The 72,089-nt window shown below is 45.7% G+C and overlaps 1 non-coding gene and 1 pseudogene across 1 annotated transcript; one reads left to right on the forward strand and one right to left on the reverse strand.

Annotated features, from left to right (window-relative positions):
• Positions 1-33,551: 33,551 nt before the first annotated feature.
• On the reverse strand, positions 33,552-33,689 carry LOC119931223. Its single transcript, XR_005452077.1, has one exon. It is a non-coding gene; the product is annotated as a small nucleolar RNA SNORA7 (small nucleolar RNA).
• A 6,673-nt stretch (positions 33,690-40,362) lies between these two features.
• On the forward strand, positions 40,363-40,457 carry LOC119931124 (annotated as a pseudogene).
• Positions 40,458-72,089: the final 31,632 nt, after the last annotated feature.

Genomic DNA, 72,089 nt, shown 5'->3' on the forward strand with positions numbered 1-72,089 from the left:
TGGGTAGGGACTGTCTCTATATGTTGCCAATTTGTACTTCCCAAGCGCTTAGTACAGTGCTCTGCACATAGTAAGTGCTCAATAAATACGATTGATGATTGATGATGATGAAAGCCAGGTAGATTTAAAAAAAAAAAACCCTCCACAATACACTGACCCGAATGTTTCCATGGTGCCTTTAATCTGGGGAAAGTGTTGGGGAAAGTTATAGGAGACACGTTTGACTTCTTTGTAAATCTACATTAGCCTGTGTTTGAAGCTCACATTATGGTCACCTTCCACTAACAAGGTGCATAGTCATTTTAGTCTTAGCATCGGGGAGTCTGGTTCTGAAATCAGGCGGGAGAGTATCACTGAGAAAGGTTGACACACCTGGGAGTGTGGTTTGGACTGAAATCCTTTTCCACCTCAGTTTCAGACACGGTCTTACTCTTCCCCCCTCCTCCCCCCCCCCCCGCCCCCGCCCATTTCTTTTTCTTTCCATCTGCCCATCTCTTTCTGTTTGCCTCTCTCTCTTTTTCTGCCTGTCTGTCTCTCCGCTCTTTCTGTCTCTCTTTCTCAGTCTCTTTCCATGAGGAACAGAAGGAATTCCCTCTCAACCTAGTCAGAGCTCTATAAATACCCAAGAGTCAGCCTAGAGCTAGGTGAACAGGTAGTGGCAGCGAGTTTGAGGTCATGTTGTGTTCTAATTTTGCCTGAAATAGGTTATTAAGTCCTGCTGGGAACTAGTTAAAGCATAATCCATTTCCAGCATTGACCTTCTTCTGCATTCATCCCCCTTCCTGCATCCCAGCTCCCAGGGAGTTCACCTTGCCTGAGAAAGGGAATCAGGGAAGGACCCTAAATCCTTGCAAGCATTCTGTTGGCTCAGCAATGTCTCCCTCTCATCCTGGTATAAAAGTAAGTTACCCAGTTCTTTTTTCCTTTGAACTTCACCCCTACAGAATGGCTCTGTAACCTGGTCAGGAGATTAAAGGTCCAGGGTAGTAGATAAAACTCTGGAAATACACAGTGTGGTCTTTGAAATATTTTTTTTTAACAACTCTGCCTTACTTCAGCACTTAATACAGTGTCATGCACATTCTTCCGCTCACTAATTATTGCTGACTGGCTGACTTTCGTAGTTTGAAAAGCCAAGAGAGCAGATCTAAAATTTCATTAAATTCTTTCTGACTGAGACTGTAATTCTTACTATGCTTGTGCCCTTTCTATTTAAACCAAGAACTCATTTCTAGAGTTTCAGATCATCTTGTTTGGCCTAATTATCCAGAGTGAAGTTTTCATGAGCGAATGTGGGAAGTGGTCCAATAGCACTTTGGGATATGGTTGAATCATTCTGGATTTTTGAGGGGAGCCTGCTTCGTCTCTAAGATTATGGCCATGGTTGTCTCCCTCTGTGGGCTCTGGCTAGCTCCTCTCTGTCTGCCAACAGGTAGTCTGGACGTTCAGGAGAGAAGACCCCCTCGATAATTGTGACAGAGTTCCAGCTGACACACACACACATACCCTCTCTCTCTCTCTCTCTCTCTCTCTCTCTCTCTCTCTCTCTCTCTCTCTCTCTCCCTCTCCCTCTCCCTCTCCCTCTCCCTCTCCCTCTCCCTCTCTCTCTCTCTCTCTCTCTCTCTCTCTCTCTCTCTCTCTCTCTCTCTCTCTCTCTCTCTCTCTCTCTCTCTCTCTCTCTCTCTCTCTCTCTCTCTCTCTCTCTCTCTCCCTCTCTCCCTCTCTCTCCCTCCCTCTCTTTCCCATTTTCATCCCTGGGTCTGATTTGCCAGAAGCCAACCATACGTTCCTGGGCAGTCCAGTCCCATCCTGGCCTGGGCCATGTCTTCCCTCACAGGTCCTCCCACCATCCCAACCAGGGCAGCCCTCACCTGAGGATGAGCCAGACTTGCTCTCAGATCATGGAGGAAATCCCAAAATTGGACAGAGGGTGAGAGAGGCCCTACTGACATGGTTTTGCATTACTGCAGTGCTGAATTTGAGTGCTGGCATACTGCTAGGATGGCAAAGTATGCTGATCTCCCAGCCCACCCCTTGCTTGCATACTCAGGGGAAAGGCTGAGCCTCTTAGGGAGGGTCTTCAGGCCCAAGCAGTAGAGGACAGGCTCTTTGACCTCCCTCTCTACCTGGAACAAACTCTGGAAAGAAACCGTCACTCCAGTCAGCCTTGGGAAGGGGAAGCTGACTCAGCCAGAGCGGCTGAAGGAGTCAAACCCATGTTCTCAGGCTGGGGGAATGTTGAAAGTGCTGAGCATTGCAGCCAGCCTGGTCTGACAATGGTGGAAACACTATGGCAGAATGACTGCGGGCTTGCCTTCCCTCCCTGAAATTCTAAAGTTAAAAACACATTTCTTCCTATGTGCAGACCTTGTTTCATTTGGGGCCAGGACTGGGGGGAACTAGCATCCTACTGGTGCCCTAAATTTGGGGGGAAACCCAAATTGCTTACTGCAACTGTGAGCCCCACCCGCCTGATTTTTTTATGGTACTTAGTAGGTGCTTACTATGTGTCAAGCAGTGTTCTAAGAGCTGGGATAGTTACAAATCAGTCAGATCTTACACTGTCCACATCCCCCATGGGGCTCACAGTCTAAGTAGGAGGAAGAACAGGTATTGAATCTCCATTTTACAGTTGAGGGAACTGAGGCCCAGAGTAGTTAAGTGACTTGCTCAAGGTCACCCAATAGGCAAAGAGCAAAGCTGGGATTAGAATTTAGGTCCTCCGACTCCCAGACTTTTCACTAGATTTCACTGCTTTCCTGGGCAGTATGAAAGCAGTAGCTGTTGTGCTGGTGCCAGGAACCTGTCATTGCTACTTTCAGGATATTGATCCCGGGGAGATCCCCTATCACCATCTCTGCCTTGAGCATTTTGGGGACCCGTAGTCCTAGTGACACTGTTGATTTTCCAGACAGAGTTTCTGGGCTCACATATCCAAAGATGCTCCCCTTGTTCCAGGGTCTGTACCACCCCCCTGACTGCCCCCTACCAAAGAGGGGGATTCCCTTTGGAAGCTTCATCAGTAGAGAAGCAGCGTGGCCTAGTGGAAAGAACTCAGTCCTGGGCATCAGAGGGCCTGGGTTCTAATTCTGGCTCCATCGCTTGCCTGCTGTGTCATCTTGGAGAAAGTCACTCAACTTCTCTGTGCCTCAGTTTCCTCAACTGTAAAATAGGGAACCCTGCCCAAAAGGGGCTTATTGTCTGGGCGGGGGAGACAGAAATTAAAATAAATTACGATTATGTACTTAAGTGCTGTTGGGTGAATGACAAGTAATTAAAGTGTATAGATCTAAGTGCACAAGCGACCCAGAAGAGACAGGGCATAGGGGGAAATGAGGGCTTAGTCAGGGAAGGCCTCTTTGAGGAGATTTCCCAAGGCTTTGAAGATGGGGACAGTGATGGTCTGTTCTATATGAAGGGGGAAGGAGTTTCAGGCCAGAGGGAGGACGTGGTCAAGGTGTCGTATGTGAGCTAGACAAGACTGAAGTACAGTGAATAGGTGGGTGTTAGAGGAGCAAAGTGTGCAGACTTAGTTTTAGTGGGAAATCAGAGAAGTAAGATAGTAGGGGGCAAGCCAATTGAGTGCTTTAAAGTTAACGGTAAGGAGTTTATGTTTAATGCAGAGGTGGATGGGCAACGATTGGAGATTCTTCTCACTAGGATAAATAGCATTCATAGCTACAGTTCTCTCTCTCAACTGAAGACACTATGCATGTTGACATTTGCATCTGGCCCTGCTCTATATCAGGCCAAGAGAAGCAGGTCTGTGACTCATCAAAGGAGATTCCACTTGTGTGAGTGAAAACCTGCTCCGGCCTACTGCCCTGTGGTAGGCCCCAGTAGCACCGTAAAGGACATCATTGGGTAGGCCCAACAGAAGTGGTAGTTTGCCCTTAGGCCTGCACCAGGCCCTACTCCTTGAGTGTGAAAACAACACTTTAGATGTTTCATCTTCAAAGCACCTCCCAGACAGTCATTAATTCAGGCAGCCCCTCCCCTGTGCTGCCAGCCAGTATTATAATCCCCATTTTATAAAGAGATGACCCGAGGCCTGACGGTTTCCATGAGCCATTCAAGGTCAGAGGTAAGGCAGATGACAGAGTGAGGAATTTCCGGGGCCTAGTTAGTCATAGACTCGATGACACACCTCTTTACCCAAGGGCTAAAAACTAGTGCCGGTAGGAATCCCTCTTCAAGTGGAGAATAATTCCAGGAGTAGCAACATTGTTCAATGCAAAGTGGAGCTCTCATCCAGATCTCCCCTAATGTCTATCATCCTATTGAATCGACACTTCAGGGATGTCAACTCACTTACCTCCCACCCCCAAAAAATTCTCACTCTCAAATCAGTACCAGACCACTTCTCTGTTTCTGGAGAGAAAAAAACACAACATATACCGCAGCACTTAAGAAGGCAAATCAGGTGCCCACAAACCCTTTCCGGACCCTCGAGGCAGCAGCTGAGAATAACTGGGAGCAGGCGCACTGGTCTCGAGGGTAAGTAAAACCTTGGGGGTTTGGTAGTTAAGATGGGGTGCCTCTGGCTTTAGGGTTTGGAAATCAGTTTGGTGGTCTCTTGGTGGGAAAACATTATTAATAATTCTGCTTGGGCTCTGGCCTCTGGCACCTCAGGGATTCCTCCTTCTGACTCATGGAAACCAGAACTGCTAAACTTAATCTGAAGTGATACTCAAAATAGGAAAGGAAAGTGGTCGGGGTGAGCAGGAAAAGGAGTTACCCTGAGCTCTGCAGCTAGGAAAGTCCTTGGGGAGAGTAGAGGTTCCAAAGGGGTGATGTTTTGTCTGGGAGAGAAAGTGGGGAGAGGAAGGAGAGAAAGAAGGAGGTAGGAAAGACTTTATGGCATCACAGATGTCCCTGAAAGAATTAGGTTCCAGGAGGCCCAGAGGATGGCAAGGCAAGGGGAATGGGGGGCCTGTGAGGCATCTCACAGACTCTTGGGATTATGACTAATATTTGGTGTGGAAGAGGAAGAATGGTTCTAGAAGTTGCCCAAGAGTATTTTGTTTTACTTATAATTTTGAGGGGAGGCAGGGGGAAACTGGGTCTCCATTCTATCAGATGCTTGGCTGTATTAATTTCCTTTTATTGGAACATGGCTGAGTGACAAGATTTTCTTTCTTAAAAATAGTCCTGGGGAAGGAAAAATCTATTGAGGGCACTTCCTTCCCCACTTCTGCAGCCAGCAGAGCTCTCAATGCGAAGAAAAACTCTTCTTTACAAGCAACCAATTGCCAATACACCAACCTCAGCCGCAGATTGGTGCGGGAGGTTTTTTAAGGTCACCCTAGACAGTCAAGATAGAGGCTGCAAAGAGCAAACTCAAGGCTCAAATCTCAAAACAATAGTTAGTGGCCAGAAATAAGGCTCAGTATTACTATTTAATGATTGGAGAAGAATGAGAGGGCAATAAGGTGGTCAGCAATGGCAACTGAAAGAAAAGTCCAAACTCTAAGCCTCATTGGACATCACACGCTTTACTCCAGCAGGCAGTGTGATGGGATGACGTCATATGGCTGCTATTTTGAGGAAGTCCATCCAGTTGGGCTGGAATTGGATGGAGACCAGAGCATTTCTCCAGATCCATTCATTCATTCATTCAATCATATTTATTGAGTGCTTACTGTGTGCAGAGCACTGTACTAAGCTCTTGGAAAGTACAAGTCGGCAACAAATAGAGACAATCCCTACCCAATAATGGGCTCACAGTCTAGAATGGGGGAGACAGACAACAAAACAAACCAAAACAAGAAAACAGGCATCAATATAAATAAATCAAATTATAGATATATACACATCATTAATAAAATAAATAGAATAATAAATATGTACATATTTACACAAGTGCTATGTAGTGGGGAGCAGAGCAGAGGGAGGGAGTCGGGGCGATGGGGAGGAGGAGCAGAGGAAAGGGGGGCTCAGTCTGGGAAGGCCTCCTGGAGGAGATGAGCTTTCAGTAGGGCTTTGAAGTGGGGAAGAGAGCAAGTTTGGCAGATATGAGGAGGGAGGGTATCCCAGGCCAGAAGTCTTTGCTTTCCATTCTTGGGTCCATGTGAACTCAAGTGCCATGGCCAAGCCTTGAGACTCAGAGGCAGGAGCAGTGGTGGAAAGAGATTGGGTGCTAAAGGTCAGTCTACTGCATGTAAAAGCATCTGGTAACCATGTTGATACTAAAAAGGGGACAGGCCATGGATAAAACCAGACAATTGGCCACCCTACAGGTGGTGAACAAATTTGGGAAGCCAAATTGATGAAACTCTCTTGAAGATCCCCATTATCAAGAAATACCGAAAATGTGGTCTTTCTTTAGCACATCCTCCCGGATGATTCCTTCCTCTTTACTGAATCACTTGCCCTCAAAAAGAAACAAGCCTGTGAATTGCCAGAGAATAAATTGCTGATTGCAATGTCATTGTGTGGGGATGGGAAGGGGGTGGAAAAGAAGGGTGAGGAATTTTACCAGACGAAATGAAAACCTGTCAATTTTACCTTTAATTTACCAGGTGATTTGGCCCCACATGACCTAGGAACCCAGGTAATGAGTACTGCACTGCTATTCCTTCCATGGTCAGTTGAGAGTTTAAAATTAGCCATCCTTCCTCTTCATGAATCCAGAGATGAATATCTGTCTTTGAGGTCAAGGTGGCCTAGAAGAAAGAGCATGGGCTTGGGAGCCAGATAACCAGGGTTTTTCTTATCCAGGCTCCACCATTTGCCTGCTGTGTGACCCTGTTCTTAACCTCAGTTTCCTCAACTGTAAAATAGGGATTCAATATGTATTCTCCCTCCTACTTAGACTGTGAGCCCCACATTGGATAGGGACTGTGCCCAACCTGACTATCTTGTTGTATCTACCCCAGTGCTTAGTAAAGTGTTTGGCACATAATAAGTCATTATGTCAATCAATCTATCAATTGTATTTATTGAGCATTTACTGTGTGCACAACACTGTTCTAAGCCCTTGGAAGAGTACAATACAGCAGAGTTGATAGACATATTCCCTGCCCACAATGAGATTTACAATCTAGAGGGCAAATATCACAATTATTATTCCTGTGACATCAAGGTCAATAAGCCCCGACAGTGTGAGCTGAAATCTTTGAATATTTGCCCTTGGGAAAATCCTTACCTGGAACATATTAGTATCCTGGAATGAGTCACTGTGGGAATTTTAGAAGATTACTTCCCTGGAGAGCAGAAAATTTAGAAGCAACCCCAACTTTTTAAAAAAATGGTATTTGTTAAGCACTTCCTATGTGTCAGGTACTGTACTAAGTGCTGGGGTAGATACAAGCTAATCAGGATGGACACTAGTCCATGGCCCACATGGGGCTTATAATCTTAATCCCCATTTTACAGATGAGGTAACTGAGGCACAGAGAAGTTACGTGACTTGCCCAAGGTCACCCAGCAGACAAGTGGCAGAGTCAGGATTAGAACCCAGGTCCTCTGAATCCCAGGCCTTGCTCTTTATCCATTTGGCAATGCTGCTTCTCCCTAGGGTAAGGGAGAAACTGACCTCCCTATGGTCAAAGGGAGGGATAAGAGCACGCCTGCAGTATTCCATCAGCCTTATGATTCTGAAAACAAAGCCAAACTCGTTTTGGCACAAAAGAAAAGGCTAACCCGACACTTAGTTTATTGGAAAGGTCTCAATTTGTCCTCTGAGTTTCCATGTATGAACTCTGCTCCTTGTGGGAGATATCAAATTGTTTCTCCAATTTGAGAAGCCCTGAATTTGAGCAAGAGATTTTTCTATCACTCCAGTTACCTCCTAGCACCTATGTAGAACTCTAAACACTTTCCATCTCAAACATAGACCCTAGGTTCTAATCCAGCTCTGCCACTTGCTGCTGTGTGACCTTGGACAAGTTACTTAACTTCTCTATGCCACCGTTACCTCATCTGTATAGTGGGGATTAAGACTGTGAGGACTATGTGGGACAGAAACTGTGTCCAGCCTGATTATCTTGTACCGACTCCAGTGCCTGCACGTAGTAAGCATTTAACAAATACTATTTTAAAAACCCTCAAAGTTCTGTGGGGACCGATTTTCCTGGCTTTTGCAGAACCTCCCACTGGTTGCCACCTCTACTCTCCTCCGGGGTTGGCCCAAACTTTCACAATACCAGGAGGAAAACATTCAGTGACCTCTTCTGTGCTCTGCAGTGACTCAGGGACGGAAGGCAGAAATACTCTGAAGTGAATTGGCAGGAGCTGGGAGGAGACAGAGTCTGATAAATAAGGAGGAGCCAGAAGTAGAAGAGGGGGCCCAGAGGCAGCTGGACCACATTTGATGTTCCTGGTGTGGAGCCTACTCCAGTGAGTGGTCAGGAGCAAAGGTCAAACTCAGTTTGCTAGCCTGCTGATTCTTGAGCGTGAGACCCAGAGCAAGAGAACATTATAGCAAGGGGGAGGAAGGAAAGAAAAGTGGGGAGGGACTGTGTCCACCAACTCTGTGGTACTTTACTCTCCCAAGTGTTTAGTACGGTGTGCTCTGAACACAGTAAGCGCTCAATAAAAATAACTGATTGATTTCTTTGCTATGCTCTTCTCATGAGTCAGGTCTCTGTTGTCAGAAAGCAGCCACAATTCCCAATAGAGAGCCCTGACCGGTACAGGAAAACTGCAAATAAACTAAGAAGTAATAATAATGGTATTTTTTAAGCGCTTTCTGTGTGCCAAGCACTGTTCCAAGCACCAGGGTAGATACAAGGTAATCAGGTTGTCCCACGAGAGGCTCACAGTCCAAATCCCCATTTTACAGTTGAGGTAATTGAGGGACAGAGAGGTCAAGTAACTTGCCCAAGGTCACACAACCGTCAAGTGGCGGAGCGGGGATTAGAACCCACATCCTTTGTCTGCTGTGTGACCTTGTGCAAGTCACTTTACTTCTCTGTGCCTCAGTTACCTCATCTGTAAAATGAGGATTAAGGCAATTAGCTCCATGTGAGACACAGACAGTGTCCAACCTGATTATTTTGTAACTACCCCAGAATATAGAACAGTGCCTGGCACATAGGAAGTGCTTAACAAATACCATATAAAAAAAAAAAATCAGAGTCTGCTCTTGGGCTGCTGCACCAGGAATCAATCATGTAATAGTATTTGACTCTGTACACTGAAAGAAACTTCCAGAGTCCAGAGATTTGTAAATCTCTTCCTTCAGCACTGCAGGCTGCTCCAACTTTTCAGATCGGCAGCTGATTGCTTCCCTCATCAATGCATTCTTTCCTGGAACGGCCTACCTAGATTTCAGTCAATGAAACCGAGGTTCTTTAAGGAGAAAAAGGATACACATTTAAAACCTTAGGAGCTCTAGAATGCACAGATCAGAAGAAGCACCCGGCAGTCAGCTAGCCAGTTGTCTGACCTCCGGGTAGGACAATAACTCTGCCTTACCTCACAACAGGAAAACACCTGTCACCCTCTCCTCCTTCCTCAGCTCCATTCAATGTCACATTTATTAAGCGCTTACTGTAAGCAGAGCACTGTACTAAGCGCTTGGAGCTCCGATAGCAGGGACTGGTTAGAATTCTCAGGGAATGCTTGCTTGTGGAGGAGGTCTACGTGCTGACTTCTCAGCATCCATTTTACCTGTTGAAAACTTCTTCAGTCCTCCCAAAGCCCAGTGGCAGGGCTTGGAGTGGGTGGGGAAAGGTGAGGCGATTATAACTCTAAGCAAACAGGAAGCCTGAGTCAGTCAGTCAGTCCGTCAACCAGACAATCATACTTATTGAGCACTTACTATATGCAGAGCACTGCACTAAGCACCTGGGAGAGTGCCATACAACAATAAACAGTTGCATTTCCTGCCCATAAGCAGATTACAGTGTAGGGAGGAGACAGGCATTAATTTAAGTAAATAAATTACAGATATGGACATAAGTACTGTGGGGCTGGGAGGGGAAAGTCAACCTCTCTACTCACTAGCCAGTTTCATTTGGAAATCAAGGCTCTTCCCGTATGATGCCCATCTCCCTCAGGGCACAGCCAGGAAGTGGCCAGGGCTTGAACTGGGACACACGTAGCCCCCACCTAACAAGAAGTGCCAGGGACTGACTTGTAACATATATTCATTCATTCATTGATTTATTCAATCCTATTTATTAAACACTTACTGTGTGTAGAGCACTGTACTAAGCACTTGGAAAGTACAATTCGGCAACAGAGAAAATCCCTACCCAACAATGGGCTCACAGTCTAGAAGCAGAAGACAGACAACAAAACAAAACAAGTAGACAGGCATTAATAACATCAAAATAGATAAATAGAATGGTAGATATATACACATCATTAATAAAATAAATAGAATAATAAATATGTACAAATATACACAAGTGCTGTGGGGAGGGGAAGGGGTAGAGTAGAGGGAGGGAGTAGGGGCGATGAGGAGGGGAGGAGGAGCAGAGGTAAAGGGGGGCTCAGTCTGGGAAGGCCTCCTGGAGGAGGTGAGCTCTCAGTAAGGCTTCAAAGGGAGGGAGAGAGCTAGTTTGGTGGAGGTGAGGAAGGAGGGCATTCCAGGCCAGAGGTACGATGTGGGCCAGGGGTCAAATGGTGGGATAGGCGAGAAAGAGGCCCAGTGAGGAGGTTAGCGGAAAAGGAGCAGAGTGTGTGGGCTGGCTGGAGAAGGAGAGAAGGGAGGTGAGGCAGGAGGGGGAGAGTTGATGGAGAGCTTTGAAGCCAATAATGAGGAGTTTTTGCTCCATGCAAAGTTTGATAGGCAACCACTGGAAATTTTTGAGAAGTGGGGTGACATGACCAGAGCGTTTCTGTAGAAAGATAATCCGGGCAGCAGAGTGAAGTATAGACTGAAGTGGAGAGAGACAGGAGGATGGGAGATCAGAAAGGAGGCTGATGCAGTAATCCAGTTGGGATAGGATGAGAGATTGTACCAAGAAGGTAGCGGTTTGGATGGAGAGGAAAGGGCGGATGCTGGTGATGTTGTGAAGGTGAGACCGGCATGTTCTGGTGATGGATTGGATGTGTGGGGTGAATGAGACAGCGGAGTCAAGGATGACACCAAGGTTATGGGCTTGTGAGATGGGAACAATGGTAGTGCTGTCTACAGTGACGGGAAAGTCAGGCAGAGGACAGGGTTTGGGAGGGAAGATAAGGAGCTCAATCTTCGACATGTTGAGCCCCCTGCCGAAACTGTGGCCATTACTCCAAGGAGGCCGCTTCAGAAAACCTATCCAGTTGGACAGTGGCCCTACCGCTAGCTTGCGTTGGTTCTTTCTTCTTTTTTTTTTACATGAAAACCAAGGAGAGGGCATGAAAGCAAAAACGTAGACTCTGTCCACACTAAACCTCTGTGCAGTTTTCTGGGTGATGAGAGAATCTTGCCAAACCCAGCACTCACTGCACACCCGTTGGGGTGATGAAAAAGTAAGAGGAAGGTGAATAGGGAGGATGAGGGATTCATTCATTTTTACTAATTCCAAGTGAGGATAGTCTGAAGGGCATCCACCCCCTCCTGTGGGTGTGCGTGCGTACACGTGTGTGTTCACATGTGCGTGTGTGTCTCTAGGGTTCTGTTCGATACCACCTTGCAGATGTTTGGTTTCCTTATCTCAGGGAAGGGCAATTGATCCTGGTACAGTTCCTTGCTTGCGTGATCTCAAATCAGGATTTAGCATCATTATTGAAATGTACCACTCTATTGCAGCCATGAGACCAGCTTACTAGTAGGGCCCTAGGAAGAGGATCAGGCAGGAGAGGCAGGGTCAAGGCAGCAGAAAGCCACTCAAATTCAGGTTACCAGGTAACTCAAGATAGACATTTTTAATAACACCTTAAATAGCCACCTTCCTCCCTCTCCCCCTCCACGAGCCTGCAGGTGATTTATAGATGGATTTAATTGCATTTCAGGATTCCACTCCTGGTCTGAAAATGGAATAAAGAGGGAGCCAGAGGTGTCCCGAGGGGCACTCCATCTGTCAAAGAAGAGGTGGTCCTGAGTGATGGTTTCAGATTTGGTTGGGGGAGTTTTCCAGAACAGGGTTCTGCCTGGGAATGCTGGGGGCTCGTTAACTAGGGCCTCCCTCTGTGGGGCTGGAAAGCTTTAAGATAACCCAGAGAAGAGCAAAAGAAGTGACTGAAGGGTTGAGAAAAGGGCTTTAAGAGGAAAAGCAAGTGAATTGTGGTTATTTAGGCAGGAAAAGCAAAGGTTGGGTGACACTTCATGGTCCTTCAGCTACAGCAAAGTGAAAATGAGACAAAAGGGAAGGGGACAATCAATTTATTTATTGGGCACTTATTGTTCACAGAGCATTGTTCCAAGCACTTGGGAGTTTACAGTACAACACAGTTAGTGACTGTTCCCTGCCCACAAGGAGCTTATAATTTAGAGGGGAAGACAGACAGTAATATAAGTTACTTAACATTGCAGCAGGAAGGCTTGAACTAAGAAATAGGAAGAGCTTTCTCATTAAATGGGTTGAGAGACCTGGGAATCAGATTCCAGTGAGAGTTCTGAATTTCTCCTCTAGAGCATTATAAATAAAGTGAGAGCGGGCCTAGAGAGGGGCCTTGGCCTTGGTTGGGGCTGCCCATAAGGAGAATGGAGAGACATGGTGGGGGCAGGGGCGCTTTCTCTAAAGCATTACTTGGAAGAGGAATCCTTGCACCCCTCTTTTCCCTTCCGTTCCTTCCTTTCCTCTTCCCCTCCTCCCCCTCCCAGATTTCTGATAGCCGATTTATTTATATTAATGTCTGTCTCCCCAATCATTCAGTCATTTTTATTGAGCTCTTACTGTGTGCAAAGCACTGTACTAAGCACTTGGGAGAGTATAATATGACAACAGATACATTCCTGCCCACAGTGAGCTCACAGTCTAGAGGGGGAGACAGACATTAATACGAATAAATAAATAAATAAATTACAGGCATATACAGATATATACATATGTACTGTGGGGATGGGAGGAAGGGTGAATGGAGGAGCAAGTAAGAGCAGTGCAGAAGGGTTTGGGAGACGAGGAGAGGAGGGCTTAGTCAGGGAAGGCTTCTTGGAGGAGATAGGCCTTCAGTGAGGTTTTGGAGTGGGGGAGAGGAATTATCTGTTTGATATGAGGAGGGAAAATGTTCCAGGCCAGAGGTAGGATGTGGGTGAGAGGTCAGCGGTGAGATAGAAGAATTCAAAGTACAGTGAGAAATTAGCACTAGAGGAACGAAATATGCGGGCTGGGTTGTAGTAGGAGAGTAGTGAGGTGAGGTAGGAGGGGGCAAGGTAATTAAGTGCTTTAAAGCCAATGGTGAGGAGTTTTGACTCTAGACTGTAAGCACATTGTGGGCAGGGAATGTATCTATTTATTGTTCTATTGTACTCTCTCAAGCGCTTAGTACAGCGCTCTACACACCATAACTGCTCAAAAAATACAATTGAATGAATGAATGAAGTACAGGGAAGTCATCCAGTTGTCTCTTCTTAATTTCTAAGCTACTCTGGGGTACCTCACCAGGTATCGCTTGATTCCTCCAGTGGTTTAATTGTTGCTATTTGAATCTGCAAGATTGAACCGTAAATCATATTAATATTTGTCTTCTCCATCAGAAGACAAAATCCTTGTAGGTTTGTTCTCTAAATCCCTAGGTGCCATACAGCAATCTACAAACTGTAATCAAACAATAAGTAATCAATGGTATTTACTGAGTACTTACTGTGCTCACAGCACTGTACTAAGTACTTGGGAGAGTACAATATAACAAATCAAGATGCTCAATAATGATTTTTGGTGATCACGATAATGATGACAGTTATCCAAGTGTGCAGATGTGCTCAAAGACTGCTGCATAACCCATGATCCTAACTTTTTTTATGGTATTTGTTAAGTGGATACTATGTGCCAGGCACTGTACTGATCTCTGGGGTAGATGCAAGTTAATCAGGTTGGACAGAGTCCCTATCTCACATAGTGCTCACAGTCTTAATACCTATTTCACAGATGAGGTAACTGAGGCACAGGGAAGTGAAGTGACTTGCCCAAGGTCACACCGCAGACAAGTGGAAAAGCCTCCCTAAACCAATGACTCCACCTGCAACATGTGGGGGGAAAAAAATCCATTACTTCATAGACAGAAATTCACCCTCTTAGAAAGAAACAGGTCCAAAAAAAAAGTCCACATATATCATCAAACATCTGTATCAAAACTGTTAAAGGGGGCATTCTGGCCTCCAGTTCCCCGAGCCCAACTGCCATCTGTGGACAAATGGCTCGTGCATCAGAAGTCATGAGGAAATTAAATTGATCAGATAAAGTCCTTGCACTGTCTGCCTGTTTGTTGTGAGTTGTTGGACAAAATTGATACAGTGGACAGTGCTTAGGGATAAAAAGGCTCAGGGGGTTAGAGTTGCTGGACCCGAGAGCAAGCAACAAAGCTTAGCAGTTCCATTTCCCAACACTCTTTGGCTCTCACTCAACTGGACGACTACCCTTATCACCCATTTTACCTGGTGCTCCTCCTGTCTAGCATTCAATTTTTCATATTCCCTGAGTGCAGAGGTGACGAAATATTGGCTTAAGCCTAGATAAATCATTTCCTTTTCTACGACAGCGAAGTCTCACTGTTCAACTTACAGCTCCCTTGACTTGGACGTGCAGTTTTCAAGGCAAAATGAAGTCTAAATGAATTTAGGAATGTTCAGGTAAAACATAAAAGCCCAATCAAGCCTGGCCTCCAAAGCTGGGGACTTCAGAATACAGCCCCAAACTGTTAACTAAATGTTGAACAACTGTCCCGGGCTCCTAAGGTTTTTTTCAATAGTTCCTTAAGAAGTAATGAGGTACTCGTTAGTGCGTCCTAAAGGCATTTCCTGTTTACAGAGAGCCAGTTCTAACAGCTGCACTGGAAAGTGGGGCTGGACCGTTTTAATATCATTTGTCCTTTGAGAAGACTGCCCTGACTGGGGAGGAACTCCACCCAGTTTGAACCCGGCTTTCCAGCCTTTAACTTCCCCTTTTTATGCTGGAACAGCCTGGGAGAGGTGGAACCCAGCATGATTTCCCCACAACTTCCCTCTCTGTGAAGAATGGTGGGTAATGCTTGCACTGCTCTATTGGCTGGCTACTCAATCAGAGGTTTGCAAGATAAGCAGTTCAGCAGAGGCCCCACAGTGAGCAGAATTTCCAGAGCTGTAGCCACCGCGGTGTCCCGTGAAGTGACTGTGGCTCCTACTGGCTTTTGTTGGAAAGTTCCATTTTTAGCTAGGAGGTCATGAGGGGCAAACTGATGCTTAGAGCCAATAAATGTTGGGTGGGCCATCTAGCAGCCAGAGAGGAGGCTAGACTACTTACAAGAACCCAGCTCAGCAGCAATGATATCGATCAGTACATCACCTGACAGGCAACATGTCAGGCTTTTTCATTTGCACTCTCCCTCACTCAATCATGCTTTGTTAGCACCATGTTAGCACCATGTTACATGTTACATTAACGACAACCTCATTCACACCTCCTCAGCCCTCCCATGCTAGTTGACTGTTCGCTCCCCTCCCCAGGTATCTCTGCTCCCTGACCCCCCTTAACTGGCCCACCCTACTCCAGCTCTTAATAGTTTGTATCTGCTCTCTGTGGCATCATTGTCTGCCAATTCTATTATTGCCATAGCATATTGATTGCTCAACTACACCCTGTGATGCCATCGCCTACTTTTATCATTGCTACTGTTTTATTGCTTCTGCATCTCAATTGTTAACCCCCCGCGGTACTGTCACTCGCCCTGCTGACCTCACCATGAACTTTCAGTTCCCTTGCTCCCAACTGCCATTCCCATTCCTCACCTTCCCCTTCCCCTCTCCCACCCAGCTGTTTCCCTCCCTCTCACCCACCAAGACCGCTCCCCCTCAACCCCTACCAAGGATTCCTCTGTACCAGCGCAGGTCCTCCGCTCCTCCCTCCCGGCCCCCTCCCTCCCCTTCTCCGCGCCCCCACCCCATCCCATCCCAGTTCTCCTTTCCCATCGCCACCCCCCTTCCCACTCTCCCCGCCCAGGCCCCCCGCCAACTCATCCCAATCCAAATCCTCCCCACCCCTCGCACCCTTCCCCCTCCCTCCCCTCCCTCGACAGCTGATGCCAAGTGTGGCCTCTGGAACCCCGGCTCCGTTTTAAGTAAGATCCCTTTCATCCTGGACCTTTTCCTTTCCAGTTCTCTACTCCTCCTCGCCCTAACTGAAACATGGCTGTCGGCGGACGACACGGTCTCTTCTGCTGCTCTCTGCAGTGCAGGCCTCTTCTTCTCCCACTCCCCCAGACTCACCGGAAAAGGAGGAGGTGTCGGTTTCCTTCTCGCCCCCCAATGTCGCTTTCGCACTATCCCTCCTCCCCCTTCCCTTTCCTTCCCTTCCTTTGAAGCCCACATTATTCGCCTCTACCACCCCCTCCAGATTCTTGTAGCCGTCATCTACCGCCCTCCGAGCCCCACTTCCAACTTCTTTAACGACTTTGACCCCTTCCTCACATTCCTTCTCTCCTTCTCCATGCCCACTCTGATCCTCGGAGACTTCAATATCCACATGGATATCCCTAACGACTCCTCTGCCGCCCGCCTTCTATCTCTCCTTGACGCTGCCAACCTCTTCCTCCACCCCACCTCACCCACTCACCAACTTGGTCATACCCTCGACCTCATCATCTCCTACCGCTGCACTGTGTCCACCCTCACCAACTCTGTGATCCCTCTCTCTGATCATAATCTTCTCACCTGCCTCCTCACTCACACACCTTTCCCCCGTAAATCCGTATTACTCCCTCACAGAGATCTCCGCTCTCTGGACCCCACCCATCTTTCGGAGCGCCTCACACCCCACCTCGCCGCCCTCTCCTCTCTACCCAGTCTTGATGATCAGATTACTGCTCTCAACTCTACCCTTTCTACTCAGCTAGACTCGCTCGCTCCCCTTTCCCTTCGCCGCTCTCGCACCACTAACCCACAGCCCTGGATCACTGCCACTGTCCGCCTCCTTCGCTCTTATGCTCGAGCTGCCGAACGCTGCTGGCGAAAGTCTAAACACCATGCCAACCTCGTTCACTTCAAGTTTATCCTTTCCTGCCTTAACTCAGCCCTCTCTTCTGCCAGACAAAACTATTTCTCCTCCCTTATTGACACCCATGCCCATCACCCCCGCCAGCTCTTCCGTACATTCAACTCCCTTCTCAGGCCCCCGGTTCCTCCCCCTCCTCCTTCCCTCACCCCCAACCATCTGGCCTCCTACTTCATTAACAAAATTAAATCCATCAGGTCCGACCTCCCCAAAGTCTCTTCCCCCCTTTCTCCAACCCCCCGGCTCTCAACACTCTCTGCTACTCTCCCATCCTTCCCAGCGGTATCCTCAGAGGAACTCTCCTCCCTCCTCTCAAGTGCTACTCCGGCCACCTGTGCTTCTGACCCCATTCCCTCTCATCTTATGAAATCTCTTGCTCCATCCCTTCTCCCCTCCTTAACTTCCATCTTCAACCGCTCACTCTCCACTGGTTCCTTCCCCTCTGCCTTCAAACATGCCCATGTCTCTCCCATCCTAAAAAAACCCTCTCTTGACCCCACCTCACCTTCTAGTTATCGTCCCATATCCCTCCTACCATTCCTTTCCAAACTCCTTGAACGAGTTGTCTACACGCGCTGCCTAGAATTCCTCAACAACAACTCTCTCCTCGACCCCCTCCAGTCTGGCTTCCGTCCCCTTCATTCCACGGAAACTGCGCTCTCAAAGGTCACCAATGACCTCCTGCTTGCCAAATCCAACGGCTCATACTCTGTCCTAATCCTCCTCGACCTCTCAGCTGCCTTTGACACTGTGGACCACCCCCTTCTCCTCCACACGTTATCTGACCTTGGCTTCACAGACTCCGTCCTCTCCTGGTTCTCCTCTTATCTCTCCGGTCGTTCTTTCTCAGTCTCTTTTGCAGGCTCCTCCTCCCCCTCCCATCCTCTTACGGTGGGGGTTCCCCAAGGTTCAGTGCTTGGTCCCCTTCTCTTCTCAATCTACACTCACTCCCTTGGTGACCTCATTCGCTCCCACGGCTTCAACTATCATCTCCACGCTGATGACACCCAGATCTACATCTCTGCCCCTGCTCTCTCCCCCTCCCTCCAGGCTCGCATCTCCTCCTGCCTTCAGGACATCTCCATCTGGATGTCCGCCCGCCACCTAAAGCTCAACATGTCGAAGACTGAGCTCCTTGTCTTCCCTCCCAAACCTTGTCCTCTCCCTGACTTTCCCATCTCTGTTGACGGCACTACCATCCTTCCCGTCTCACAAGCCCGCAACCTTGGTGTCATCCTCGACTCTGCTCTCTCATTCACCCCTCACATCCAAGCTGTCACCAAAACCTGCCGGTCTCAGCTCCGCAACATTGCCAAGATCCGCCCTTTCCTCTCCATCCAAACTGCTACCCTGCTAATTCAAGCTCTCATCCTATCCCGTCTGGACTACTGCACTAGCCTTCTCTCTGATCTCCCATCCTCGTGTCTCTCTCCACTTCAATCCATACTTCATGCTGCTGCCCGGATTATCTTTGTCCAGAAACGCTCTGGACATATTACTCCCCTCCTCAAAAACCTCCAATGGCTACCGATCAATCTGCGCATCAGGCAGAAACTCCTCACCCTGGGCTTCAAGGCTGTCCATCACCTCGCCCCCTCCTACCTCACCTCCCTTCTCTCCTTCTACTGCCCAGCCCGCACCCTCCGCTCCTCCACCACTAATCTCCTCACCGTGCCTCGTTCACGGCTGTCTCGCCATCGACCCCCGGCCCATGTCATCCCCCGGGCCTGGAATGCCCTCCCTCTGCCCATCCGCCAAGCTAGCTCTCTTCCTCCCTTCAAGGCCCTGCTGAGAGCTCACCTCCTCCAGGAGGCCTTCCCAGACTGAGCCCCTTCTTTCCTCTCCCCCTCGTCCCCCTCTCCATCCCCCCGTCTTACCTCCTTCCCTTCCCCACAGCACCTGTATATATGTATATATGGTTGTACATATTTATTACTCTATTTATTTATTTATTTATTTATTTTACTTGTACATTTCTATCCTACTTATTTTATTTTGTTGGTATGTTTGGTTCTGTTCTCTGTCTCCCCCTTTTAGACTGTGAGCCCACTGTTGGGTAGGGACTGTCTCTATGTGATGCCAATTTGTACTTCCCAAGCGCTTAGTACAGTGCTCTGCACATAGTAAGCGCTCAATAAATACGATTGATTGATTGATTGATTGATTTTAGTCTGGATGGTCTTTGGGTTTCCTCAGAGTTGGGCAGGTAAAGGATGGGTGTGGCCTAGTGGAAAGAGCACAGACCTGGGAGCCAGAAGACCTGCATTCTGATTCTGGATCTGTCAGGTGCCTGCTATGTGACCTTGGGTAAGTCACTTAACCTCTCTGGGCCTCAGTTTCTTCATCTGTAAAATAGGGACGAACTATCAGTCCTCCCTCTCCATTAGACTGTGAGGCCCTCATAGGACAAGGACCATATCCAATCTGATTAACTTGTGGTTTGTGGGGGTGGGGGGGTTTGTTACACGCTTACTATGTGTCACACACTGCTAAGCACTTTGGTAGATACAAGATATGCAGATCCCATATGGGGAGAACAGGAAACTGAGGCACAGAAAATCTACCCCAATCTATTTGAGGCTCAGAGAATCTGAGGCATAGAAAACCTACTTGAAAATCTATTAAGAACACTGCTTGACACAAAAAAATGCTTTCTTATGGGCAGCAAATACGTCTACCACTTCTGTTATATTGTACTCCCCCGAACTCTTAGTAAGGTGTTCTGCACACAGTAAGTCCTCAATCAATATAATTGATTAACAAATACAATAATAACAATAATAAAGTGGAGAGGACGACCCTCCAGTAGAACCAATGTCCATCACACACTTTCCTCAATCACTCAAAAAGTATCTACAAAGAAGCAACAACATGAGAAGAAGTGTGGCATATTGAGCCTGGGAGTCAGAAGGACCTGGATTCTAATCCTGGCTCTGCCAATTCTCTGCTGTTTGACCTTGGGCAAGTCACTTCACTTTTTTGTGCCTCAGTTAACTCATCTGTAAAATGGGGATTAAGACCGTGAGCCCCATGTGAGACACAGATTGGGCCCAACCTGATTAGCTTGCATCTACCTCAGCACTAAATACAGTGCATGGCAAATAGTGAGCACTTAACAAACACAATAAAACAAACCTCAAAGAAGCACTGCCCTTTTATCCCCAATCCTTCCTTCCAGTCTCGGTGTGAAGCCAGTTGAATTGCAGTGAACAAACCCAGCTACCAGTCCTCCTTTCTGTTGGACTGAAATGCGGTTGTGATTGTAACAGCCATTGAGCAATAGATAGAATCCCCTCAAATTCCTTAATTTTCTTTTTCTCTGTTCGCTGAAACATTTCAGCTGGTGAAGCCCTGGATCCAAGAAGACAGCGAGAAGCCCGGGGAACAGAATGGCCCGTCACTGAGGGGACAGCTACAATGCCCACTAAACTACAGCTGGGAAATGCATCCAAATCCAATTCTGCCTATGCAGACTTTGCTCTATTATCTCTGATCTGCTGTGAAGTCAAAATGTCTTCAGTTGAGTCAATCAGATGCAGTCATTGAACAACTGAAAGCAATTGATAAGCAGCATGGCTTAGGGGATAGAGGACCGGCCTGGGAGTCAGAAGGACCTGGGTTCTAATTCTGACCCTGCCACTTGACTGCTGGCCGACCTTGGGCAAGCCATTTAACACCTCTCTGCCTCAGTTCCCTCATCTGGAAAATGGGGATTAAGACTGTAAGCCCTATGTGGGGTGGGGACTGGGGCCCTCCCAGTTCTTGTATCTACCCCAGTGCTTAGTACAGTGCCTGGCACATAAGTAAGCACTTAACAAATACCATTATTAAGACGATAATCACTCCTCCAGGAGGCCTTCTCCTCCTCCTCCAGGAGGCCTTCCCAGACTGAGCCCCCTCCTTCCTCTCCCCCTCCTCCCCCTCCCCATCCCCCCTTACCTCCTTCCCCTCCCCACAGCACCTGTATATATGGTCGTACGTATTTATTACTCTATTTTATTTGTACATATTTATTCTATTGATTTTATTTTGTTAATATGTTTTGTTTTGTTCTCTGTCTCCCCCTTCTAGACTGTGAGCCCGCTGTTGGGTAGGGACCATCTCTATATGTTGCCAACCTGTACTTCCCAAGTGCTTAGTACGGTGCTCTGCACACAGTAAGCACTCAATAAGTATGATTGAATGAATGAATGAATGAATCATTATTATTATTATTATCTGGGCAAAGCCATGACCACCAATCTACCCTCCTTTTCTCAATAGTCCCTAAACTGTCACCTTTTCCCAGAGCTGCTCCTGAGGCAGGGAGGAGAGAGATAATCTTAAGGAGCATTGGAAGGGGTTACAGTGTAGCAAATTCCCCAGCCTGGCACAGGAAAACACTAAGGACTGAGCTGTGGCAATTTGGAGGCTTGAGGCCCAGTGGTCCAGCTCTCCTGGGCCACTGAAGCAGCTATACTGTCCCTATCTGGTCCACAATTATCCCAGGCACAAGGAAGATGTCCCCAGAAGACCCTGGATGGCTCTTACCCAGCACAGGGTTAGTTTTCCCCAGAGACTCATTCGGCTGACCCTTTCCAAGGCAGCACGGCAACCTATCAAATGGGCTTTCAATTCCTTCTATTAAGCCTTGCTGAATAAATTCTGCTTTGGTTTCTGCTCACCTGCAGGGCAGTGAGGCAGGAGGCTGGGATAAAAAGAATGCAATGTGGTACAAAGAAGCAGAGAAGCACCATGGCTTAGTGGATAGAGCATGGGCCTGGGAATCAGAAGGTCATGGGTTCTAATTCTGGCTCTGCCACATGTCTGCTGTGTGACCTTGGGCAAGTCACTTCACTTCTCTGGGCCTCAGTTACCTCATCTGTAAAATGGGGATTAACAGTATGAGTACTATGTGGAACAGGGAGTCTGTCCAACCTGACTACCTTGTGTCTACACCAGAGCTTAGAACAGTCAGTGCTTGGCATATAGTAAGTGTTCAACAAATAACATAATTATTATTATAATTATTACAAGGCAGGATTGGTGCCTCTGCCTGCAGAGTAGACATTCATTTCAGGAGAACTGAGCAGAGACATTGTCTTCGATCACAGCTCAGGAGTTGATAGTTTTCGAAAAACTGTGTGCTCCATTCAGGGCAGGGACTATGTCCAAACTAATTCACTTATATCTAACCCAGTGCTTAGACCAGTGTTGACATGTAGTAAGTGCTTAACAAATGCCATTAAAAGGGGGGTGGGTTGGAGGACTGAGTCCTCCCTGCTCTACCCTGGGCCAAGAACACACACACACTTCAGAGGGCCTGCTGTCCCTTGTCCAGATCAGCCTATGAAACCTTACTGAGCCCACGGAGGAGCATAGAACCTCCTTATCTTTGGCTTTAAAGCACTCAATCACCTTGTCACCTCCTATCTTACCTTGCTCATTTCCTATTATAACCCAGCCTACACATTTCACTCTTCTAATGCCAACCTACTCACTGTAAAAATCTCCCATAGGCTTCTGGGAGGTTTGTGTTCTCTCTGTAACCTTTGGCTGTCTCCTCTTCATCTAGCACAGGCAGGACCTACCCAGCCTGAGCAAAGTGGAAGTTTGCTAGGTATCCTGTGAATTGTATCAACATTCAGCCATGAGACAGAGCTGTTCCCCAGAATTCAGGGGATTCCACAGTTACCAACACCTCCTTGGGAGAAGACTGGTCTTGGTATCCAAGAGTCTGTGAATCACAATCATTGCTGTTACCTTTCTGCTGATGCTTTTGGAATGGCATCATTTTCAGGGCCCAAACTTCAGTTGTAGCCTCTTGCCTGGGAAGAGCAGGAATTCCATTTTTTTCCCACTTCTCCCTTTCTGTTCTGGGTGAACATTGCTCTTTCCTGTAAACTGTATGCTCCTCCTTATGGGCAGGGAATTGTGTCTACTTACTTTGGTGTCTCATACTATTCCAAGCTCTGCACACACTAAGTGCTCAATAATATGATTGATGGATTGATTGAGTCATCTAGAAAGCAACAAGCTGAATTAACCTAAGCAGTGAATAGAAAGCCTCCAGTAAACTCCTGGTGTGTTTAGGAGTAAAATAGTGCCTTGTGAGAAAGGGGGAAATGAGAAGGAAAGCAAAGGAGAGCTTAGCTTGGTGAGCTCAGAGCAGTGGAGCACAATACCATCACACTGAACAGAATAAGAGAATCTTCACTTTAAGAGCCTACTCCAGTAGCGGGGAAGGAGTGCTGATCTCCCCCTTCCGCTCTCAGCCTGGCTCATCCCAGGTCTCTGATAAGCTAAGATGGCCTTTCAGACTTCCTGGATTTTGAAAACTGTCTTCTCCCAGTTCTCAGTCCCACTTAAAACCCTGCCCTCCTTTTCACCTCCACCTCATAATGAAAGGTTAGCTCTGATCCCACTGGAAAAAATGGAATGGAAAATTCCATTTTCCATTCAATGGAAAAAAATATCTCTCCATGGACATTCCCCTTACTTTTAAGTTCTGAGTACTTGGATTTTGACACTGGTGGTAACCAGTGGTAATAACCCCCACACCACAAACACACACACTCCTGGCCATCCGGGGCTTCCGCTTCTGTAGGCCCAGGGGCTTGGGGCCATGAGGGATTCAAGCTGAGGCCATGAGCAGCCTCCACAGAATTTAGAATGTGAGAAGGCTTTGGTTGTGACTGGACTCTGGTCAGTAGTTTCATAAGACCCCTGCAGATCTCCTTTACCATCCAATCTGATTGACTTTGACCCTTGTCTTTCCTGTAGTTTGTCATGTTTTTATTATTTCTTCTTTCCTTAGGTATCCATTGTGAGACCCTTCACTTAGTTTAAGATTGTTAGCCCCTGCAAGGCCAGGGATCAGACATAATGTTCTCCTGTGAATTTTCCCAGTGCTTAGCATGGTGCTTTGTACCCCATAGGGAATGAATAAATATTAATACAGCTAATACTTATGGCCTGTAGGCCAGCAGCTCATCTATAACCCACCTGATCAATTTATATTAAACACAGTCTGCAGGGCACTATACTAGGCATTTGGGGAAGATAAAAGAATTAAGGAATACATGTCCTTCAGCTTCCAAAACCGAAAAGGAATGAAAATAAAGCACACCCCTAAACCTGATCCCCTCCCTAGAGAGCCTTAAAATGGGTCTGGACCAAGTTCTGAAGAGCAAACAAATACATTTGACCCTCAAAGCCTCAATGGAAAGTTGAGAGTCATTGATGGGTATTTTCCAACCCTCCAGATAAACAGATGCTAAGGTGGTTCCCAAAGTCCAACTCAAAAAGCATTAAATCGCCACCTAGATAACCAAAGATGATGTGCAATGTAATGGCCTGGAAATTATGTTGAAAAATGGCCAGTAAAAATGGGAGGCAGGCTGTGAGAATGGCATAACACTTGTTGGATCCAAGATAACACCAAATCATCTTTGCCCATGTTGTTTCATATTTTGATTCCCAATTGAAGCAGGGTGAGCTGAAAGCAGCCTGAAAACAGATGCAAGGATCACGAATTTATTGACACTGTAAGTCTCCAACTAGGTTCCAGTTGCACTGGATTTGTGACGGGGGTCAGAAGTCAGGCATAGACCTTGCATTTTATTGACCTTGGTTCTCCCCCACTTCTTTCTCCTCTGAAAGCAAAATCAGATGCCAGAGACTTGGAAAGATCAAAATTCAATTTCAAGAGGAAGTAAAAGACTGAAGCTCAGGAGATCTTGCTCATCACTATGGAGGGGAAGAAAACAACCACAATCTTGCAGTCTGTGCAAGTGCCCAAGACACCGGTCTTATTTACCTGAGTTTTCTTGGCTCCTCGTGATTTCCTTAAAAATGTTCTGATTCTTGTTATTTAAACTTCTGCCTAATCCCCGAATCTTGTGACTAGTTCTGAATCCCCTGTGGGAAATTGTGACTTTCATCATCTGCGGGAGCTTCAGGCATCAAATCTCCCCAAGATCTTATTTATGTCACAAAAAGAAAAGTGAGGACTTGGAGGTTTCAGCATTGACTCCACCGCTTCGCCGTACTGTCAACTCCAGCCAAACCAGAATCAAAGTTGCTGACCAAGCTCCTGGCTTGCAGGAGGAGTCTGCCAGCCTCAAACAGCTGGACATGCCAGGTTGGAGTTGCCTAGCATAAGCCACAGTGATGTCACTTCTAGTTTTGGCACCTAGGCCAAGAGTACTGGCTTTGAGGCTCTTCTCAGCTCCATTCCCCTCTTTTCCACATCCAGTCTTTAGTGTGGAAAGGTGATGGGGAGGTGGGTGACAAAAAAAATGACATGTGTCCCTTAGCACCAGCCATTCTCCACCCCCAAGGCACTACTCAAACCTTGCCCTCCAGAAAAAGAACTCGGGTTCCTCTGCTCTCTATTTTTGCAGGAGATGGGGTATTTTTTGGCTAGGACTTTTCTCTTTTTCTTTCTTTTTCCTTCTTTTCCTTTCCTTCTTTTTCTTACCTTTTTTTCTTTCTATCTTTTTCTCTTTCCTTCTTTTTCTTTCTGAAATTTGAAACACAACCCTCTAAAAAGATTTGGGATGGGATGCACGAGCCGAGTAGTCCCAAAGAGAGCCTGGGGAACGCAGAATCAATCCATCAATCATCCAATTGAATTTATTGAGCACTTACTGTGACCAGAGCACAGAACTGTATGGGAGAGTTCAATATAACAGAGTTGGCGGAGGCATTCTCAGCCCACAAGGAGCTTACATTCTAGAGGGGGAGACAGACATTAATATGAATAAATAAAGGAAGGATACAGTGGTGGTAATGGTGTTTATCATCATCATCATCAATCGTATTTATTGAGTGCTTACTATGTGCAGAGCACTGTACTAAGCGCTTGGGAAGTACAAATTGGCAACATATAGAGACAGTCCCTACCCAACAGTGGGCTCACAGTCTAAAAGCTTGTTTATCAAGTGCTTGTTATGACTGAAGCACACTGTTAAACTCAGGGTAATTACAAGGTAAACAGATTAGGCAACAGATGGTAGTGGGTGGCTGCTGGCAAAGTTTGATCTTTGTGCCTATGCCGATTGGACTGCTTAAATGGTCGTTCCATTCATCAATCTTAGTTCTTTCATTTCCTGTGTGGGAGCCAGGTCTTCTGAAAGATCTGTGGGACCACTTGTTTTTCATGGAGGCTTGAGAAATGAGCTTGGCAGGCAGGGCTTTTTAAAAATCTACCAGCCTGCCAAAATTTTCATCAGCCCATAAAGTCCCAGGCAAGCCAGACATCTCAGGGTGGCCCTGATCCTCAGCGGGCTGGTGTTTTGGCAGCCCCAGGGTCCGATTGTATGCTCCAAGTCCCTGCTGGAGAACTCTAAAAAAAGACATAGACACCTGGGTGGCAAAGACATTTGCCTGTCAGAAGGCAAGGCCGGGCATTCCAACAGGTGTCTGGAGGTCTCTTCCAGATCTAGGAGTCTAATATTCTGGGATGCCAAGATCAAGGAGAGCTGAAGTGTCTACAGGCCAAAACTAAGGTCTGTTTACAGGCATTAAATTCCATATTATCACCACCACCTCCTTCCTCATCATCATTATCATCACCATAAGAGCAACACTACTTTCCGAGTGCCCTCTGGAAGTCAGAATTTATACCAATTCTGAACTCTGAGATGCTGAGTCTTATACTCCTTAATATTAGGAATCAAACCAAAGTGCGGTAAAATCTCATTTTCTGCCAGATTAGCCACTTTTAGGTTTATCTAGATCATTTCCCTCAGCTGTCCTCGAAAGCAAGGCTGCCTTACCTCTAACCTTTCACCTTGCCAAGACACCCTCAGTCCTTACAATTTCTAAGCTCTGTTTATCAAGGCTGTTTCTCCCAGTCACCCAGACTCTGGGGCTGTTTCTCCTCCATTGCCCAAATGGGACCCATCTATTTTATGTTATCTGGTGTTTGGTAATATCCGCACCACAACTCTCCTCTAGCAAAGACTTTTTCATGGTATTTGTTAAATGCTTACTATGTACCAGGCACTGTACTAAGCACTGGAGTAGATACGGGATAATCAGGTTGGACACAGTCCATGTCACATGTCCCACGTGGGGCTCACCACTGTAATCTCCATTTAACAGAAGAGGTAACTGAGGCAACAAGAAGTTAAGTGACTTGTCCAAGGTCACACAGCAGATAAGTGCTGGAGCCAGTATTAAATTTCCAGTCTTTTGATTCTCAGGTCAACTCTTTTTCCACTAGGCCATGATGCTTGAGTTGAGTTGTCTGTGGGTGGTTCCATCTGGCAGGAGACCAGGGCTGTCACAATTCAACCAGCTCTTCTAAACTGGGGTCAGAGTTTCTGCCAGGTCCTGTCTGGTACTGGAAGAGCAGAGACATTGGAGAGTAGCAGCATGGCTCAGTGGAAAGAGGAGTCAGAGGTCATGGGTTCTAATCCGGGGTCCACCACTGGTCAGCTGTGTGACTTTGGGCAAGTCACTTCACATCTCTGTGCCTCAGTTACCTCATCTGTAAAATGGGGATTAAGACTGTGAGCCCCATGTGGGATAACCTGACTACCTTGTATTCCCCCAGTGCTTGGAAGAGTGCTTGGCCCATAGTAAGTGCTTAACAAATGCCATCATTATTATTCAAGCGCTTCGTACAGTGCTCTGCACTCAGTAAGCGCTCAATAAATATGATTGAATGAATGAATGAATGAAGGCACAGATGAGCCCATGAAACCTTTAGGGTTAAATGGGTTGGGTGCAAAAGCCCTTAGTCCAGTGTTCTGCTCACAGTAAACGCCCAATAAATAGTAATAATAACAGTGATGATACTTAACAGTGACAGTACTTGTTAAGTGCTTACTATGTGCCAGGTACCATTCTAAGTGCTGGGGTAGATACAAGTTAATCAGGTTGGACACAGTCTCTGTTCCACATGGGGCTCACAGTCTTAATCCCCATTTTACAGATGAGGTAACTGAGGCCCAGAGAAGTGAAGTGGCTTGCCCAAGGTCACACAGCAGGCACGTGGAGGAGCTGGGGTTAGAACCCAGGTCTTTCTGACTCTGAAGCCCGTGTTCTATCCACTCATCCTGTGTGAGCCACAGCAGAGTGCCTGCTCTTTAGGAGGTTTATATAATACCTGGAAAACAACAGTAAATGAGCCCATTACAGGTGACATTTGTTGAAATCTTGTCTCCCCCACAAATGAGAAAACTCCAGGAAGTGTAGTTCCCTAAAGGGAGGCCATCTGTTGCCTTCCAGTATGATAGTCATTTGTTTATCTCTGCACATTTCTCTCTCTAAAAGCCAGGAGAAAAGTAGTGATATTGTAAAAACGCCACCACTGGTATTGATGCCAAACACAACTCCGCCCAAGGACTGAATGATGAGTGGGAGGAAAGCAGAGAAACAAATGGCTCCAGAAGGCTGGGGGGCAGCGGAAAAGCCCAGGCTGTAGCCTCCCCCAGAATCAATCAGTGTCATTGACTGATTGCTGCTGTGTGCAGAGCATTGCACAAAACACTTGGAAGAGTACTTACGAGTTAGGAGACACATCTCCCCCTCCACCCAACCCACTGGCCCATGCAGGGAGTACCCGAAAGTGCAGCCTCCAACCAACTGACTCTGACAGTTAACACGTGAAGAAGCAGGCCTTTGTGTCTTATGGTAGGGTTGGACTTGGGAAAGTACCCTCCCCTTTTTTCTGTTCTTCTGGGCACCCCACTTGGAAGCTTCTAAGGAATTTCCATGCCACCTCAGGCTTCCGTCCATCAGCAATGGGTTCATTACCCATCTTAACTCACACTGGCTCAGAAAAAGCCCTGAATCCTACGTGTGCCTATTGCTGTTAGCTAGAGGTACTTGGAGTGGGAGGGTGGACTACCCACTGGAGCAAGGGACTTTCAGATTAGTGACTATGTTGTATTTATCTGCTTACTCTTGTATATTTTTAGACTGTGAGCCCACTGTTGGGTAGGGACTGTCTCTATATGTTGCCAATTTGTACTTCCCAAGCGCTTAGTACAGTGCTCTGCCCATAGCAAGCGCTCAATAAATACGATTGATGATGATGATGATATTTCCTGATGCTCTTGTGTTATTCTTTTTATCCGTTTCTTGTGTTATTATTTTTATCCGTTTTCACCTTTGGTTGCAAATTTATGACAGGTGCCTTAGGAGAAACAGGGAGGCTTAGTGGATAAAACATGGGATTGGGAGTCAGAAGTACCTGGGTTCTAATCCCGGATCGGCCACAATTCTGCTCTGTGACCTTGGGCAAGTCACTCAACCTCTCTGGGCCTCAGTTACCTGATCTGTAAAATGGAAATTAAGACTGTGAGTCCCATATGGGACAGGGACTAGGTCCTACCTGATTAACTTATTTCTACCCCAGTGCTTAGAACAATGCTTGGCACAGAGTAAGCACTTAACAAGTCTTACCTGATTAACTTATTTCTACCCCAGTGCTTAGAACAATGCTTGGCACAGAGTAAGCACTTAACAAGTACTATAATAATAATAATACTAATGGTATTATTATTATTCTCCTATAGATGGCAAGATTCTCAATTAATGGTATTTCTTGAGTGCTTACTATGTGCAGAGCATGTACTAAGCGCTTGAAAGAGTATCATAAAGAATAGGGATACACATTATTCTTCTGGATCATCCCTAAATGCCTAAATGTGGCATTTGTTATGTGCTCACTATGTGCAAAGCACTGTACCAAGCACTGGAGTAGAGATGATATAAGCAGATTAATTCCCCTGCCCCACATAGAGTTCACAGTGTAAGAGGGAGGGAGAACAGGCATTTTAATCTCCATTTTGCCAATGAAATAAATGAGGCTTAGAGAATAATAAATAATAATAATGATAGCATTTATTAAGTGCTTACTATGTGCACAGCACTGTTCTAAGAGCTGGGGAGGTTACAAGGTGATCAGGTTGTCCCATGGGGGGCTCACAGTCTTAATCCCCATTTTACAGATGAGGTAACTGAGGCACAGAGAAGCTAAGTGACTTGCCCAAAGTCACACAGCTGACAACTTGCGGAGCTGGGATTTGAACCCATGACCTCTGACTCCAAAGCCTGTGCTCTTTCCACTGAGCCAGAGAGGTAAAGTGACTTGCCCAAGGTCACGCAACAGGCAAGTGACAGAGCTGGGACTAGAACCCAGGACCTCTGACTTCCAGTCCTGTGCCCTTTCTACTGGCCCATGGTGTAAGTGCTTGATAAAAACCACTGATGATGATGATTCCAAATCTGAGTGAATCCTGACTAAAAGTATTTTAAAACATATTTTCAGGTCCAGCCCCAGCCCCAGGTGTAGGTCTGACTGGAGTTAGTGTAGATTGAGGTGGGATTTACTAGGCTTTGTGAAGCAGTGTGGTCTAGTGGATAGAGCACACGCCTGGGAGTCAGAAAGACCTGGGTTCTGATCCCGGCTCTGCACTCATCTGCTGTGTGGCCTTGGGCAAGTCTCTTCACTTCTTTGTGCCTCAGTTACCTCATCTGTAAAATGGGGACTGAGACTGTGAGCCCCATGCAGTACAGGGACTGTGTCCAACCCACTTTCCTTGTATCTACTCCAGTGCTTAGGGCAGTGCCTGGCACATGGTAAGCACTTAACAAATACCATAAATAATAATAATAATAATGGTATTTTTAAGCACTTACTATGTGCAAAGCACTGTTCTAAGTGCTGATAAATACAAATGAGGGGAAACTTTAGCAGTCAAAAAGATGTGTCCTCTCCCTGACCTTTTCTCTCTTTCCAGTGCTGTAGTGATAGGTCAGTGAGGGCAGTGAAAAGCAAGGGCCTGAAAATGAGGGCTGAGGGGGAGCAGTTTTTATTTTTAACGAACTCTTTCCTCACATGGTGGTTTCTCTCCATCTCTGAGCCTGTGGACCTGTGGCCCGGGCTAGGTTGCATGGCTGGATTACTTCTCTAGTCACCCCGAGGTAACTGTTGTCCCCCAATAAATGAGAACTCGAACAGCCTCTCCATTAGTCCCAATTCCAGAGGGGCAGAATGTGCCATGCTGCCACCACAGCAACTGGTCTTGTTGAAACAACAGATCCCCAGCAATGAAACCTACTGTATTTGCAAGCTCATTCTCCTCACCCCATTTCTTTTTCTTTCCCTCTCTTATACCTATTGCCCAGCATCTTTCCAGTTCTCCTTTTTCATTCTCTCCTTTCTCTCTGAATTTTTCTCTGCCTCGTGGTCCTGTTTGCCTTCCCCTCCCGCCCTGCCCCCTCTTTGAAACAAACAGGAAATTTAGGTTCAGCTATGAGTCCCTTGTCAGCACATCTTATCCTGTTTCTCATCTGGGGTTGTCTGGTGAACTGTTATATTCACTGGCAACAGATGATGACATTTCAGCCCTGATACCCCATTATCATCCAAGTGCCAGTTCACGGTAAATTCCGTGCCTAACGGTTGTGACTTAGCACAGAGTTTGGGGACAAAATTGGCATAAACTACCACCACCTCACATTCCAGATGATGCCTCTAACATTAAAGACCAGGAAAGGGATAAGCTCAGCCCCCCCCCGCCCAAAAAAGCATAATTAACTCTGAGGAGATGGCTCTTAGAAGACCCGAATGTGTGAACAGGAAATGTGGCTGTTGGTTTTTATTCTACTGGAATGGATGGTCTGGGAAGACTGTGGAATCTTCTTCCCTGGGAGCTTTTGAAGATCGCCAAGACTCTTGTCTGCTTAGTTTTGCCCAGAGTCAGGGAGATGGACACCTTTCTTTTCGTGGAAATGCTTCAGAGTCTCAGGACTCCAGTCTCATATAAGAGTCTGAAATACCCATTCCTACTACCCAGGAAATATTTAGCTTCACCATAGAGATCAGACCTCAAACCCATCACCTCTGACTTTGCCTGGTTTTTTTGGTTTGTTTGTTCGGTTTTAAAGGTACTGGTAAAGTGCTTACTAGGTAAGCCTGGTGTGGGCATGGATTCTCTCTCTTTATTGCTGAATTGTACTTTCCAAGCACTTGGTGCAGTGCATGGCACACAGTAAGTGCTCAATAAATACAATTGAATGAATGAATGAAGTGCTGGGGTAGATACAAGTTAATAATTTAGATGCAGGCCTTTTCCCATTTGGGGCTCACAGCCTAAATAGGAGGGAGAAAAGGTATTGAATCCTCAGTTTACAGTTGAGGAAACTGAGGCACAGAGATGTTAAGTGTCTTGCCCAAAATCACAAAACAGATAATTTGTTGAGCCAAGATCAAAACTCAAGTCCTCTGAGTCCCAGGCCTATGCTTTTTCCATTAGACCACACTGCTTCCTGGGTTAAGGATATTACAGTGATCAAGTAGGGTAAAGCAACATGGTCTAATGGGAAAAGTACAAGCCTGAGAGTAAGGAGACCTAGGTCTTCCACTTACCTGCCATGTGACCTTGGACAAGTCACTTAACCCCATGTATGTCTCCATTTTCTCATCTGTAAAATGAGGATTAAATCTTGTTTCCTTTCTTCTTAGGTTGTGAGTTCCATGAGAGACAGAAACTATGTCTCATCTCCTCGAAACTGTAAACTTGTTGTGGGCAGGGAGCATGTTTACAGACCCTTGTTATATTGTATTCTCTGAAGTGCTTAGAACAGTGGTCTGTCTACAGTAAGCACTCAATAAATATGATTGATTGAATAATTGCACTGCTTTCTACAGTGGTTTGCACATAGTAAATGCTAAACAAATATCACAGTTATTATTAAAGCTACATCCAGTTTAGGTGCTTCACTTCTTAGTTTCTTCTAATCTTATTTCAGCACCAAATCCACACATGAGATCACTTTCCTCCTTTGTCCACATCTGAGGAAGCATGATTCTCTCTGGAGTTGATAGCATAGAGTCAACCTGGATTTGCCCATCGGACTAGAAGACTGCGCTCTGGCAGAACTTAAAGAAGCTACTCAGAAGGATGGGGTAAGCAGGACTGAGAACATGAGAGGAAAAAGAGATACCTGGCTGAGAACAAACTTCAGATCCTGCCAAGATGGGGACGTCAAGAAGGATAAATTAGAGCTATCGGAAATAAGTGACACAATTTACCGCTGCACCTCAGACCAGGACCCCCGATCTGACATATAAAGGGCTTCCTTCTTACCTCTAACTGGGGCATTTCTGGTCTTCTACCCTCCTGGAGCCTAGGCTTGAAGTCTCAGCTCTGGATCTTTTGAGATCAGGTAGGGAGAGATGTACATAAAAAATGAAGTTTTTTTCCATGATATTTGTTAAGTGCTTACTATGTGTCATTCACTGCACTAAACAATGGGGTCTTGTCTTGTCTTCTGCCGTTGAGTCGTCTCCGACCCATAGCGACGCCATGGACACCTCTCTCCCAGAACACCCCACCTCCATCTGCAAACATTCTGGTAGTGTATCCGCAGAGTTTTCTTGGTAAAAATACAGAAGTGGCTTACCATTGCCTCCTTTGGCACAGTCAACTTGAGTCTCCACCCTCGACTCTCTCCCATGCCGCTGCTGCCCAGCACGGGTGAGTTTTGACTTGTAGTAGATTGTCTTCCACTCACTAGCCATTGCCCAAGCTAGGAATGGAATGGATATTCCTCTGCTTGACTCTTCTTCCCGTAGTCGAGACTAGTAGAGTACTGGTATCTCTCCAGGTGTGACCCTTAGAGGGGAACACTGGGGTAGATACAAGCTAATCAGGTTGGACACAGACCATATCTCACATGGGGCTCACAGTCTTCATCTCCCTTTTACAGATGAGATAACTGAGGCACAGAGAAGTGATTTGCTCCAGGCCTCACAGCAGACACATGGTAGAGCTGGGATTAGAACACAGGTTCTCTGCTTTCCAGGCCTGTACTCTTTCCTCTAGGCCATGCAGTATTTGGGTTTTAGATGTTAAAGTCCGACTGATTTGGAAATATTTTACCATCTGAATGCCAGCATTAACCAACCTTTTCCTCCCTGCTCTCAAATCCCTCATAAAAAAGTCACTTCCTCCAAGAGGCATTCTAGGATTAATCTCCACTCTCCATCACTTTCCTGCCCCTCCACTAAACACCTCAGCATCTGTATGTAGCAATGTATTTATTTATTCACTTAAGGATTTTATCAATATCTATTCTCTCCTTTGTAAGTATGGTATTTTTATCTACTGTCTTCCCCATTGGATTATAAACTTCTTAGGGGAATGAAGTGCATCATTTACTTCTCCTATATGTTCCCCAAGCACCAAGTGCATTTCTCTGTTTACAGCAGGAATTCAATCAATCAATAATAATAATAATAATGGTATTTGTTAAGTGCTTACTATGTGCCAAGCATTCAGTCATTCAATCATATTTATTGAGCACTTACTGTGTACAGAGCACTGTACTAAGCACTGGGATAGATACAAGGTTATCAGGTTGTCCCACATGGGGCTCACAGTCTTGATCCCCATTTTACAGATGAGGTAACTGAGGCACAGAGAAAATAAGTGACTTGCCCAAAGTCACACAGCTGACAAGTGGCAAAGTCAGGATTAGAACCCATGACCTCTGATTCCCAAGCCCATGCTCTTTCCTTGATCATTTTCTGTATGCAGAAAATGTATGTATGTATCAAGTGATCAATAGAGATGGTAGCCATGTTCCTCAGCAGCAAGAGGCTTACAGATAAAAGAGAAAATTTTAGATCTATACATAAGTGGTGTGGGGCTGAGGGTGGGGTGAATAAAGGGTACAAATCAAAGTGCAAGGGTGGCACAGAAGTGTGAGGGAGTAGGGGAAATGAGGGCTTCGTGGGGGAAGGCCTCTTGGAGGAGGTGTGAGCTTCATTGCTTAGATTGCAAGCCATAAGTGGGACAGAGACTGTGTTTGACCTAATTAGCTTGTACCTACCCCAAGACTTAGAACTCTGTTTGACACTTAACAAGTATATATATTAAAAAAATAAGATTCCAAAGGTGGGGAGAATGATGGTTGAAGAGGGAGGGAAATCAAGGCTAGAAGCAGGACGAGGGGTCAGCAGTGAGGTAGACGAGATGGAGGTACATTGAGTAGGTTGGTGTCAGAGGAGTGAAGTGAAAGTGCTGGGTTGTAGTAGGAACTCATTAAATCCCATTCGTACTGTTGAAACTGATAAAGAACCTATTTTTATTCTTCTTCTTCACAGAAACAAGAAAACTAGACCTAAGAAGTTTTTCCCCAGAAATGGCCCCCTTCTCTCCAGCCAGCCACCAGTCCCAGAACACAGAAGAGCAGTGTAACTCTTAGAAAATTGCTGCTGGGCTGGGCCACTGCCCTGCCAAACTGCTACCTCGCTGAGCCAAGCACTTGTCATATCCCCCCTCTACTATTGCATCAGCTTCTTTGCTGATCTCCCTGCCTCCTGTTTCTCCCCTCTCCAGTCCCAGTTGCAGCTCAGCTGGGCCGCTGCCCTGCCAAACTGTTACCACTCTGTGCCAAGCACTTGTCATATCCTGCCTCGACTATTGCATCAACCTCCTCGCTAACCCCCACAGCACTTATGTCCATATCCATATGCTGCTGCTTCTCCTATTGGTAATTTATTTTAGTATCTATCTCTCCCATTTGACTGTAAGGTCCCTGAGAGCAGGGATCATGTCCACCAGCTCTCTGCCTCTGTAGGAAGCATCTGGTTGGACTATACTCTGTCCCTGGACTTTCAAAACCACAAATCAATCAATTGATGATTTATTTTGTTTTTGTTTTATTTATATGGTATTTGTTAAGTGCTTACTATGTGCCAGGCACTGTACTAAGCGGCAGCGTGGCTCAGTAGAAAGAGCACGGGCTTTGGAGTCAGAGGTCATGGGTTCAAATCCCGGCTCCACCAATTGTCAGCTGTGTGACTTTGGGCAAGTCACTTAACTTCTCTGTGCCTCAGTTACCTCATCTGTAAAATGGGGATTAAGACTGTGAGCCACATGTGGGACAACCTGATCACTTTGTAACCTCCCCAGTGCTTAGAACAGTGCTTTGCACGTAGTAAGCGCTTAATAAATGCCATTGAGAAGCAGCGTGGCTCAATGGAAAAGAGCCCAGGCTTTGGAGTCAGAGGTCATGGGCTCAAATCCCGGCTCTGCCACTTGTCAGCTGTGTGACTTTGGGCAAGTCACTTAACTTCTCTGTGCCTCAGTTGCCTCATCTGGAAAATGAGGATTAAGACTGTGAGCCCCATGTGGGACAACCTGATCACCTTGTATCCCCCCAGCATTTAGAACAGTGCTTTGCACATAGTAAGTGCTTAACAAATACCAACATTATTATTATTATTATTACTAAGTTCTGGTGTAGATACAAGTTAATCAGGTTGGTCACACCCCATGCTCTGCATGGGGCTCACAGTCATAATCCCCATTTTACACATGAGATGATTGAGGCATAGAGAAGTGAAATGACTTGCCCAGGGTCATACAGCAGAGAAGTGGCGGACCTGGGACTAGAACTCAGGTCCTTCTGATTGCCAGGCCTGTGCTCTATCCACGAGGCCACACTGCTTCTCTATTTATTGAGTACTTACTGACTGCAGAGCACTGCTGTAAGCCTTTAGGAGAGTACAATAAAGGCAGAATTGATTTTCTGATGCACTCATCCTCGGTTATTTACTAGCCACCACCTCTGTGTAGTGAGTCCCAGAAATCTGTCTGCAACGGTTCAAGTCTAATCTCCTCACCATACCTCGTTCTCGCCTATCCCGCCATCGACCCCCGGCCCATGTCATCCCCCGGGCCTGGAACGCCCTCCCTCTGCCCATCCGTCAAGCTAGCTCTCTTCCTCCCTTCAAGGCCCTACTGAGAGCTCACCTCCTCCAGAAGGCCTTCCCAGACTGAGCCCCTTCCTTCCTCTCCCCCTCGTCCCCCTCTCCATCCCTCCCCCCATTTTACCTCCTTCCCTTCCCCACAGCACCTGTATATATGTATATATGTTTGTACATATGTGTTACTCTATTTATTTTACTTGTACATATCTATTCTATTTATTTTATTTTGTTAGTATGTTTGGCTTTGTTCTCTGTCTCCCCCTTTTAGACTGTGAGCCCAATGTTGGGTAGGGACTGTCTCTATATGTTGCCAACTTATACTTCCCAAGTGCTTAGTCCAGTGCTCTGCACACAGTAAGCGCTCAATAAATACGATTGATGATTGATGAAGTCAGCTTCAAACGCCTGCTCCTCATCAAATCCTCTGTGCCATCCGCTATCATTCCCCATCCAAGGAGAACTGTCAGAAGAGGAAGGCTGAGGGTTCAGAGCTTCGCCTCGCTCTGCTGACATGAGCAATTGCTGACCCTGGAAATCCCCAGCACAGAATCAGGAGGCCAACTAGGATCCCACTGCCTCAGCCGCCCAGTTAAGCACTTAGAACTGTGTTCCTAGGCTCAGCACGGATTCCTCAACCCTCTGCTTTCTTGGCCTCAGCATCCCCTCCCTCAAGCTGGATGCCGACCGTGCGGGATAATTGAGAAGCAACGTGGCCAAGTGGGTAGAGCATGTGCCTGGGAGTCAAAAGAGCCTGGGTTTTAATCTTGGTCTGCCACTTGTCTGCTGTGTGACCTTGGGCAAGTCATTTCTCTGTGCCCCAATGATCTCATCTGTAAAATGGGGATTAAGATTGTGAGCCCAGTGTGGGGAATGGACTGCGTTCAACCTGATTAGCTTAATGCAGTGCCTGGCACAGAGTAAGCTCTTAACAAATACCATCAAAAATAAAAATTTCAGTGAGATCCTTTCTTTATTATCACCATGTGGAACGAATGACAAAATTCCCTTTCTCTCCCCAACTCAGGACATTAATTAATGCGTGTCTCTGATGATGGGGAGGGAGCTGGGCAAAATTGAAGTCGATCACCTCATCTCAGCAGGGCGAACTAGTTGGACAGAAGGGATCACCAAGCTGACCCTCCTGAGAGATGAGAAATTAGACTCACTTCCATTAACGAAGACATTTTCCTGTTTGCTGACTGGCCTTCGCAGCACATAGCTTGCCCAGCTTGCAAGAATGTGAAATGGTTGTGGTTAAAAGGTAACAGAAGCGTGGTTCTATATGTTCCTTTACACCATGTCAGCTAAAAGGATATCGCTTGGCTCCTTGTGCTCTCGCTGCCTCAGATGTAAGAATCAGTGGGTTTTGAGTGCGAGACTCCAGCCCCTCCTCGGACTTCTCTCCAAGAACCAGTTTGGTTTTACTTCTGCACATGGATCTTGATTCTTGACCTCCAGCCAGTGGCCTTCCCGGCTCCTGGGTCCAACGGGGCCTCTCTGCTTAATCTCTGAGAGCACAAACTAATTCACGTGAAGGCATTGACTGTGATCTGTTTTCTAGGTCTCTGTGTGCTGAGGCAGTTTCTGGCTTCTTGCATGGTGAGAAGTGGTGCTTGAACAGGAAGTGGGTAGGTAAACTTGCAGAAATCCCCAGCTTTAGCTTATTTAGTTTCTTCTGCTATTGTTGTTGCCTCCTGAATTAGAACCTTAGCACCCAGTGACTGCTGGAGATCGAAGAAGCAAAGGAGCATTAAATATGATTGAATGAATGAGCAAAGTGCAATTAGCGCTCCATTTTGGAACTTCCATGGCCATCAGCTGGGGCATTTAACAAGGAAAATTCCTAGAGGCTAACTTCTATATAGAATTCTTTGGGGAATTTGAACAATTGATTCAAGATTTTAGTTCCCATATCCTATGGGAAAAGTTCATCTGACCCCTTAGAATAAAAATCCATTGACTGCTTTTCCATATCACCCCACTAGCCTGAATCAGCTTCCCTTTAAATTACTTTCTACATGCATAGCACTGTGCTAAGCACTTGGGAGAGTACAATATAACAATATTACAGACACATTCCCTGCCCACAGCGAACTTACAGTCTAGAGGGGAAGACAGACATTAGTATAAATAAATGAGGCCTTCCCTGACTAAGCTTTCATTTCCTCTTCTCCCACTCCTTTCTGCCTTGGCCTTGCACTTGGATTTGCACATTTTATTCATCCCTTCCTCAGCCCCACAGCACTTATGTACATAACTGTAATTTATTTATAATAATGATGGCATTTGTTAAGTGCTTACTATGTGTGAAGCACTGTTCTAAGTGCTGGAGCCCTATATTAATGTCTGTCTCCCTCTCTGGACTATAAACTTGTTGTGGGCAAGGAATATGTCTACCTTTGTTATATTGTACTCTCTTAGTGCAGTGCTTAGTACAGTGCTCTGTACATAGTAAGAACTCACTAAATACCATCGATTGATTGATTCCTCTAAGAACTCAATAAATGTGATCAACTGATTGCTTGATTGAGGCTTTAATTGACTAAGGTCTCTGGAGGAGGTGTGATTTTAGTAAGGCTTTCAAGGTAAGGTGGTCTGTCAGATATGAGAGGGGAGGGAGTTTCAGGCTAGAGGGAGGGTGTGGGTAAGGGGCCTTTGGCGAGATAGATGAGATAATAATAATAATAATAATAATGGTATTTGTTAAGCACTTACTATGTGCAAAGCACTATTCTAAGCACTGGGGAAGTTACAAGGTGATCGGGTTGTCCCACGGGGGGAATCACATTTTTAATCCCCATTTTACAGATGAGGTAACTGAGACACAGAGAAGTTAAGTGAGTTGCCCAAAGTCACACAGCTGACAACTGGCGGAGCCTGGATTTGAATCCATGACCTCTGACTCCAAAGCCCAGGCTTTTTCCACTGAGCCACGCTGCTTCTTGTGATTGAAGGACAATAGGTTGGTTGGCGTTAGAGGAGCGAAGCTTGTGGGATGGATTGTAGTAGGAGAGTAGCGAGGAAAGATAGGAGGGGGAGAGTGGTCTACTTGGTATGAAGCAGGAGGGAATTCCAGGCTGGGGGAGGCCATGAGCCAGAGGATGCCGGCTGGAGAGATGAGAAAAAGGCAAAGACCAGTGAGTAGATTAACTGGAGAGGAACAAAGAACAAGCGCTGGAGTGTAGTGGGTGTGGTACTTTATCTATGTATATTATTATCTGTCTACTCCTCTAAACTGTAAGCTCATTGTGGGCAGGGAATGTCTCTGTTTATTGTTATATTGTACCCTCCCGGGCACTTAGTACAATGCTTTGCACGCAGTAAGCACTCAGTAATACAACTATATTATTCAATTGCATTATTGAATGAATGACTGAATAGCGGGAGAAGGCAGTGGATAAATATGGGTAGTGGATAAATGGTTAATTAGTGGATAATGTACGTATTTTTGACCTTTAGCCCTACTCCCTTTCCCTTCTTGGTTGTCTATACACTTGGACCTACATCCTTTAAAGCATTTTATATTCACCCTACTCACATCCTCATAGCACTTTATATACATATCGGAAATTAATTTTATTGTCTATACTTTCAGGGATCATTTCTATAGTATGTAACTAGAGAAGTGAGATCGAAAGTGTAAAGATTCACTTTACACAGTCTTTTAGACTGTGAGCCCACTGTTGGGTAGGGACTGTCTCTGTATGTTGCCAACTTGTACTTCCCAAGCGCTTAGTACAGTGCTCTGCACACAGTAAGCACTCAATAAATACGATTGATGATGATGTCTCCCCTGTCTCCCCATCTAGACCGTGATTTCATTTTGGGCAGGGAATGTGCCTACCAAATCTATTGTATTGCAGTCTCCTAAACACTTAGTACAGTGCTGGTGGACCATAGCTCTTCCCATCTTCAAAAACTTTCTAAAATAATAATATTAGTAATAAGGATGGCATTTGTTAAGTGCTTACTATGTGCAAAGCACTGTTCTAAGCACTGGGGTAGATACAAGGTAATCAGGGTGTCCCACGTAGGGCTTACAGACTTCATCCCCATTTTACAGATGAGGGAACTGAGGACCAGAGAAGTTCAGTGATTTGACCAAAGTAACACAGCTGACAAGTGGCAGAAGCGGGATCACATCTCCCTCAGCAGGCCTTCCCCAGTTATTTTCTAATCTCTCTGGTACACATCTCCCCAACTGCCACTTTTCAATCCATGGTATTTATTGAGTGCTTACTATGTGTAGAGCACTGTACTAAGCACTTGGGACAGTACAAAACAAGAGAAAAAGCAGACGCATTCTCTGTCCGTAATGATCTTACAGTCTTCAGCACTTCATACCACCTAAGTATTTGAGGACTCTAAATCTCCTGTAGCAATTATGTTCATAGCTCATCTACTCCCTTATTTCCTCCTATCTTAATTCATTTTTGCTTCTGAGTCCCCTGCTAGATTCCGACTGGATTACTGCAGCAGCCTCCTCTCTGATCTCCCATTCTCCTGTCTCTCCCCACTTCAGTCTATTCTTCACTCTGCTGCCTGGATCATCTTTGTGCAGAAACGCTCAGGGCATGTTACTCCCCTCATCAAAAGTCTCCAATGGCTGCCTGTCAACATATGAATCAAGCAAAAACTCCTCACTCTCAGCTTCAAGGCTGTCCATTACCTAGCCCCCTCCTACCTCACCTCCCTTCTCTCCTTCTACAGCCCAGCCCACACCCTCTGCTCCTTTGCCACTAACCTCCTCACTGTACTTCATTCCCGCCTGTCCTGCTGTCGACCCCCAGCCCATGTCCTCCCCCGGGCCTGGAATGCGCTCCCTCCACACATCCACCAAGCTAGCTCTCTTCCTCCCTTCCAAGCCCTACCGAGAGCTCACCTCCTCCAAGAGGCCTTCCCAGACTGAGCCCCCTTTTTCCTCTCCTCCTCCCCATCCCCCCACCCTACTTCCTTCCCCTCCCCACAACACTTGTATATATATTTGTACAGATTGATTACTCTATTTATTTTACTTGTACATATTTACTATTCTATTTCTTTTGTTAATGATGTGCATATAGCTTTAATTCTATTTGTTCTGACGACTTTGACACCTGCCTACATGTTTTGTTTTGTTGTCTGTCTCCCCCTTCCAGATTGTGAGCCCGTTGTTGGGAAGGGACCGTCTCTATATGTTGCAAACTTGCACTTCCCAAGCGCTTAATACAGTGCTCTGCAAACATTAAGTGGTCAATAAATACAATTGAATGAATGAATGATTGTCCTTGAGGGCAGACAACACATCAATTAATTCAGTTGAACTCTCCTAAGAGCTTAGTACAGCGTGGCTTAGCGGAAAGTGCACAGGCTTGGGAGTCAGAGGTCATGGGTTCTAATCCCAACTCCACTGCTTGTCAGCTGTGTGACTTTGAGCAAGTCACTTAACTTCTCTGTGCCTCAGTTACCTCACCTGTAAAATGGGGATTAAGACTGTGAGCCCCACATGGGACAACCTGATTACCTAGTATCTGCCCCAGCTCTTAGAACAGTGCTTGGCACATAGTAAGCACTTGACAAATACCATAATTATTATTTTATTATTATTATTACAGAGCCCTGCACCCAATAAGTGCTCAATAAATATTACTGGTTGATTGGGGAGGGGGATAGTTTGAGTCCCAGAGTGCGTAGCCGATAACTTAAAGCAACCCTAGGAGCTAAACCCTTGGGACATGGAAGGAGAGCAATGAAGCAGCCAAAATTAAGCTGTCACTTTTCTGTGCTTATATCAGCAATCGCTGGGTCACGAATTTCCCTTGGTCGAAATGCAGTCGGCTCTGGTGATGGAGCTGCAGCTGCACAGCTCTGACCTGAAAATGTTTGCTCATGGAAAGAGAGTGAAATAGCCCCATTAACTTTCCATTATCCTAAAAATTAGATATCCCTCGCCCCCGCCCCGCAACCATCACCACCACCGGCTTGCTCTAATGAGCAGCTTTCAGGCAGCGCAAGCAGATGAATGGAGTATGGAAGTGGGGGTTAGGCTTAGGGATGGTTACTGCTGTCTTCATGAGGAAGGAGGGGAAACTGCTGCTGCTGCAGTGGTTCTAGGCCAGCACTGTGCCCTTGACCTCCAGAGCAGTTTCACTGGCAACACCAAGTTTAACTGAGCAACCCTGTCCTGGACCACCCTGGAAACAAAGGGCACCATCTTCAACTAGGTCGATGACCAGCGCGTGCACCTACCCATCTCCACATCCTTCTCAGCGAGCAAAGGCTCTAGCCTCTTCTCTAGGAGAGGGACGGGTCCCTCTGCACCATTTCTTCTTGTGCTGTGCACCAAGTGGGTGACTCTCCCCACCTGCACTTATTTTATTTATATTTTTTAATGGTATTTGTTAAGTGCCAAGCTCTATTCTAAGCTCTGGGGTAGATACAAGGCAATCAGGTTGGACACAGTCCCTGTCCCACATGGGACTCACAGTCTTAATCTCCATTTTACAGATGAGGTAACTGAGGCACTGAGAAGTTAAGTGACTTGCTCAAGGTCACACAAGCAGACAAGTGGTTGTGTCTAGAGTATTCAGTCCCCTAGAATCTCCCTGAGCTGCTTTAATTCTGCCAACCCTGGCTCCAGTTCCAATTCTCCCAGGACTAGCCCTGGCAAGTTAACATCAACCCAAACCATCCCCACAAATCCTCAGCTACCCCCATCTCTCTCATAGCTGATCCTAAATCTAGAGGTTTCTCTCTTCCAAAACCTATGTGATAGAACTTGACCCATTTTCAAAAAGCTGGGGCATTGTAAAATGATTTTTTGTTGGGAGTTGAAAACAGAACACTAGAAGATGGAATTGACGTGTGACTTCAGGGATGTAGGAAGAATTTCTTCTCAGTAAGGAGAGTGAGACTCAGGGAAGAATGATAGAAGGAGGTAGTGGAATCTCTTTTCCTTTTTTTTCTTTTTTAAGTGGTATTTGTTAAGCACTTGCTGTGTGTCAAGCACTCTAAGCACTGGGATAGATACAAGTTAATCAGGTCATATACAGTCCCTGACTCAACTGGGCTTTACAGTCTAAGTTGGATGGAGAACAGGCACTTTTTACAGCTAAGAAAACTGAGACACAGAGAAGTGAAATCATCATCATCATCATCAATCGTATTTATTGAGCGCTTACTGTGTGCAGAGCACTGTACTAAGCGCTTGGGAAGTACAAATTGGCAACATATAGAGACAGTCCCTACCCAACAGTGGGCTCACAGTCTAAAAGGGGGAGACAAAACCAAACATACTAATGAAATGACTTGCCCAAAGTCATACAGAAGGCAAGTGACAGAGCTTGGACTAGAACCCAGATCCTCTCTGACCCCCAGCCCTAGCTATTTTACTAGGCCATGCTGCCTCCTTTCCTGGAAATCTTTAACCACCTGAGACGTTCTGGGCTATCAGAGCTAGCCTATTGGATAGAGCCTGGACATGTGAGTCAGAAGGGCCTGGATTCTAATCCCAGCTCCACCGCTTGTCTATTGTGTGACCTTGGGCAAGTCACTTAATTTCTCTGTGCCTCAGTTACCTCATCTGTAAAACTGGGATTAAGACTGCGAGTCCCATGTGGGACAGGGACTGTGTCCAACCGAACTTGCTTGTATCTACCCCAGCACTTAGTACAGTGCCTGGCCCATAGTAAGCGCTTAACAAATACCACGATTATTCATTTTCTTATTATTGGGGATGGATTATCTTCCTTCTCAAAGTATTTCCAGCACAAGGACTCTCAGATTCAAATTCAGGATTTGTTTGTTTTGGTGGGGGAGTGGGAAGGGGAGGAGGTTCTGGGGAAGGGGAATGGAGGGAGGAATCCACCGTCTTTTTTTACCCTGCTCCCAGCTACCTGGAAATCACCTCCTAGTGTCTCCCTTCCCAACACTGCATCTTTTGCTAACTCTGCATCATGTTTTGGCATTGACCTGTCTCATCGTAATACATCATCTCGTGGCACAGGGCCCAGAGTACAGCCAGCGGCTCTGAGCTTCGTCACATAACCCGCCCAGCTCCCGTGGCTCCTCTTGCAGCAGGGTTACTGGAGCAATGTGAGGGATTAAAAGATAGCAAGTGGCAGTGTTGTTATTATTACACCACGTGTAACAATCCTGCATAGGGCAATGAGTCAAGGTTATATTTTCACTTAGACTGCCAAGCTTTCTTTTTTTTCTAGAGAGCTAAGGAATTCATGAATTGTAAAGAGGGAGAAGGAAGAGGAGCGAGAGAGAGTGAGAGAGAGAGAGAGAGCAAGAGAGGGAGCATTTCTTCCCAGATGCCAGGTAAACTTCATCGACCCGACTATTGGAACACAGAAAATTGGCACCAGCCTGCCTAAATGAAAATAAGGAATTAAGCGTCTGCACAACACCAGAAAGAAGGCATTTGACTGCATTTTCATTTCCATGAACCGCTGGCTTGCTCAGCTGAGTTGACCCCTCTTCTCCAAACCTGTTCTTTCCTTGAGAAATCCAAGCTCATTATGACAGCATTCAATTAGCAAATGGGTATTTGTGAGACTTTTGCATCAGCAAAAAACAAGATCATTTATTAAAGTGGGCAACTGCAACTTGAAAAAAGATCCCAAAGAGAATTGTAATTAATTTCAAGCATCTGTGCCAACTAGATTCACAAACTGACTTAGTGCTCCTTCTTTAACAGTTTCTGCCCTCGTACTTTGGGAGAAACAAGATCATATATTAAAGTGGGCAATAACAACTTGAAAAAAGATCCCAAAGAGAATTACAATTAATTTCAAGCATCTGTGCCAACCAGATTCACAAACTGACTTAGTGCTCCTTCTTGCGCTCAATAAATACGATTGATTGATTGATTGAAAAGGGGGGCTCAGTCTGGGAAGGCCTCCTGGAGGCGCTCAATAAATACAATTGAGTGAATGAATGAAATCTTTCCTCTCTGTCTCCATCTCTCTTCTGTTTCATGTCTCCCCCTTCTAGACTGTGAGCCCACTGTTGGGTAGGAACCATCTCTATATGTTTCCAACCTGTACTTCCCAAGCGCTTAGTATAGTGCTCTGCACAAAGGAAGCGCTCAATAATTGAATGAATGAATGAATGAATGAATAGCGCTTGGTGCAGTGCTCTGCACACAGTAAGTGCTCAATAAATACGATTGATTGATTGATTACCTCCTTCCCTTCCCCACAGCACCTGCATATATGCATACGTTTGTACATATTTATTACTCTATTTATTTATCTATTTATTTTACTTCTACATAGCTATTCTATTTATTTTATTTTGTTAATATGTTTGGTTTTGTTGTCTGTCTCTCCCTTCTAGACTGTGAGCCCACTGTTGGGTAGGGACTGTCTCTATATGTTCCCGATTTGTATTTCCCAAGCGCTTAGTACAGTGCTCTGCACACAGTAAGCGCTCAATAAATACGATTGATTGATTGATTGATTGATTTAACAGTTCGTGCCCTCGTACTTTGGGAAAAAGTGACTACCAAGGCAACCTCTTGAGGAGCATAATGCTATCAGCATTATTTTGCAGTCGAAGTCGCCAAAAATGGATCCTTCACCTAAAGAAAACCAACCTTTGTGGTCCTTTCACTTTATGCTGCACCTCTTCGGGCACGTTTACTTGCAGCACTCTATGCCCCAGGGGAATGTGACACTTGCAGGAAAGTAGCATGGCCTAGTGGATAGAATATGGGCCTGGGTGTCAGAAGGACCTGGGTTCTAAACCTGGCTTCATCACTTGTCTGCTGTGTGACCTTGGACAAGTCACTTCACTTGACTGGGCCTCAGTTACCTCATCTGTAAACTGGGGTTTAAGACTGTGAATCCTATGTGGAACATGGACTGTGTCCAACCTGATTACCTTGTATCTACCCCAGCACTTAGAACAGTGCCTGGCACATAGGAAGCACTTAAAAAATACTATAAAAAAAAGGAGAGGGTGTGAGCTCTGGCACTGTAATCAGCTCCTTTTCTCAGGGTCTTAGTCCTGAAGACTCAGGATTGAAGCTTATCCAAAATTCTATATCATTCTGGGCCTTTTGGGTGACAAAATCTGAACTTGGACTAGGAGCCTCTTTCAGCCTCAGATTCAATTTCATCAATCCCATTTTGATGTTCAGACCTAGTTTTCCCCTTCTCCATCTTCCAATGTGGCTCAGTGGAAAGAGCATGGGTTTGGGAGACAGAGGTTGTGGGTTCTAATCCCGACCCCACCACTTGTCAGCTGTGTGACTTTGGGCAAGTCACTTCACTTCTCTGTGCCTCAGTTACCTCATCTGTAAAATGGGGATTAAGACTGTGAGCCACAAGTGGGGCAACCTGATAACCTTGTAACTATCCCAGCACTTAGAGCAGTGCTTGGCACATAGTAAGCACTTAACAAATACCATCATTATTGTTATTATTATTATTATTATCTTCGTCCCCTTTAGCAGACCCCTGTTTTTTTCTTCATTCCCCTCAGCCCCTCCTACTTTTCCCTTCAATGTATTATGAGAAGCAATATGGCCCACTTGAAAGAGAATGGGCCTGGGAATCAGGGATACTGGGTTCTAATCCTGAATGCCACTTGCTTCCTGTGTGAACTTTGGAAAGCCACTGAACTTTTCTGTACCTCAATTTCATCATCTGTGAAATGGGGATTCTACACTTGTTCTCCCTTTCCTCTAGACTTTGAGCCCCTTTTGGGACATGGACTGTATCTGATCTAATTACCTGGTGCTAGTGCTCAGTAACATGCTTGCACAAAGTAAAGGCTTAAATAATAATAATGATATTTATTAAGCACTTAGTATGTCCCAAGCTTTGTACTAAGCACTGGGTAGATACAAGATAATCTAGACGCAGTCCTTGTCCAACACTGGGCTCCCAAACTAAGAGAGAACAGATATTGAAAATCCATTCTACAGATGAGGAAACTGAGGCACAGAGCACTTAAGTGACTTGCCCAAGGTTACGTAGCAGGCAAGTGGCAGAGCTGGGATTAGAACCCAGGCTCAAACTCTTTCCACTAGGCCACATGGCTTCTCATAATATTCAAATGCAGTTGAATATTGGATTCTCTGGGTTTTGTTGTTCCTTTGATTTGTTTTTTCATCTTGCTTATGTACCTATCCATCTGTAATTTATTTTAATATCTGTCTCTCCCTCTAGTTTGTAAGCTCCTTGAGGGCAGTGATTGTGCCTACATACTCTACTGTACTGAACAGTCCCAAGAACTGTGCTCTGCACACAGTAAGCACCCAATAAGTACCATTAATTGATTGATTAGCAAATACGATGATTATTATTATTATTCCCTTGAAGCTCTGTTTTTGCATCTTCTATTTCCATCTTGATCTTCCCCAGGGCTTCCCCTCTAGCCATTAGGACCCTCCCCCCAGCCAGCCCTCCTACCCCTCAACACCCCCAGCCCTGCAATTTGAAAAAGCCCTATCCCCAGTTTGCAAAACTGTCCTCTCCTCTCTTGCTAGGGTAGGGCTCCACCTACATGTAGTACAACCTAGGACATAAGAAGAATTGAAACTTCAAACTCAGGGTCTGGTATCTCCATTGTATTCCAACACCAGTTAATTTACAATAAACCCACCTAGGAGGTAGGAAATGGTGATAAAACTAAGGTCAAGACATCCAGATATAATCTGAAGCTGTGCTTGTTTCCCTTGACTCAATAGCTAATAAACCATGCCTTAATTCTCCTCCCTTCCCATTCTCTCTTAAATCTTTCCAACCCCAACTAAAATTTATTCACACCCAAACCTTGGCATCTGACATGACTGGTTATTAAATTGCAATTGCAATTCTCTCTCTCCCCCATTCCCTCCTCAAGATACTGGAGATGGAGGAGTGATAGTTCTTGTGTGGATTCTTCTGATCAGGCTTAGATTACATGGGACTAGGAATATATCATTGGATGTGGATATTGGATCTGGTCCCAGAAGGCAGTGCAGACAGGATCATCATGAAGATCTTCATTATTACATTGAGAGTCATCATTACTGATCAGCCATATCTGTAAAAATGTGATTAATTGTCTTCAAGAAATTTCATCCAATGAGTTAGCAAGGATTAGGTGGCTAAAGGAAAAAAAATACTTTCAGGCCCCTCTTCTGCCATTCCAATTAGAGGTATACTCCCCATGGCCACCCAAAATGGGCTGATCTGAGGTCGTGAATGATTAAACTCTGGGAATAAGTAAAATCCTAGCAAATCTGTCCAGCTATGACCAGATTTTTGAGAGCTCCAAGTGAGATTAGGGGTTGGGGCCTCCAGGAGGTGGGGCTATAAAGACAGGAAAGACAGAGAGAGACAGAGAGACAGAGAGACAAGACACACACACAGGGTGAAATAACAAGAATAAACCAAGAGAGGAAAATGTCAAAGTCTGCAAGAAGAAGGGGGCAGAGAAAAGACAGGCAAAATGCAGGAGGTTGGGGAGAACCAAGAGAAAGGGGTGGGGAGGAGGGGAGGGAGGGAAATGATGGGGGGAGGGAGTGGACAGGGAGGATAGAAGGGCCCTAGGGATAAAGAGGACAGAAGAAGTAGGGGGGTCAGGGGCACCTTACACACCCCACAGACAACCTCAGAAAAGGACAAATACAAATAAAACACCACCATGGTCCAGGCTGTAGGACTCTGGCTGCAGCAGTCTGGATAGTAGGAATCTAACCGCTTAGTAGAATGATCTTTAGATAGTAAGCACTCAATAAATACCATTAATTGATTAATCGAGTCCTACCGGCACGGCAGGTGGTGGCGGTAGGGATCCCTCCAGCCTGGACTGTGGGGATAGCTTGAGTATTTCTGTGTCTCAGGAGGTGTCTCTTGTGCGATGTGGGGGGTGAGGGGGATGGTGGTGTGTGTGTGTGTGTGTGTGTGTTTTGTCTATGTATATCTAAACTGCTGGACGTCTCCTGGAGGTTACTTATATACAGCACTTTCATGGTTTCTGGTACAGCACTACCTTGTTCTAGTGGGACTGCAGGAAACCTCCAGAAAACAGCTGGGAAGTGACGATTCCAGCAGAGCAATTCCGGTATAGCCTCTTCCTCTGCTCCTCTACTGATGCTGATGCTTCTAGGTAGCCACCACCATGGCTGTTGAATCTCCTCTAGCCACCATACTAAAAGCAGCATCTTGTTGGGTCTCAACAAAAGCATCTGGTTGGGGGACAAAAACCAAAATTTCACAACCATCCCAGCGAAAGTCTAATATCAAAGAAGGTCCACAAATGGACTGTCTACATATTACAGTGATTTTTCTCTGCCCCAGCTTCTCAGGACACACACACACACACACACTCTCTCTCTCTCTCTCTCTCTCTCTCTCTCTCTCTCTCTCTCTTCTTAATAGGGAAATATCACTGATGTTAATACAGGCAACTTAGAAATGAAATAAAAGCACCCTCAGAATTTGGATTCGTTTAACCTGATCCAGTGTTATTTGGGCAAGCTCACTTGGGGCACAAAAAGTAGGACCAAACCAATTACCTTAAGGTTCAGCAGTGAGTGATTGGCCTAGTGTAGACCCAGCCTCAGCTGTCACAATCCTCTTTTCTGAGTACTGAACCTGAAATTACGAAGGGCCTGGGAAGGCCAGCCAGAGGGATTTGAGGCAAGCCTGCCTGACACAAATTCAGCACTTCCTTTTTTGGAAGGAGGCAGCAGTGCAGGCAGAATCCTGAATGGATTTCCTAATGACGACCAGTGAAACCAAGAAATGGCATTTCCCTCTTCAGGTCTGATGGCCATTTTCCATGAAGACTTTGTGCAGCCCAGCCAGTAACTCTGTGGGAGCTGAGTCCAGGACAAGTGTAGACTCGAGCCTTCAATCAATCAATCATTCAGTTGTATTTATTGAGCACTTACTGCATGCAGGACACTGTACTAGGTGCTTGGGATAGTACAACACAACAATAAAACAGACACATTCCCTACCCACAACGAGCTTACAGTCTAGAGGTGGAGAATGGCATTAATATAAACAAATAAATTTCGGATATATGCATAAGTGCTGTGGGGCTGGGGGTGGGGATGGTAAATAAAGGGAGCAAGTCAGTGAGTTATAGAAGTGAGTGGGAAAAAAGGAAACGAGGGCTTAGTTAGGGAAGGCCTCCTGGAGGAGATGTGCCTTCCATAAGGCTTTGAAGGTGCGGAGAGTAATTGCCTGTCACATATGAAGAGGGAGGGCCTTCCAGGCCACCAGCAGGATGTAAGTGAGAGGTCAGCGGTGAGATAGATGAAATTGAGGTACAGTGAGAAGGTTGGTATTAGAGGAACAAAGCGTGTGGACTGGCTTGTAGTAGGAGAGTAGTGAGGTGAGCTTGGAGGGGGGAAAAGTGATTGGGTGTTTTAAAGCCGATGGTAAGGAGTTTCAGTTTCATGCAGCTGTGGATGGACAACACTGGAAGTTCTTGAAGAGAGGGGAAACATGGATTGAACATTTTTGTAGAAAAATGACCCAGGCAGCAGAGCAAAGTATGGACTGGAGTAGGGAGAGACAGGAGGCAGGGAGATCAGCAAGAAGGCAGGGAGAATCAAGGCAGGATAGGCTAAATGTTTGGATTAACGTAGTAGCAGTTTGGATGGAGAGAGCAGGATGTATTATAGCCATGTTGTGAAGGTTGAACCGACAGGATTAAGTGATAGATTAAATATGTGGGTTGAATGAGAGAGAGGAGTCAAGGATAACACCAAGGTTACGGACTCGTGAGACAGGAAGGAAGGTGTGCTGCCTATAGTGATGGGAATGTCCGGGGGAGGACAGGGTTTGGGTGGGAAGATAAGAAGTTCTGTTTTGGATGTGTTAAGTTTGAGGTGACTGCAGGACATCCAAATAGAGATGCCTTGAAGGCAGAAGTGAAAGTGACTTCACTGCTTCATTGCTTAGATGTTTGTGTTTCCCCCTTCTAGACTGTGAGCCCATTGTTGGGTAGGGACTGCCTCTATCTGTTCCCAAATTGTACTTTCCAGGTGCTTAGTTCAGTGCTCTGCACACAGTAAGTGCTCAATAAATAGGATTGATTGAATGAATGAATTTTAGGACATTATGACAGACCTCAGATGAGGTCTGGGATTTTCCCACCAAGGACCCAGACATTAACTCAGATTCCCCAAAGCCAGTCTGATTTTTCCTCATATCCATTTTCCAAGGTGTGATTGGTCTGATGCTGCTCCCACCTCCCTGACAGGGTAACCTTTTTTTTTTTTTCTTTCTGTAATGTCTTCCTTCAACAGCTCTCGTTTCACTCATCAACTGGGCTTTCCATCAGCTCTTATCTGCTTCATACCTCAGGAGTCCTTGACTCTGACAAATAGGTTTCTGAGAGACCTAGCATTTTTCATAGGCAGTATGTGGAAGGAGGCAAGGTTAAGAGAAGAACACACTGAGCAGAGGAGGCTGGACCCACTGAGTAGAAAAGAGACCTGAAACACTGAAACATAAAGAAATGAACACATAAAATCTGGTATTGACATTATCTCTTGACAAGTTGTCTCCAAGGTCATCAATGCCGCTGGCTAGCCCCAACTGTTTTCCAACAATTTGAATTTTTTTTTACTTTGAAAATGTGACCTGCAGATTAGCCCAGGACAGTTACTGAAAAGAAGTGACAACGGAGAAAATACCCCCTGACAAAATGATAATTTTGGGTACTGCCCTGAGTGGTACATTCCGTCCCTTGTGCTACCAAATCTTTACGGACTTTCAGCTTTGAAAATACTTTTCTCAGCAAAAATAATGTGACTTTTTTATTGATCTGTGTCACAGAATTAATGTTTTCTACGGGATTCGTCTGTAAATTGATGCTGGGGGGTGGGTAGGGGGCAGTTATGCTTGTGCTGTCATATCCTCCACTCCCTCCACCCCATTTCATTGTTTCGAGGATAAAATAATGCCCAAGTTATACAATTTCTCTTAAGGCTAGGAATGTAATAGGAAGAAGTCCCCAGGAAACCTCCCCAACTATCTGATCCTTTTAATAGCTTTAACTTCAAGGTAGGGAGGTTTGTTCAAAAGCCTTGTCCTCCTGAAAGGTCACAACTCTGGATATCAACATTGGATCAGAGGCTTTGAAGGCTTATCACCTTCATCAACATGCTTATTTATTATGCACTTGCATCATCCAAAGCTCTGAACTAAGTAAGGACTGAGGAACGCAATTAAGACCTGGTCCTATGCCCCCAAAGGGGCTCACAGTTCCAAACAGGAGGAAGAAATGGAGACAGACAAGTGCTAATAGCAGTAGTAATAGTTTTTATTAAATGCTTACTGAGTGCAAAGTGTTGTACTAAGCACTGGGAGAAAAGTACACATGTGGGAATTAAACACGATCAGAGAATAGATAATGGGTATAATTTAAAACAAAATTTAGAGCCTAAAATTCAACCATTCAAAAGTCTCAATAACAAAAAGAAATCAATTGATTTTTACTTGAATCGAGGGGGCAGGGAGGAAGCCCAAAGGGGCTTCAAAGCAGAACCATTGGCAAACTTCTAATTGCATCTCAATATTCCATATGTGGAGAAGTTAGGGCTTCTTCCATGCAGGACAGGAGGGAGGGGTGCTTGGGGATGGGGCTTCTTCAAACTGGGGGAGTCTTCAGGGCAAGTGCCTGCTGCCAGAGCCCCAGAGGAAGATCAGAGATTGAAACAGAAGAGGAGAAAATGGAGCTTCAAAGGTACAACAACAACAACAACAACAACGACGACAGTAGTAGTAATAATAATAATCGTCATGGTATTTGGTCATCAATAAATTAATTGATCACTGGTATTTATTGAGCACTTACTAAGTGCACAGCACAGTACTTGAGATAGTTCAGTACAGTAGAGTAGGTAGGCACAATCCCTGCCCACAAGGAGTTTAAAATTAAAGGGGGAGACAGACATTAAAATAAATTACAGATGGATATGTACATAAGCAAGATGTAAAAACAAATCAGAACAACAAAACCCAGAGAAGGCGGGTTTCATCTGTATTTGAATTCAATATATTATGAGAAGCCATGTGACCTAGAAGAAAGAGTGTGGGTTAGGGAGTCACATGGCATGGGTTCTAATCCTGACACTGCCACTTGCCTGCTGTGTGACCTTGCATAAGTCACTTAACTGCTCTGTGACTCAGTTTCCTGATCTGAAAATGGGTATTCAATATCTGTTCTCCTTCTTAGACTGTTGCCCTATGTGAAACAAGGACTGTGTCTGACCTGATTATCTTGTATCTATCCAGTGCTTAGTGTAGTGCTTGGCACATAATAAGCACGTAACATTCATTCCTTCATTCACTCAACTGTATTTATTGAGCGCTTACTGTGTGTAAAGCACTGTACTGAGCACTTGGGAGAGTATAACAAAAACATTATTTTTAGAAGTCCTTACTACGTGCCAACCACTTTACTGAGCACCAGGGTAGATACAGTGCTTCGCACATAGTAAGCACTTAACAAATATCATCATTGTAATTATTATAATACAAGATATTCAGGGCTGACACCACCACGTCAGTTTCCTCGTGCAAGGCTTGACTGTCCGTTTCTCCTGCCCCGTCTTCCTCCACACAGTGGTGGGCAGAAAGGAGTTGGGTGCATGGCCTTCAGTCCTCCCACTGTGGAAGCTGAGCCCTCATGGTGAGGAGATTATCCCGGATTCCATGGAAAAGCTACAATTGTTACAAAAGTATCTGGCTTCCAAGAAAGGCAAAAATGAGGTTTCTGCCACCAAAAGGAGAGCTGTTTCAGGAGAAAATGTGGGGAAGCATATGAGCAATTCTCCTTTAGAACTTGAGTGTGAAATTGTTGGCCTTGATGTTTGCATAAAGTCATTTGGGACTCAGTTTTGCCACAAAAGTCCTTGGTCTGACGGTTGGTAAGCTGCCACCGTGGCTGCAATTATTTCTGCACTGTTACACACCCCAGCTTTTACTTTCTTTAGCCCAATTTTTGTCACTTCAGAACCTCGAGCACCCTTGTTCATTCATTCATTCAGTCGTATTTTTTTGAGCACTTATTGGGTGCAAAGCACCGTACTAAGCACTTAGGAGAACACAGTGTAACAACAGACAATCAATCAATCAATCGTATTTATTGAGCGCTTACGGTGTGCAGAGCACTCTACTAAGCGCTTGGGAAGTACAAGTTGGCAACATATAGAGACAGTCCCTACCCAGCAGTGGGACACATTCCCTGCCCACAGTGAGCTCACAATTGAACCCTTAGAAGCTCCCTCTTCCATTTCATCTCCTTCCTTTTTCTCTCATCCCTGGACCTTCCCACACCCTCTCCTCTCCAATTCCTGCCTTCGGACCTTTTTCACACTTCCTCCATCTCCTACCCACTGCTAAGGGGAAGCACAGAACTGGCAGTCAGGAGACTTGCGTTCTCTACCTCTTCTTGCCTGCTGTGTGACCATGTGAAAGTCCCTTCACTTCTCTGTACTTTAGCTTTTCATCTGCCAAACAGGGACAAAAGCCTGTTTTCCCTCCCTCACAAACTCTGAGTTCCCTACGGCCACAGTCTGTGGGATCATTTATTTTGTTAGTATTTTTGGTTTTGTTCTCTGTCTCCCCCTTTTAGACTGTGAGCCCACTGTTGGGTAGGGACTGTCTCTATATGTTGCCAACTTGTACTTCCCAAGCGCTTAGTACAGTGCTCTGCACACAGTAAGCACTCAATAAATATGATTGATTGATTGATTGATCTTGTATCTAGCACAGTACTTGGCACAGAAAGTGCTTAATAAATGCCTTCATTATTATATTTTCTTCTCCCCTTTCCCTTACCTGTCATCATCATCAATGGTGTTTATTGAGTACTTACTGTATATTACGCTTTTGGGCCAGTACAACAGAGTTGGCAGATCTGTTTCCTGCTTATAACCGGTTCCCCCTTTTCTTCTTCCTCTCTCCAAGTTCCCTCGCTCCCCAAACACACCTACTCATTCCCTCTCTCTCCCAATATTCTCTCTTCCAGTAGGTGCCCAATAAATACAATTGATTGATTGATTGATTGATTGATTCCCAGGCTCTCTTTTTCCCCTTTGCTTCCTAGTTTCCATGTACATATCTTTAAATTTTGCATAATAAATTAGTTTTTTATTCAAATTAATATCTGTCTCCCCTATGGACTGTAAGCTCGTTACGGGTAGGGAACGTGTCTGCTAATTCTGTTGTATTAGACTATCTCAAGAGCTTAGTACAGTGCTCTGCACACAGTAAGAGCTCAATAAATATGATCGATTGATTGATACAAGTAAATCGGGTTGGACGCGGTAAGCGCTCGGGAAAGCACAATGCTACAGTAAAGAGAGACAATCCCTGCCCACAATGGGCTCCCATTCTAGAGTCTTGTATTCACCCCAGCCCTTAGTAATAGTAATAAAAATGATAATAGTAATAGAAATGATCATAATAATGGTATTTACGGTGCCTGGCACACAGTAAGTGCTTAACAAATGTCAGAATTATTGTTGTTATTATTATTATTTGCATCCAGTAAGCACTCACTAAATATGAATGAATGAATGAATAAGAGAAGCAGCATGGTTTGGTAACAAGAGTCCGGGCTCAGGAGTCCGAGGTCATGGGTTCTAATCCCAGCTCCGCCACTTGTCTGCTGTGTGACTTCGAGCAACTCACTTCACTTCTCTGGGCCTCAGTTCCCTCATCTGTAAAATGGGGATTAAGAATGTGAGCCCCATGTGGGACAACCCGCTTGTCTTGTATCTCCCCCAGCACTTAGAACAGTGCTTGGCAGATAGTAAGCGCTTAACAAAGACCATCATCATCATCATTCTTATCATTATTATTATTTATTCATTATATATTATTTATTTATATTATTATTTATTAGTAGTAGTAGTAAGCGCTTAACAAATGCCCTATTAGTATTACTATTATAATCAATTGATTGATTGATTGATTTGAGAGGCAGTGTGGCTTAGTGGAAAGAGCCTGGGCTTGGGAGTCAGAGGTTTTGGGTTCTAATTCCGCCTTGGCCACTTGTCAGCTGTGTGACCATGGGCAAGCCACGTCCCTTCTCTGTGCCTCAGTTATGTCATCTGGAAAATGGGGATGAAGACTGTGAACCCCACATGGGACCATCTGATTATCTTGTATCTCTACCAGTGCTTAGAACAGTGCTTGGCAGATAGTATGCGCTCAACAAAGACCATCATAATTATTATTGTTATTATTGTAATTTATTATTGTGTATTTATAATAATAATAATAATGCTGGTGTTTGTTAAGTGCTTACCATGTGCTTTATCTATTCATTATATATTATTTATTCTTAATTTTTATTATCATGATCATTTATCATGTATTTATAGTAATAATAATGTTGGCATTTGTTATGCACTATGTGCTTTATCTATTGATTATCTATTATTTATATTATTATTTATTATTGATTATCATCATTATCATTAATTACTATGTATTTATAGCAATGATAATAACGTTGGTATTTTTAAGCACTTACTATGTGCTTTATCTATTCATTATACATTATTTATTTTTATGTTATTATTATTGATTATTATCCTCATTATCCTTTACTATTATGTATTTATAATAATAATGTTGGTATTTGTTAAGAGATTACTATGTGCTTTATCTATTACTTAATGTTGTTATTGATTTTTGATGATTATCAGGCAAAAACTCCTCACCCTCGGCTTCAAGGCTGTCCATCACCTGGCCCCCTCCTACCTCACCTCCCTTCTTTCCTTCTCCAGCCCAGCCCTCACCCTCAGCTCCTCTGCTGCTAATTCATTCATTCATTCATTCATTCATTCATTCATTCATTCACTCATTCAATCGTATTTATTGAGCGCTTACTGTGTGCAGAGCACTGGACTAAGTGCTTGGGAAGAACAATCTCCTCACCGTACCTCATTCTCGCCTGTCCCGCCATTTGACCCCCGGCCCACGTCCTCCCCCTGGCCTGGAATGGCCTCCCTCTGCCCATCCGCCAAGCTAGCTCTCTTCCTCCCTTCAAAGCCCTGCTGAGAGCTCACCTCCTCCAGGAGGCCTTCCCAGACTGAGCCACCTCCTTCCACTCCCCAGCCTTACCTCCTTCCCCTCCCCACAGCACCTGCATATATGTATATATGTTTGTACATATTTATTACTCTATTTATTTATTTATTTATTTATTTGTACATAACTATTCTATTTATTTTATTTTGTTAGTATGTTTGGTTCTGTTCTCTGCCTCCCCCTTTTAGACTGTGAGCCCACTGTTGGGTAGGGACTGTCTCTATATGTTGCCAATTTGTACTTCCCAAGCGCTTCGTACAGTGCTCTGCACATAGTAAGCGCTCAATAAATACGATTGATGATGATGATGATGATATGTTTATATGTATTTATTACTCTATTTATCGATTTATTTCACTTGTACATATCTATTCTATGTATTTTATTTTTTTAATATGTTTTGTTTTGTTCTCTGTCTCCCGCTTCTAGACTGTGAGCCCGCTGTTGGGTAGGGGCCGTCTCTAGATGTTGCCAACGTGGACTTCCCAAGCGCTTAGTCCAGTGCTCTGCACGCAGTAAGCCCTCAATAAATACGATTGATTGATAGTATTACGATCGATGGTCTCCCCCTTCTAAATAATAATAATATAATAATTAATAATTAATAATAATATTTATTATTATTTCATTAATATGTTTTGTTTTGTTCTCTGTCTCTCCCTTCTAGACTGTGAGCCCGCTGTTGGGTAGGGACCGTCTCTCTATGTTGCCAGCTTGTACTTCCCAAGCGCTTAGTACAGTGCCCCGCACGCAGTCAGCGCTCAATAAATAGGAATGAATGAATGAATGATTGATTGACAGTTGCCCCGTGTGCGCACGGCTCCTTTAAGGCCCGTTCAGAACGAGGCTGGGGGCGGGGCTTTGTGCGTGCGCGTGCCCGCGCGCGCGTGCGCGCGCCCCGCCGCCGCCGCCGCCGCGCAGAGCCCGCGGCCGAGGGGGGGCGTGCGCGTGCCTGCGTGCGTGCGCGCGCGCTCCCGCCGCCGCCGCCGCCGCCGCCGCGCAGAGCCCGAGCGGGACCCGCGGCCGAGGGGGAGGAGGAGGAGGAGGAAGAGGAGAAGGAGGAGCAGGAGGAGGAGGAGTTGCCGCTAACGCCGCCGCCGCCGCCGCCGCCGCCGGACCGGGGGGGCGGTGAGTTGGGGCCGGGCGCGGGGCGGGGGGGCCGCGGCCGCCCAACGACTCCCCCGGTCTTGGCGGCGGCGGCGGCGGCGGGAGGGGCCCGGTCCGAGGGAGGCCGCTCTGCGAGGCACGGCCGGCCGGCCGGAGGACCGCGGGGAGCAGCGAGGGGGCCGCCCTCGCCCTATCGCTCGCTCGGCCGGGGCCCGCCCAGCGCGGAGGGCGGACGGACGGATGGACGGGAGGAAAGGCGGCCCGCGCCCCCTAGCGGGCAGGGCAGGGAGAGCCCGCCCTGCCCCCACGCTGCCCCCTAGCGGTCAGGGTAGGGTGAGCCAGGCCCGCCCCGCCCCGCGCTGCCCCCTAGCGGTCAGGGCAGGGAGAGCCCCGCCCTGCCCCGCCCCGCGCTGCCCTCTAGCGGTCAGGGCAGGGAGAGCCCCGCCCTGCCCCACCCTGCGCTGCCCCCTAGCGGTCAGGGCAGGGAGCGCCCCGCCCTGCCCCGCCCCGCGGTGCCCTCTAGCGGTCAGGGTAGGGAGAGCCCGCCCCGCCCCGCGCTGCCCCCTAGTGGTCAGGGCAGGGAGATCTCGTCCCGCCCCTTTTCGCGCTGCCCCCTAGCGGTCAGGGCAGGGAGAGCCCCGCCCTGCCCCGCCCCGCGCTGCCCTCTAGCGGTCAGGGCAGGGAGAGCCCCGCCCTGCCCCACCCTGCGCTGCCCCCTAGCGGTCAGGGCAGGGAGCGCCCCGCCCTGCCCCGCCCCGCGCTGCCCCCTAGTGGTCAGGGCAGGGAGATCCCGTCCCGCCCCTTTTCGCGCTGCCCCCTAGCGGTCAGGGCAGGGAGAGCCCCGCCCTGCCCCACCCTGCGCTGCCCCCTAGCGGTCAGGGCAGGGAGAGCCCGACCCGCGCCGCCCTCTAGCGGTCAGGGCAGGGGGAGCCCCGCCCTGCCCCGGCCCGCGCTGCCCCCTAGCGGTCAGGGCAGGGAGAGCCCGACCCGCGCTGCCCTCTAGAAGTCAGGGTACGGTGAGCCAGGCCCGCCCCTTCTCGCGCTGCCCCCTAGCGGTCAGGGCAGGGAGAGCCCCGCCCTGCGCTGCCCCCTAGCGGTCAGGGTAGGGAGAGCCCCGCCCTGCCCCGGTCCGCGCTGCCCTCTAGCGGTCAGGGCAGGGAGAGCCCGCCCCGCCCTTCTCGCGCTGCCCCCTAGCTGTCAGGGTAGGGAGGGCGCGGCCCGCCCCTTCTCGCGCTGCCCCCTAGCTGTCAGGGCAGGGAGAGCCTGCCCTGCCCCGCGCTGCCCCCCTAGCGGTCAGGGCAGGGAGAGCCCGCCCCACCCCGGCCCGCGCTGCCCCCCAGCGGTCAGGGCAGGGAGAGCCCGGCCCGCACTTCCCCCTAGCCATCAGGGCAGGGAGAACCTGGCCCTTCCCCAGCGCTGCCCTCTAGCGGTCAGGGCAGGAAGAGCCCGGCCCGCCCCGCCTCACGCTGCCTCCTAGCCGTCAGGGCAGGAAGAGCCCACGCTGCCCCCTAGCCATCAGGGAAGGAAGAGCCTGCCCCTGCGCTGCCCCCTAGCGGTCAGGGCAGGAAGAGCCCGTCCCTGCCCCCGCGCTGCCCCCTAGCGGTCAGGGCAGGAAGAGCCCGTCCCTGCCCTCCTCGCTGCCCCCTAGCGGTCAGGGCAGGAAGAGCCCGTCCCTGCCCCCGCGCTGCCCCCTAGCGGTCAGGGCAGGAAGAGCCCGCCCCTGCCCCCGCGCTGCCCCCTAGCGGTCAGGGCAGGAAGAGCCCGTCCCTGCCCCCGCGCTGCCCCCTAGCGGTCAGGGCAGGAAGAGCCTGTCCCTGCCCCCGCGCTGCCCCCTAGCGGTCAGGGCAGGAAGAGCCCGTGCCTTGCTGCCCCTGGCCTGGGCGCTCTTCTCTCCGGGGTGGGGACCTTGGCCCGGCCTCCTGGCTTTGGGGGAGGGGGAACCGGCGAGGGAAGGAGCCCCCATATTGCCCCCCACCTCACCCAAGCCCCGCTTCCCCTTTCTGAAGGGCTGCTTCCTCCGCCCCCAAATCCTGCCCCGCTCCTCCACCCCTTCTGTCTCCCCCACCCCCAACACATATAAATAATAATACCATTATTATTACACACACTCTCTCCCTCTGCGTCGTTCTTCCCAGGGCTTAGAACAGTGCCAGGCACATAGTAAGCACTTAACAAATACCGTCATTATTATTATTATTATTATTATCTCCACCACTTGTCAGCTGGGTGACTTTGGGCAAGTCACTTATAATGATGGCATTTAAGCGCTTACTATGTGCCAAGCACTGTTCTACACACTGGAGAGAATACAAGGTGATCGTGGTTGTCCCACGTGAGGCTCACAGTCGTAATCCCCATTTTACAGATGAGGGAACTGAGGCATAAAGAAGTGAAGTGACTTGCCCGAGGTCACCCAGCTGACAATTGGCAGAGCTGAAGTCACTTCACTTCTCTGGGCCTCAGTTCCCTCATCTGTAAAATGGGGGTGAAGACTGTCCCACAGGGGACAGCCTGATAACCTTGTATCTATCGCAGTGCTTAGAACAGTGCTCGCCACATAGTAAGCGCTTAACAAATACCTTCATTATTATTATTATTATCATTCCAGCCAACCCTGTGTCCCACCTCCTTGGGTGGATCAGAGGGTAGCCCTGCCCTCCATTCTCCCCCTTTCATGGCTCTCCTTGTCCCAAGGCAGTCAGGGACGTTTTCTTGCCCCTGGGGGTGGGGTGAAGGAAGGGCGGAGTGTCCTGGGAGGAGGAGGGGTGGGAACAGGCATTTGGGGGACATGTTGTCCTCTGCCGGAAAGAGTCCGCCCTGGACAGTCCAGCCAGTAATAATAATAATAACGGTATTTGTTAAGCGCTTACTATGTTCCAAGCACTCTTCTAAGAGCTGGGGGTAGATACAAAGTTATCAGGTTGTCCCGGGTGGGGCTCTACAGTCCTAATCCCCATTTTACACATAAGAATAATAATAATAATAATAGTGGTATTTGTTAAGCACTTACTGTGTGTGAAGCACTGTTCTAAGCGCTGGGGGGATACAAGGTGATTAGGTTGTCCCACGAGGGGCTCACAGTCTTAACCCCCATTTTACAGATGAGGTGACCGAGGCGCAGAGAAGTGAAAGTGACTTGTCCAAAGTCACCCAGCCAACAAGTGGCGGAGGCGGAATTAGAACCTGCAACAGGGCGACCGATCACCCCCTAAAATGACCTCTCTCTAGCCTTGATTGATTGATTGATCGATTGATCCGGAGTCCCGGGAGGGGACTCTGGGGGATCGGAGTGGAACTGCCCTCTCACCAAGAGGGTAGAAAGGCAAGGTGTTCTCCTGGGGAATGGAGGATAATAGATTTCCCTTCCTGTTATTTTGCCCGCACGATTTTAAGGTCGAACCTGAATCCACTAATAATGAGCCTTCAGGGGGGAAGTTTCCCGGGAAGCAGGATTTGGAAACTTTTCCATCTGTTTCTTGCCCCAAAGTTGTGAGGGTGGGAGCCCTCTCCCTTTTATGTAATTACTACTAGAATTATCTTGACATAACAGCAGTCCCATCCCCGGCCTCTTTCTGGGCACCGTCATGACTCCCTTCAACACTTCCTATTTTGAAATCGGTTATTGCATTTCCTTTTGGAGAGTTGGTCATTCTTTTCAGCCTCGTGTTTGGGGATTTTTTTCCCCTCTGGTCACCGCATTATAAACTAGAGGTAAAGGGATGTGGCCTAAGGATAGGAGGAGGAGGAGCAGGTTGTGATGTTTCCAGATGGTGTAGTGTTTCTGCCCTGTTGACATGTGTTTTCCCAGTTCTGTTGACCTGCATTAAACATGTGCCTTAGACTTTCGAGGGGCACTTAAGTGATAACCTGGAGGACTTTTCTGTGTCCAACAGAGGTGGGTTCCGTCCTAAAACCGCCCAACCACGATCTCGTTGTGAATCTGTAGCGACAGATTCATTCATTCAGTCGTATTTAATGAGTGCTCACTGTGTGCAGAGACAGATGTGACGGTGACAGACTAAATGCTTCTGTCTAGGCGCTAGGGAATGGAGATGAGCCATGTCTCTGGTCTTGAAGGAAAACAGTTACCATTAATAGTAAATGATAGTTTTTAATTTACATGGTTGCAGATGAGGAGTGGAACAGACTGTTTATGCATCAGGAAAAAAAGAGGCCTACTTTAGTCCAAAGTCTAATTTTAATTTCTTTCACATTCTACCAAAGTGATACTTGATATTTCTTAGAAGGGAGGAGATAAGAATTGCACGCTCGGGCAGCTAATTTTTTGTCTTGGCAGCCTTTCTTCCTTCAAGGGGAAATAATTTAATGGCAGCAGTAATTTCTGTGTTGTACAGTGTTTTCTAATCTTTCAGGGCTGTCAGTCCTGCACGTCTCTCCTGGACATAAATTATGTAACTAATTCTTTGCCGAGGGAACTCACAGTTGAATTGTGAATCGGTATTGAAACACATGTTTCTTATACTTAATATCAGCAGTCCTTTAAAATCTATTCCAAATTTAGGAATGGAGAGAAATATAGGAATTTGATAGCAAATTATTAGAGGGCAAGAACTTTGCTCAACATTTATTTCATCCTCAAAAATACTGAGTTACCAAATTAGCAAGAGTAGGAAACATTTATTTATTAATATTCACAAGCATTTTCAGTCCATCTTGATAACACGATGGATTTTAGCAAAACCCACCTCCTATTATTTTCCTTCAATATGGTTAATATGCCATCTTTCCAAGAATTAAACAATTTTTTCTTATTCCGGTGTCACACGTCATACTGCTAGAGTGTCTTCATTACTTTGGAAAAGCCAGATTTCATATCCTGTTGCTAAGAAAAGCGTCAGTGAGATAATTCATTCATTCATTCAATCGTATTTATTGAGTGCTTACTGTGTGCAGAGCACTGTACTAAGCACTTGGGAAGTACAAGTTGGCAACACATAGAGACGGTCCCTACCCAACAGTGGGCTCACAGTCTAGAAGGGGGAGACAGAGAACAAAACATATTAACAAAATAAAATAAATAGAATATGTACAAGTAAAATAAGATAAATAAAAATATTTAAGCATTTCCACTTTGCTGAGACAGATCAAAACACCTGTGCTTTTTAAGACATGAAATGCTTCCCACTCAGCTTTTAGCCAACATTTGGGAAATTAAAAATAGTTTGAAACCCATTTTATCTACTTCATTGTAATTTGCGTAATACCTTGCTCTATTCCACTGGAAAAAAGCAGGAATTAGAGGCAGTAACCCCAGAAATCAAAAATAAAATGTGTGTGATTCTTAAGATGGAGTTGTACAGGAAGTAGTGTGCTTTTATAAGCATTCTAAAAACAATCTATTTTAGTATAATTGGCATATGTGAAATACACCGTAGAAGGATTAACGAGATTCTGTAAATATTAAATATGCTAGTAGTTCTGAGTTTTTTGTTTTTCATTAATTTTAGGATAGGCAGATTTTAAAATGTTGCACAGGAATCGCCTAAGATCTGTTGCACCAAAATTGTCAGCATTCACCTGTTTAAAACAAACACCACCACTCAGAACATAATTAATTTGGAGAGGGGGACGTATGAAGCGGGGCAGGGAGCAGGATGTATTTGGGTAACATTCACTCTAAGTTGTAAATATCTTCCTGTTTCCCTCCACCTATTGCAGTGTAAACTCTTTCTGGGCAGTTATTTTTTGTTCTATCCTTTCCAAGAGCCTAAAACAGTGTACCACACAAAGTGGGCACTCAAGAAACACTGCTAGTACTAGTCATCTATTAGTTTGAAATTGTATTTAGGTAAATTTATTTCTTGTGAAACTTGTAGGCATGCAGGTGTAATCAGAAATACATTTCACTAACGTTAGGTTGGTAGTGAAAGACACTAGACAGTTTGGTACCTACTTCATATTTTTGAAGATTTTGGCACTGCATTCACAAGTGTACTGTATAGTTCTGCCCTCTTATTGGATAAGTACATGGTTTTTGAATTGGTGTTAATTCAGGAAGTAGATCCATCTATGGTCATTGTAAAAATAATTCATTTTCACATATTAAGCCAATTGCTCGATAAAGAACTTAAATATAGGCAGGTTTTGTGAGTACCCTTAAAGCTGTTTCTGTAGATAAAAAGGTCATTTGTGGGGGCCACACCATAATAGTATATACAGCTTCTATTCTACTTACATATGGCAGAATGAACATTACTTCAGATCTGTTGGGAGCATAATCTGGAGAGGAAGTTCATTCATTGCCATTTCAGTTCTATTTTAAAATTCATCTCTAAATAGAATCACTATTTCCCAGGCAGATTATTTGTCGTGTAGAACATTAAGCAAACCATACTTTTAAATTATTTTAATCAGTTCATAGAAAATAATCAGTTAATAGAAAAATACTGATACTGGGAATTTTATACAGTTAACCAGTTGCAGCCTGAAATTTTCCCTGCCATAGGAAGTTCATTTTATATTCAGAGAAGATCCTGCCCAAGCTGCATGTTTTTTTTAAGCTCCCAGTTTTACAATAGGTAGAAACTTGCTTAAAATTGGTCATATTGTCAGGCAGCTTTTGACTATTAGGGCAAGACTTCATTTTCTGTTGTATTTAGATCGTTTTATTCATGATTTCTCTACAATTAGATGGACAGTAGCTTTCTTGATCAGGCTTTGTTAAATCTTTTTTATTCTGTGAACAACTATGTGTGGGGAAGTGGCTTTCTGTTTTATTTGTCACAGTGCTTTAATGCGAGGAAGTTGGTAGATTCACCTCTACTCTCCATTTTTTCATTAATAATAATAATAATAATAATAATAATGTATTAAGCGCTTACTATGTGCCAAGCACTGTTCTAAGCTCTAGGGTAGATACAAGGTAATCAAGTTGTCCCATTTGGGACTCACAGTCTTAAATCCCCATTTTACAGATGAGGTAACTTGAGGCCCAGAAAAGTTAAGTGACTTGCCCAAAGTCAAAGCTGATAAGTGATGGAGCTGGGATTAGAACCCGCGACCTCTGACTCCCAAGCCTGTGCTCTTTCCACTAAAGTCACACTGCTTCTCAATGATTCAAATTATTCATTATGATTCAAATTATTTTTCTCATAATAATAATAATAATGGCATTTATTAAGCGCTTACTATGTGCAAAGCACTGTTCTCATGTCACTAAAGCCTGAGGAAGAGCAGAATAATGCATGAAGGCAAAATGTGTTTACATGAGTTTTTAGTAAGCATTGCTAGTATGTCAGCACAATTTTCTCAGTATTTTTTTAAACTTCACTGTGATGATGTCTTTAAGATAAGAGCAGATTTTTGAAGTAACTGAATGATGTTCAAAGTGAAGACTAGGTTCGTGGCTTTTTGTGTATTTGGCTAGGTGTACTCTATTCTGTATAAAACATGCAGTAAAACGATTCTCTTCAGTTAGACTTCTATTGCCAAAATGTCCAAATAGGGCAAATTTTATGATTCTCAGTGGTCGAGTTGTAGCTGGGAAGTCATATGTGGTCCAGTGAAAGCTTTTGATTTTAACGTATGACATTTATTTCACATCACAGATATAAATAGTAAACATGCCAGTTACTGACTTGTGCTTTGGGGTTTTTTCACACCAGCCAAAGAAATCTCCCAAATTGCAACTGCAATTGCAACTCAGAAGTGTCAGTGACTGCACCTGTCACGTTCATTTCATACAGTTTTTGTTTAATCTTCCTACTGAATCATTATTCTATTACAATAATTTCCCTAAATGTCATCATTGGAAGGGTTTCCTTCCAAGTGCCAATTTTCAGGAAAAAGTAATATTCCTACATTCAAAAACCAGACCGACTGCAGTGAACAGTTTAATGAGCATTTTTTTTTGGTGCACGAAATGTTATGTTTTGTGACATAGCATGGTGAAATTGTGTAAGGTAGCTTTTTTTATATTGCTGTATTATGCAAATGAGGAAAAATGATACCATGATCCCGACAGACCATTCTAACCTAAATGACTCTTGAGGAGCACCATCTTTCCCCTCTACCAAGCCATCTGGTTTTTAATACTTGGGGGTACATACACAGACTGTTGCAGAAATATGTGCAATTGAATTCTGATTAAAATCCACCGTTTTGAGTTCTGAACTACATTCCTTACCGATAGATGAAACCACCTCTGAATTTCCAGAGCCTTGGTTCCAGTTAAATAATCCTAACCTAAATCTGTCTGTCATTGTTGTGGTTAGGATGCTTCTTTCAGTCTACCACGTTTACTTGTTCCAGTTGGCCATGTGCAATGTAAGCAAGTGGCCTTGAAAACTGACATTCCTCTACTCCAACACGTGCTATGAATTAACTGCCTCTGTCTTCCCCCGAAACTCACTGGCATACCATATGACTCAGTTTTTTTCTGGGAGTGAATGGGCCTTTGACACTATCTGCGTTGGTTTCACAGTTGCTTTTAGGTTTCTTCTTTAGGCTTGATATTGTTCTCAAACTGTCTTCTGAACTCAGAAATGGTAATAATAGTTATGGTACTTGTTAATCGCTTACTATGTGCCAAGCACTGTTCTAAGCACAGGGGTAGATACAAGTTGATCTGGGTGGACACAGTCCCTATCCTACTTGGGGCTTGCACTCTTAATCCCCATTTTACAGATGAGGTAACTGAGGTACAGAGAAGTGACTTATGCAGGGTCACACAGCAGCCATGGGACAGAGCGGGATTAGAACCAAGGTCCTTCTGACTCTTAGACACGTGCTCCATCCACTAGGCCAAGCACCAGAACCCCTCTTAGGGGTTCATTAAGTGTCCAAGTGATAAAAATCTGCTTTTAAAACATGTCTTGTGACAAAACTATGTCACACTTTAGTTTTTATGGGTTCTTCTAGTTACACTTGTCCTAAACGAAATTTTTTTTCTTAAGTAAAGCCTGATTAATTGAAAACTTATTTTTCTTGATCTGTAAAGGCATCTCAAATATTAGAGAAAGTTAGGATTTAAGGCCACCACAGTTCTAAGTTCCCAGTTCACCATGGACTAATGGGAAGAGCATGTGACAGGGAGTCAGGAGACCTGGGTTTTAATCCTAACTCTGCCACTGGTCTGCTGACTTTGGGCAGGTCCCTAACATCTCCGTGTCTGTTTTCCCTAATCTGTAAATTGAAAATAATACCAACTCTGTGGGCACGGCTCATGTCTACCAATTCTTGTTGTATTGTACTTCCCTAAGTGCTTAATACAGTGCTCTGCACCCAGTAAGTGCCCAGTACATACCATTGATTGATTGATTGATCTGCTTCTTCCTACCTCTCAGGCATGTTGTAAGGATAAAATGAGATGAGTTATGTGACAGTATTTTGGAATATTCAAAGTTCATTAAAAAACTCCACAAAGTGTTATTTTGAATTAATTTGATAGCGTGTTTCCCAGTTAGTTTGAAAGTGCCGGATTGGGTAAGCCTTGTGGTCAGATGTTGTAGGAATGTTAGATCTTACTTTTAAACACGTGGTTTTGGGTGGGTAGGGGATTTTGGAGAAAGCGGATGTTAGAGGAGCATCGTGGCCTAGTGGGGAGAGCACGGGCTGGGGAAGGTCATATGTTCTAATCCCAGCTCTGCCACTTGTCTGCTGTGGGACCTTGGGCAAGCCCTTCACTCTTCTGTGCCTCAGTTACCTCATCTCTAAAATGAGGTTTAAGACTGTGAGCCCCACGTGGGACAGGGACTGTGTCCAACCCAATTTGCTTGTATCCACCCCAGTGCTTAGTTCAGTGCCTGGCACACAGTAAGTACTTAATAAGTACCACAATTATCATTATTATTATTAGAAGGTCCTGAGTGCTAATCCTGGCTCCACTACTTGTCTATTATGTGTCTGGCACATAGTAAGCACTTAACACATACTATTAAAAAAAACAAAAAAACAAGTTTGAGTTCATTTCTACAGCATTTGCTGCAAGACAACCCATACGTACAGATTTTGTATGAAGGGCACATATAATGAACAGGCTTTTCTGCCTTCTTCCCCCAGCAGGCTGAAAGGAAGGCTTTTGGTGAGAAATGGTTGTATATGCAAAAAAAGGTGGTGGGCAGGCATTACTTAAAGTACTTTTTTATTCCTCTCCCTCGAGTAAGCACTTATGGACCCTCTGAGTAAGTTGAGTAAGAAATGTTGCCATTCCTTTCCACAAACTATTTTAACACAAACTGGATGTGACTGGGTTTTCTTGCAAGCCAAGTACATGAGCAAATGTTGCTGAAAAGTCCGAGGAGGGGGAAAATGATTGCAGCCATCCCAAAGTGTAGCCACAGCCTGTTTGCAGGGTCAGAAATATTTTTGCTCCAATTAATCACTCCATTGCTTCTTTTCATTTTGTTAGGCCTTCCCACTTAAGGTGGATTAGAGGCAGAATGAAATAGAAAATGAAAAAGGTATTTTTACTTGTAAAATTTTTTTGTCCCTATGGTATAGTATGTTGTACAATACATTGCTTCATCATAACCTTAAGAAGTCTCTGGACAGATTTGTGTATTACAGCCCTTTTGAAGCTGAACTGTTGTTGCATTCTGGTGTCTTCCGTTCTAATCACGTGGTTGGTTGAGTGGTGGCTTTGATGCCTGTGGAGTTGTTATGCCCTGCATTGTGATATGGAAATAATGCTTGGTTCTTTTCTGTTGGCTCTATTTATGGTGCTTTGATAAATAGAATTCAGGACTGTTGGCACTCCAAAATTGGGCACGGGCAGACCTTGCAGTTCTTCAAAACTGTGCTGTGAATTTTGAGCTGATCAGATTGGTGATTCTATCCAGTATCCCCCCCAATTGTTAATAGGGTATCTGCAAAGAACAGATAGGTAGGAAAGAGCAGCTGGGCAGAACCTGGAATCACACCGCAGCCTTGAAACGAAGGTATGTTTATTGGGGATGTGGGACAGTGAAAAACGTTGAGGCTACTAAGGAAGAGTGCAGGATGGATACTAGGGGTTTAGTGTGCTGGGCAATTGGAGAGGCCTTGGCACAGGCCCTTGGTTTCCCTTCTCCCCCTCCCTATGCCCTCTGAGGAAACAAGAATTCCCCAGAACTGTGCCAAATCTGTTTCAAGTAGGGAGCAGATAGTTTCACAGTGGGAGAGGTCAGAGGCCCTCCCAAATAAAGAAAAAAAAGTGGTGGAAAAAAAAAGATTAGGAAAGAAGGGAGGGGAAGGGGGAGGGGAGTTCAAAAGAAAGGAAACAAAAATTCAGGGTGGAGGGAAAAGAAACAAATTAAGAGGATTTGACCAATATGGCAGTTCATTTCTTTAGCCCTTTATTACAGAACAAAAAGAAGGAAGATGCAGGCGAAAGGTAAAGAAAGAGTTAGGACACAAGTGTAAAAGAATGGAAAAGATGAGGAAAGAGGCTGGGGTAGAGGAGTCATCAGAGGAACCCAAAATAAAAAGGAACAAAGATCTGAAGACAGAGAGTATGTCCTGGTAAATGAGTGCATTGATTCGATAAAATCAACTGGAGAAAAAGGAAGATTGTGTAGCTTGGTAGAGGTTTTGCCCAGGGGGTGGAGGGGATTTTATAATTTTTCATTAATTTACATTATGCTCATGATTTGGAATTATCCAAGTTTGGAAATTCTGTCATCGTGGATGCCCTGTGTAGAGAGCCAGCACCATGTTTTCTGCCAAATAAAAAGTAGTGGCTTTATCCAAACTTGTTGCAAAGTGTAATTTTGCTTTTAGTGTAATTCTATTTACTGCTTTTTCTATTCTATGTAGTTACGTATTCTCTCAGGTGTAACAGTCCTTCTGCATGGGATGTGATAGTCAGCAGTACAGTACTGGGAAAAAAAATAATAACCCAGCCACAAAAAAGTCTGTCCTTGAAACTGGAGGTGGGAGGAGTTTAGATGGACAATGTCATCATCCCTCCTTGTATTTCCTTTACCGAATATACTTGGACTACTCTCTTCAGCAAGTCAAGCTGGAGTCCTGTCACCACCACTCAATGCCAGCTGCTTGGGAGAGTAAGGAACCACGCTGAGCACACGCTCTGTGATTCTCTCAGCTGCCTTTGCCCTGGTTCTTTAAAGTGCTTTAAAGTGTTCTGCTACAGATTTGATCTTTTCATATCAATCAGTGGTATTTATTGAGTGCTTACTGTGCACAGAGCACTGTCCTAAGTGCTTGGTTTAGAGTACAGGGCAGCAGAGTTGTGTCAGCTGTGTGACTTTGGGCTAGTCACTTAACTTCTCTGTGCCTCAGTTACCCCATCTGGAAAATGGGGATTAAGACTGTGAGCCCCCCGTGGGACAACCTGATCACCTTGTAACCTCCCCAGCACTTAGAACAGTGCTTTGCACATAGTACGCACTTAATAAATGCCATTATTATTATTATTATTACTATTATCCCTCTAGACTGTGAGCTCGTTGTGGGCAGGGACTGTCGCTCTTTATTATTATATTGTGCTTCACCAAGCGCTTAGTACAGTGCTCTGCACAGTAAGCGCTCAATAAATACAATTGAATGAATAGAGCAGTTAATTAATTAATTAATTATGGCATTTATTAAGCGCTTACTATGTGCAAGCACTGTTCTAAGCGCCGGGGAGGTTACAAGGTGATCAGGTTGTCCCACGTGGGGCTCACAGTCTCAATCCCCATTTTACAGATGAGGTAACTGAGGCACAGAGAAGTGAAGTGACTTGCCCAAAGTCACGCAGCTGACAAGTGGCAGAGCCGGGGTTTGAACCCATGACCTCTGACTCCAAAGCCCGGGCTCTTCTCCATTGAGCCACGCTGCTTCTCAGTTCCGCCGCCTATTTCAAGGGGCTTCTGAATCTGGCTTTTTTTAGGTCAGTTTCACCTGAAAATGACTCATAGGAAGAATAGGGTTTCTACAAAATATAACGGCAGTCTTCCAAAATCATTCAAGAACATGTAAAGTACATTTAGAAATTAATGTTTGTGAGCACTTATTACAGGAAAAAAATGGGCTTGCTCCAAACATGGCAACCTCACCCTTCTATTCTTGAGCTTTGAGAAAATATTCCTCTGCACCTAGATGTCCCATGCGACAGTAGAACGATTTCGAAGCTTGAACTAGTCCAAGAAACTCACCATGAGAAGTGCTTGCAATTTGGTGCTGCACTTCTAGTCTTTGGTTCTTTCCCTC

Source organism: Tachyglossus aculeatus, chromosome 7, assembly GCF_015852505.1.
Source record: "Tachyglossus aculeatus isolate mTacAcu1 chromosome 7, mTacAcu1.pri, whole genome shotgun sequence".
In the NCBI taxonomy this organism is placed as follows: Eukaryota; Metazoa; Chordata; class Mammalia; order Monotremata; family Tachyglossidae; genus Tachyglossus; species Tachyglossus aculeatus.